A 72,089-nucleotide genomic window follows, 5' to 3' on the forward strand; every position below is an offset into this window, starting at 1 on the left:
CAACGTCTTTTGAAATATGTCATGAATGACTCCAAGTAATATCTCTAAAATGAGCAAATGCACAGCGAAAGATTTCTTTCATACCTGAGAATAAACATGCTTTAAAGTGTCAACCAAAAGGTTGGTGAGTTCATTAGTTTATCATAATTCATCATTTCCATAATTTTAATAGACCACAAGATTTCTATTTTCATTTTTCATTTTTCATAAACATCATCTCATATCAGGCATTTCGCACAAACTGCATAGAGATAAAAATCATTCATATGGTGAACACCTGGTAATCGACATTAACAAAACGCGTCTAGAATATCCCCATCATTCCGGGACTCTCATCGAACATGATAAAATCGAAGTACTAAAGCATCTGTAACCCGGATGGAGTTTGTTAGGTCCAATAGATCTATCTTTAGGATTCACGTCAATTAGGTTGTCTGTTCCCTAATTCTTAGATTACAAGACTAAAAAGGGTGATATTCGATTCGATAATCCAACCATAGAATGTAGTTTCGATTACTTGTGTCTATTTCGTAAAACATTTATAAAAGCAGCGCATTTATTCTCAGTCCCAAAAATATATATTGCAAAAGCATTTAAAAAGGGAGCAAATGAAACTCACAATACGATATTTTTTAGTAAAAATATGCATACGACGAAACTGAACAATACAAGATTGGCCTCGGATTCACGAACCTATTTCAGGTATATATATTAATACACATAATCGTAATCGAACAATTTATTTATATTATTATTAATTGTTACTTTAGTAAATTATATGTTTCATTAATAATTTAACTATATTTATTTTATGTATACTTTAGATAAATAATGTTAAAAATAATAATTTTAATGTTAATAATAATGATGATGATAATAATAATAATAATAATATAATATTCTTAAAATTAATAATGATAGTAATTTTCATAGAAATAATATTAATATTCATAAAATGATAATACCAATAATAATAATAATAATAATGGTAATAATAATATTAAGGATTTTAATAATAATAAAAATGATAATTTTAATAATAATATTAATATTACATATGATTATCAATTTAAAATTTATATCTAAAGTCATAATATCATCATTTTCATTACTTTAAAATTCTAAAATTTCTAATGATCACATAGATTAATCTTAATTTTCATAATCATAATACTATATTAATTTTTCATAGTAATCATAAACTTAATCATCTTTTTATAGCTATACTTTTAATATTTGGCATATCTAATTCAATTTTCAACAACATATCTAGTTTTTATATTATACCATAATAATATCAATAATAATAATTATAATAATTATAATAATAATAATAATAATAATAATAATAATAATAATAATAATAATAATAATAATAATAATGAAGATGAAAATATAAAAGTGTATACCCTTTTGAAAGCTTTTCTAAAAAGAATTGCCCACGACGGGACTCGAACCCAAGACCTCTCGTTAACTCGACATCACGTCCAACCATCCCCCTGCTCTATCCTTTTTGTTTTAATTCCTACTCTACTTCTTTATAACCCGCATTTAGTTTGTTGTTGGGTCAGTTTTTGAAATAACAAACAGCCCAAAATTAAAACGGATGTTGGATCAAGGCCCAATAAAACCGCCCAATCCAGTAATAGCTTGATTGATCAGAGAAAAATAAAAGAAACCAAGTTTCGGTGTCCAGGTTTTATCATAAAGCAGGAGCCGACAAAAAGGTTTCGGTTTATTGCTTGAAACAGGAACGAATGATCAATTAATTTGCAACCGTAACTTTACAGCTCATCTTCACGCCATTATCATATCATCATCGTGTAGATCGTATGCCATATGTATCATCAATTATCTATGGTTCGATCAATCAGCAAAAGAAAAAAATATATATATAGCGATATCAGGAGCTTTGATGGCTTATCAGTAGAAGCAGGAATAGGAGTTCATCGAGTACACTTTTCATCGTCTTCTTCATTGAATTATTATCAATACCTTCGTGAAATTATCATTGTGATTTCGTGTATCATCTCAAGGAATCGCCAATCGCTTTCTCATTGTTAGAACAAGAAATATAAATAGATTAACAATATAACAATCGTTGTATAATTGTTACTACTTCATCTGGGTGCCAACCGAAAGAAATAAAATAATGAAGTAACAGGTACATTAGCAGCTGGTGATCACCAAAGAAACATAAATAATCTACGGGGTTTGGTTGTGAGGTGTTTGGGTTTCATGAAGGTTAGTAGGAGAGAGAGAAGAGAGAGAGAAAACAGCAAGAAGGCCTTTGGTTGATGATGGTGTGATTGTGATGGGCTTTCAAAACAGAAATAAACAGAAGCAGGTACGAGAAAGTGTAACAGGTATAGTGGCTGCAAGTTTGCGAGGGTTCATCAACAAAAAACTAGTGGCGATTGGGTTGTCGACGAGCAGAAACAAAAGTTGATAGAAGCAAACGGTTGTAAAGATTTTAAAATGAAACTGAAATGAAGTAACGTAGTAGTAGCAGTGACAGTAAAGATTGATCGATGATGATGTTGGAGGTTTCAAGATGATGGTGTTTGGTTGGTCATGATTAGAAAAGAAACAAAAAAATAAATAAGCAAACGGGTTGGCGAGGTGGTCGTGTGGTTCGGTTTTTGAACAAACAGAATAGCGGTGGTGTTCTACGGTAGTTGCGAGTTATCGGTGGTGGATGAAGGTGATGACCGGTGGTGGTGTAGGGTGGTGATAGAGAAAAGGAAGGGTGTTGGTATGAACATGGTAGGATATATCTATATGTCTCTGCATATATATGTATGTTTTTATATCCTATGCAATGTAATGTGAATGTATATATATAAATCTCAACCAGTGGAATGGAGTGTGATAATATAACAAAACAAACACAGTACCATATAATAAATTATACTTCTTAAAGTTAAAAAAAAATGTGGAATAAATGAATCAATTAAGAACAGTAATAACATGCTAATAATTTCAATCATACACATTATAGTCGCCTTCAAATATCTGTCGACATAATATTTTAATTTACAGATATATATCGTATCCATTGCTAAACAGTTAAAATATAAAAGTCTTTAGAAAAATTTCATATTTTTAAATTAAGTTCACTTATCTATTCTGGTCATTAGCTGATTGAAACCTAGTCAAAAAGGTTCATTCATTCAAAGAACTCATGAGGCAAAAGTCTTCATTTTCATCCAACCCTTTTGCTTGAGAATCACCAAACTTTACCAAATCCTTCCCAATTCCTTTACCCTTTAAACTTCTAGAGTTTAAATCTTCTTGAGAACATAGTGAATCCCAACATTCTTTAACACTTTCACATGAAATTATCTTTAACCTTTCTTCACTAGGAAGAATTCCATGAAGTAGTGAAATTGCATCAAATTGTTTCAAAACATCATTGTTTTGAAATGTTGACTTCACTAGCCTTGAACTAGCTTGTGGTACAAAGTCTCCTACTTTGATTATTCTCCACAAGTAGTAATCTTTGGATTTGAGATAAGACTCAAATCTTAATTTCCACACATCAATATTCATCTTATCAAATATTGGTGCTTCTTTCACCAATTCTTCCAAGTATCCCATAGTTTGAGTTGATCCGAGAATCGTTGACTCAAGTTTTTGCACAAAACGAATTTTAACACTTTCGCAATCGTTTGTAGCACAATGATTTGAGCAACTGCTCTGATACCAATTGTAAGTAACTAGAGGGGGGTGAATAGTTACTTAATACGTTTTTAACACTTTTTTGATTGATCACCAAATTCGATTTAACTTTGATCAACCAACTCAACTCAAACTTGATGTGTATAGTGTATATGTTCAAAATGATAAATGAAGTAATATAAAGAATATAGACATAAGGATTTATAGTGGTTCGGGTGGATGTTAACTAATCCACCTTAATCCACTCCCCGATTACACTAATCGGGATTTGTTGCTTCACTAAGCACTTTTCTCCAAACCCGGTGGAGATCCGATTTACAAGTCTTCAACTTCTTTGGTAGACAACAAACCTAATCTTTCTTTCCCTTTGAAAGATTAACTCCAACCTAGATCAACTTGTCTTCACCTTGGACAAGTATTAATCTCCAAATAAGATTAATCAACTTCCTAAGTCCCTTTAAGGAAGTAGATCACTAAGCTAGCCTATGCTTCTACTAATTGAAGTTACAAGACTTATACACTTTGCAATGATGATCCTAACACAATACTAGGACATACATTACATTAAGTAAACTCACAAGATAAATGATTTTGATTAGTAAGTTTACAACAACCCAATTCTATATCTATAAGATCATAGAATCTTCTCTTGCTTGATCACATTTGAGTAGTAATTGATGCACTTGTGATCACTTGAGATAAGCCTTTGAAATATGCAAGAGGGTCAGCTTCAAATGCTCTTAAATGTTTGCCTTTTATAGTGAGATTCAAAAAATAGCCGTTGACACACAGTTGCCTGCACGGTCGACCGTGGTGCGACCGTGCGTGCTCCAGTCCAAATTAGGTATCCGTTGTATAGCCGTTTGACTCAAATTTGAACACCATATTTTGGCACCTTTACTCCTTCTAACACCTGCAAAAGAAACCAAACATCATATATAAGTACTATATGCATCAAGTGTGTGAGATTTGGTCTTAATGCATGAAAGTGACTAATCATTCCAAAAGTGGTAAACCCAACATTCTTGGAGAAGTGTCTTGATTGATATTTAGGGAAATTTCAGTTTGGTCAAGACTTAGTTAGTCACATTAATGTCTTTGGTTCAATTCTAAAGACTAGTCACTATGTCATTAACTTCCTAGTTTCAATTAATCACAAGTCGTGATCTTTTTTAAGTTTAGTTAGAGATTAATTGAACAATGTCTCTATAAGATAATCATGAAGCATGTAGAGACATCAAAGTTAAGTCATAAGCAATCACCCTTAGTTACTTAGACTAGATCATAGACAATTGACTATACTTTCATTGTGAACCATTTTACACTTAATCTATTGGAGTAGGTTAGTTACTTGAATCCTAACTAATGAGCACATAGAAAACATATTAATCAAGTTGACAAGTTTATGAGTATTAAGCATATTGGCAAGTAGCAAGTAATACTCACATAGCAAGAGATAGTTATTCTAGGATCAATCATATAGATACTTGCACAACTTATAATTCAAGCACTTAATAAGTTTAATGTGCAATATAACACATTACATGATTAATGTGTAAGCACACATTAATGTCCAACACATGCACAAGGGAAGAGCAATCTCTAGTTGGGACTTGGTAACCATCCTAAATGTATCTAAGTATGTTTTAGGATTACAAGTCATTACTAGTTAAGCTTGAGAGCATTGTTCCTTATTTAGCCTTAATTAATCACTAAGTCATTTCTAATAGCAAACATTGTTCTAGTGACATTGGCTTAAGTGTGTTGGTACTTGATGATCAGACTAAGGATATCTAGATAAGAATTAAGATCACCAGTTGTTGATTAACACTTATGTGTTATGCCTAATCTTGGTTAATTTGTCATTAAGATGTCATTAGGCGTAATTAATCACAATTAGTGTTTTATGACCAAAACTCGGTTGAGTATGAAGAATGCATCTATTCTAAGCATGTTGAGAAAGGTTTCATGAATTATAGATGTCGGGAACTAGTCAAACTTTATTTGGTCGAAAATGGTAACAGAGAGAACTGCGGTCGCACTGCGATTGACCGTGGTGACGACCGTGCAACTTGTATTCACAAAACTGCGTTGCAATTCAGTTTGAGTTTTCACGGTTGACTATGCGGTCGACCGTACCTCGACCGTGTGTTTAGCTGAAGTTTTAATTTCATTCTTTAACCTATGTTTGACTTGGTCGTTTGCATGATAAAGTATGGATTAGTGACCTTGCGTGTTTTATGTTAAGATATCAGTCATCACTTATGCATATGTATGTGTCATCATCAAAACATATTCTTTGGTTAATCACACTTTGGTTAATCATACTTAAGTTTATCGTTTAGTGCATTAACCCACATTCAACCAACATTGAAGGTAGTAGTCGCGTGTGGTGCGGATTTACTAAGGCTCGTGTAGTTTCGGCCAATCTTCATTTCAGTATTTGGTATTTGGCTTTCGGTATTGGGTTAAGGGGTTAACCTTGGGAGGTTTACGCGTTGTTATATATATATATATATATATATATATATATATATATATATATATATATATATATATATATATATATATATATATATATATATATATATATATATATGTTGTCGTATCGTTGTGATGTAGCTAACCCTCTTGGTGTAGCTTTATGGCGCTGATCTTATCGTTGTTGGTGTACTTACATTGTTGATATATTAGCTTGTTGTATATTAATCGTATGGTATGCTTAGATTAGCTTGCATTTATGCTTGGATGCTCCGGTATGTGCTATTATTTGTTATTGTGTGGCGTATCCATTTTATGCATATATATGTATGTAGTATATTTTCACTCACTAAGCATTAGCTTACCCTCTCGTTGTTTACATTTTTATAGATTCGCGTGGAGGTGGAGGCTTGGGTAAGCATGGGAACTAGTGAATTGCGTAGGTTGCTTTAGAAGACGTGCTTTTGGATTGATTAGGATTGGGTAGCGTATCCCTAATCGTCATGCTTGATCTTTATTTTGTGTCAAATTAATGTGGTCGAAACTTGTATTTTGCAATTCGATAGTTAAACGGGTTAATGTGGGCCCGGAGACGTAAAACGTGATTTGTTGTAAAAACATGCTTAGAATACTTAACTTAATGTTGTATGACGATCGGTTAAATTTAAAAGTGTTGTGAAATGTGTTTTACGAACGAGTATAAAAAGGAAGTGGACAGGCCACTTTGGAGCGGCGCGCCCCTATATGGAGCGGCACTTCATATGTCTGAAAATGGTATTTAATAAAAAAAAAAAAATTAAGCGTTTTCGATTGGATAACGGGTTGGGTGTCAAATTTTTATTTGTTATGTTGGAAGTTAGGCTTAAATGGTAGGTTAAAAAATCATTAGAATATATGTTACGAAGTATTATTTAGGGCAAATTGAAAAGTTAGAATTAAACTTTAATTTTAATTTAGTGTTTAGAAAGATGTTTGATTTGAAAATGAATACAAAATTAGTAAAATTTGACTTATGGCATTTTTAATTTAATTTTTATGTGTAACAAGACCAAATTAAAACATCCGATTCAAATCAAATCTATACAACAAGATAAGATCTATCCAGCATTGAAATCAACAAACTGCAATATTAGAACAACCCGAGAACATCAAATCTATACAACAAATTACAAATTACAACATTTTATCATTATCATTATCATTATCATTATCATTATCAATAAGTACTAAATACTAAAGTATACGCAGAATTTTATAGTATCAAGGGTTTAAACGACATAACTGTTGTATCAATATAAACTAAGTCGTTTTCTTACCGTGACATGACTTTTATATTTGGTTGGTTTAATATATAGCATGTCTTAATCCTTTTAAAAAAAAATGGAACTAAATATTTTTCTACTTAATAACGTATTTATTAGGAGTTACTCCATGTTAACTATTAATTTGCTACATCTAAAAAAAATAATACTATATAATATAATTGGGACAAGTCTGGATAATTAATCTGGTATGATCCAAACATGGAATATGGACACTGGAATAAAGACTAATGGAACATAATGATATATCATATATGTACAAGTTTTAAAAATATTTCTTAAGTTTAAAAAATATAAATTGAAAAACCAATTTTTTTAAATATGCCTTTTATGAACATAATAAAATTAACAATTTTTCTAAAAAAAACTACGTTAATTACTTCTTATAATTATTACTTCTTATATACTAATAATAATTTTAGGTGATCGTTTAATCTCCAAGGGAATTGTCGTTATAATATACATATATTATATTATATACATATACATATATATCTATATGTATTCTATATCATAGTTAATAATAATATCATATTTGATTGTTTTGATTTTTGTTGTTTGATGAAGACATAGTAAAAATATAAAATATAGAAAAATAAATGGAAGAATGGAATTGAGTTAAATTGTATTTGAAAGAGATATGGAATATGTTCTTTCAAAACGTGTAAACCGGCAGGGACACAAAAACCCTATGTTGCTTTTAATAACCCACCAAACTCATCCCGTAAGAGTCGGATGTCTGTAAATCACCTCCACCAAAGAATCCCATGTGTGACAGGCAAGAGTCTAACCCGAAGGCATCTTCCAAGGGCATGTGATAGACCCAACGTACAAGGGGATCAGCGTATGCACAAGGCAAGCTGATGCAGCGTCACGAAGGCATACCCGAGAGTCAAAGGTAAATTATGATCCCCCGGGACTCGAACTTGCGCCGGTTGTTCTTTCAAGCTTCTACACATGGGGCCCTAGGTTCAAAGGGACAGGTACCGTTGGACCACATGGTCGTTGGTAAGATATAGAATATGTGTTTATTTAGAAAAAGAAATTATAAAAATCTCAAAGGATAGTCCTTGTTTGAATTCAATCAACATGTTTACCAGCCAACCAGATTGCGCCACATGCCTCTTATATCCGTTGTCGAGATCGTTGTTCGTCCCCACAACAGTACAACGATAGAGACCACACCGGCCCCACAGTGTCCATTGTGGGCGTTGCGGTTCAACAAAATGTCCTGGTGTGAGCCCGTAGCGTGAGGTCATAACTAAAGGACTAGATGTTTTGAGTTATTATTTCATATGCTAATGCTGTCTTAGATAAAAACTGTTCATCGTTATGATAGCTCAAGAGAAAGAAACTCAGCGTCAGCTTGGGAATTGAAAGCACGAGTGCCTTTTCTGGATAACGATTTCATCAATGTCACAATGAGTATCGACACTCAGATGAGTCAGAGCTGGACCGGTTGGTCCGAAAATCTTGACCCTTCAGGAAGAGCCTACGTCGTTCATGTAACAAGTGAGACACGATTCAAAGCTAGAACACTTTATAGTATCGATACAAAGGGTCAACGTTTCATCAACCCCACGTGTATAATAATAATTAATAAAAGTGGTTTGTCAATGGTACATTTTGTTAAGTGAAACAGCAATAAATTAACCTACCCTAATCCAAGATTGTGACTCTAAATTGGTACCCAACTACAAAACAATCATAACCCAAAAACAGGACAGTTCAGTTTCAAAAGAACAAGGCAGTGTAAAAGAGTTGGTTCCATGTGTCGGGTAGTCCGGGCAGACACCAATGGGTGCAATCAGGAGTACCATTAGGGTTAGCCTTTTGACCGGTACTTGTATCTCCACTATAAATTGACGGGTGAGCGTCTTTTCTCATAGCTGAAAGTGTTGTGATGTCAAGTACGTAAACTGGGGTCCGCATTTCTTGTAAAACGGTATCCACCACCTTCATCTCGTTTGGGTACACTCTCGAGAATGCGGACGCGCCCACTGGAGATGTCTCACCATAGCAGCTCTTACTGACTGTTGCCGCTCCTCCGCTCCATTCCTCAGGACTGCAAATTTTTTTATGTAAATTTAAATATTTAGCAACTAAGTAACTATAAGTATGTTAACTTCAAGTGATAATTTAAGAAAACTCCAACTATCTACTTTAAGAATGCAATGTAGACCCTTTGGGTGCGTTTATATTTGAAAAACTCCCATAAAAACTCCTAGGAAAATGGAAAATCAGAAAACATGTTTTAAGTTGGGCTTACAAGATATTTAAGAAAATGAAAACCCAGGGTCGCAAATCTCGAAATTACTCGCCGAGTACTCGGTTTTGAAGAGCTCCGAGTTGAGTAATCAAACTCTGTCAAAACTTGGTCAAACTTCGGATAACTCAAAAAATTTAGTCAAAACTCAGGAATACTTAGAAAATTGGTCAAAACTTGGTCAAAATCAGTCAAAGTCAAATTTGGTCAACAATCCAGGTACTCTTTGAGTTGCCGAATGCTGCAAGTTTTCAACCGAGTAGCAAGATTTGCAACCTTGTAAAAACCTACAATTATGATGTACAATTGCTATATAATAAGTAGGCTGGTTCATAAACAAAACTATGCTTGTAACATAGTAACGCATTATTATTCTTATATCTCAGATGATGTGTATAGAGTTATGTCAGAAGGATGCATAGTTACTTGTAATGAGTAGGTGAGAAAGACTGGAAAAAAACTCTGGTTTTAGTAGTGTCGATATTGGAATCGACCCACCGACCCCACGTCCTCACAGCAGTTTCCATTGCGGCCATACGATCCATGTCTTGGTAGAGTGACCCACCGGATTCCATCACGTCCCACCTGCATCATGTAAATGTAAATAAATATAAAACCTAAGCATGTACATTGGAAGTACAAACTTGTTTTAATGACATACAGTACAATATTGTACAATTAATGTATTATCTATGAACTAATACATACATTAACCAGGATTAAACAGAAAGTATTTTGGCCTTTAATCGAAAGCAAGTTAACACTATTTAATATAGGGTTAAAGCCAAAAATAGACTACAAACTTACACAAATGTACCGATATCGCCCACAAACCCATTTACGTCCTACTGTTGCCTACAAGGCTACAAACTTATAATAAATGTGCTGATGTTAACATTTCGTAACCGGTTACCTATTGAACCGGTAAAGTTAATTATTTAACTTTTTTTATTCATTTTATATGTCCTGATGTCGCCCATATACTTTCAGTTGTGTTACGATGTCGCCCATATACTTTCAGTTTCTGTTTCGATGTATCATCAACGTGTCATGACTACTTGAAGCCACGTAATCAACCATTTTGGTTGACGGTTAAAAAAAGTATTTTGTTTATATTAGCACATTTTTTATAAGTTTGTAGGCGATAGTAGGACGAAAATGGGTTTGTGGGTGACATCGGTACATTTGTGTAAGTTTGTAGCCTATTTTTGGCTTTAACCCTTTAATATAATAATAACTTATGCATTCACACCAATTTGAGCTGGTAACAGATCTGCCAAAGATCCATAAATCGGGTCAGCTAAGTAGACAATTTATAGAGGCGTTTGTATTCTAGGTATAGCAAGAGCAAACCCAGCGAGTGGATCCACTTTTAGTATCGCTATGCAGAGTTTGTATGCAGACCGACTGTCTCATGTGACTGCTAAGAGCAACAAGCCGAACTTAATAACATTAAAGAAGCAAGAATATTTGATGCTTTGTGGAGACGATGAACAATTGGCAGGATTGATGAACAAACACGGAAGATCGGAATTATTGATAGCTTCATTAATTCCAAATATTGAATGTGTGTGTGTGTGTGTTGAATTGAATGATTTTAGCGTTGCACGTATCGTGGGCATCATATTGTGTTTTGGTAAGTGTGTGGCAGAAGCGAAGTATCTGATAACGGGGCGTGTCAAGTAAGTAAGAAAATGTGTAAGATGAAGATATCAATTGATAAGCACGTCGCTGATCAAGCATCTTAATAAATGAAAATCTCTAGTTCACATCATCAGCTCGAAAAAATGGAAGCCCATGCAGATATCAGAGTTGGTGCAACAACCAACAAACAGGCAAAAAGAAATAGTGATTTTTGTGTCTAATGACCAACCATGCTTCACTGCCAAAGTATTTTTTTTAAACTGACTGTTGAACCTGATTAGTATCAGAAGTGAAAATCTCTTTTGTTGTAATGAGGCCAGTGGCGAGTTTAGTGTTAAGCCCGTGGGCAGGGGCGAATTTAGAGGGGGGGCAGGGGGGGCGCCCGCCCCCAGTCGATTTCGAAATTTTAGTGTAAAAATTTGGATTTTTTTCATTTTGCCCCAAACCCAAAAGCCATTTGCCCCAAACCCAAAAGCCATTTGCCCCAAAACCTACATATTTTGCCTCAAACCTTCAAATTTTGCCCACAATTCTCTAAATTTTGCCCCAAAACCTTCAAATTTTGCCCACAAACCTTCAAATTTTATCCAAAAACCTCAAAATTTTGCCTAAAAACCTCCAATTTTTGTCCCAAAAACTCCGTATTTTGCCCAAAAAAGCTGCTACGGTTTTAAAACAAAAATTCGCCCCCGGTGAAGAAAAATCCTGCTTCCGCCACTGCCCGTGGGGTCACGGGACACCACTAGTTTGGAATTTTTTAGTAGAAAATACTCTTTAAATTGTACGGGACACCACTAAATTTAACAGAAGGACCCGTATATTTTCCAAATTTATAGTTTTCCTTTTAAATTGTACAGGACACCACTAAGTTTAACTACTTGGAACCCATATGTTTTTCAAATTTTTTATTTTTTAAAAGTAAACTACCACTAAAATAATATTCAAATATATTTAGTACTTAAAAAAATTTCGGGACCCCATTAAGTTATAATCGTGGAGTCGCCATTGAATGAGGCTGTTTATCCAAATTTAAGACGCAATTGTAAGATTACCGACCAAGACTGAAATGGACATGAGAGGAATGTTGTAATTGTATATCGGCAAGACCAATTATTGTTCCAGATGAAGGTTCTTCTCATTAATGAAAAAAAAAAAGACGAAAGTCTTAAAGTTGAATTTCATGGTGAAAGAAGTAATGAGAAAACATATAATATGGTGTGGACACACGGATTGATTCATTGAATGGAGGCGTCTATTCAAGGTCGGATGTTATGTGCATGACATTGATGAGTGTATACGATATAAGAACAAAAAGAGTACACGCTTAGTCCCCTACTTGGCGGTTTATTTGGTTAAAGTTGTCAAAAATCTATTTTAGTCGGTCGAAGTCGGATTTGTTAGTTCAAAGTCTGATTTATCGACAAAAAAAGGTCAAATTAGATCAAATACAGTCAAAGTTAAAGTTGATCAGCGTCCAACTAGTTCTTGACTAGTCTCCGACTTGGCCGATTAGTCCCTACAAGGGCCCGACTAGCGACGTTAGGAGTTACTGACGGGAGCCACCAAAGGAGTTCCCACCACTCGATCATATCCGTTCCACGTGTCAAGGATGTTACACCGAACAACTGTCATATGACAGGCTAATCACCTTGGGAAGCACGCCCTGAGCAACTGCCATAGGACAGGGGCTCAGACAGAAATGCCGCCAACGAGATTCGAACCTATGATGTTTTGCACCCATGAAGTCGGATATCCGGGGTACCGTTCGGGCAATGCCTACTTTGTTATCCCCTACCTACAATTACTATGCCCTATCTCTCTCACCATCATTTGCCATATATTTATTCATAGAGAATACCTTTCATCTCTGGAAATAACAACTTACTGGTACAACAAGAGCAACACCAATAACCCTTGCAATCACAATAAATTAAAAAAAATTAATTTCTTCGTTGATTTATACCATCCTAAACCATTAACACCAATTATTTTGTTAAATTTTTTTAATATCTCAATACATGATTTCTTATATTCTTCACTCAAAACAACATGTTATGTTTCTAATGTTTTGGTATTGCACTGCAATTCTTTCCAACGTTAGAGAGAGAAAGATAAAGAGACTAGATTACTCCCATGTGTTATGTTTATGAACGGACAACACCAATCCTTGTTAGTATGGCAAGTAAACGATCTAGGTTAACTTTTTCATACAAGAATTTATCATCCAACTTGCACACTAATCACCTATCATTATCATCAAGTAACACTCATAAAATGTCAACCACAAGGTGGTGACCTAGTTGTAAAAACTTGGTCTATATGGGTTAAAATAAGGTCCCAAAGATTGAATCCTAAGATGTTCACCCGCGATGACTCTGACTGATTGCAATCGCCTGGGGATTAGTCAGTTTCCATAGCACATACAGATACCAGGTTAAAAAAAAAAAAAAAAAAAAAAAAAAAAAAAACTATGCCTTCAAAAGCATTGTTGTAAAGAACCCGATTACTCTTGATTACTCATATTTAAGTGCAGTCCGTTCCGATTTTCTAAAATTTGTTTAATTAATCGGTCAACGTTGATTGATGGGTCAAAATCGAATTTGGTAATCAAAGTCGATCAAAATCAACATTGGTCAACATTGTAACATGAATTTAAACTAAAACATTAAAGGTCTTTTGAACAAAATGAACAATTTTAGAGAATTATGTTAACATTTATATTTATGTTTATGGTTTTCTTCTATATTTACACATAATTTTTCAAATTTAATATTTGCATGTATAGAGTACAATCCGATTATTCCTCGAATTTCCGATTACCCTTTCCAAAGTCCCCACTGATTAATCCCCGAATAGCGAATTTTGCAACCTTGTTCAAAAGTGTCAAATTATGTAAAACAAATTTGGAATACTTCAAATATTTTGTAACTTTTGACCCCTAAAATGAATAACAGAATAAAACAATTTTTGTACCACTCAAGGAATATATCCTAGCTTCTCCCTCGTTACTAGCATTACCTACTTAGAACAAATTTAAATTTGGCACCATCATCATGGTGTATAAATTATGGTCATTTAATATTAATTAATATTAATATTTAACAAATAAACAAGAACGTAAAAGTGACAATTAATTATACTAACCCTTGGGTTGCCCCTGTGTGGCTCCACCAGTGACCGGTGTTAAAGATAAGAATATCAGCAGACTTCCATGCCCGCCCATTCTCCGATATATCCTCCAATTTAAGCACTCTTCGACCTCCAATTGAATCTATATCCACCAAATATTGTGCTTTATAATACGACATCGTTACATCGTAATCCTGCCCCAAAAACCAAACCATTATTAACGCCCTTACTCAACGGACCTACTTTACAATTCTGAAACTTTATTTACACTTTTCAACTAAAAATATAAAATTATCATTAATGAACTATTCAATTCGGAATTTGGAGAATAATCTATTTAAAACAAGCTTAAAATAATAGTACGAGTAATAATCATACCAAAAACTTGAATGTAGAAAGCGGATATCCTCTGATGACTTGTGTAGCGACACGTGGCACAGATGACCACGTCAGACAAATCAACGACTCCCATTGGTTTCGCCCTAACGAGTCTCCAACAAACATGAAACTCTTCCCTTTCATTTTCTCCAAAAACTGGAGACCGTCAAACCTAAGTCAAACTCACAACTATCAATGCATGAGGTACAACCTTCAACATTATAAAAATAAATATAAATTAAATTAAATATAATATAATAATAATAATAAAAAGATTAACTTTTTCTGACCTAGGGAGTTCACAGTTAGCTGGTTTCCACCTGTACTTGAGGTAATCTGAATCGGGTCGACCGTACATTTGGCAATTAAAATCCGGCTCAATAACGGGACAGTTAGAAGCAAGGTAAACCGGGTAGGAATCGTCGTGGATCCATGAACCCATGAAGAGAGAACATTGTGAGTGATTGTTGGTTTGTACAAAGTGATGATTATTTTTATGCTCATTTTTATGCAGATGGTGAACTAACATGTAAGAAGATGAAGGTAAGTTGAAATTGAAGAACAAAATCAAAGAAATTGAAAGTGATATGGACTGAAAAGCCATGGGAGATGATTAATGAGAGTAGAAAATGTTTTTTTTTTTTTTTTTGTAGAATTAAAAATTTTGGGGGGAGAAATTATTGATATAGAGTCACAGTATGGAGGTGTGTCTTTTTAAGTTTTTGTTGTAGATGTTGAAGAGTGTGAAGAAATGGTTGTTTTCACGTGTGTCGGATCGGGTCGGATTTTATTTCTGGTATTCTTTGAGATCCAATGTGAAACAATAACATTAAAGAATCTCTTGTACAGTATATTTGATTTTTAAGAAACCAGTATATTTATTTTTATTTACTTTTTAATGAGCTAACGTGATAAAAACAGTCATTTTGTTTCTTCTGCTTATATGATTGGAGTTTTTTTTCTAAGAAAAAGCAAGACTAGATTTTTTATATTTAATATGATTGGAGTTTTTTCTTTTTTTTTCTTTTTTATAATAACAAAAATATGATTGGAGTTAGGTTACGATTTTTCTTCTTAACGGGACTAGGTGATTTGATTAGATTTTTCTTAGTCCGCATGTTAAATTCACATAAATAATCAATACGATGATCGACGTATATTCAGTTATCAAACTTTATAAAGTATACGACTTGCTATCTTCAAAAATAAATTTCAGTTTGCAAAATAACAGATCTTTCTAGTAGGTGAACAAGATTATAGTTACAAAATAACTAAATTAATTTGCTTATATTTGAGTAAATATATACGTCCTTTCAAAATAGTGGGTCTTAAGAGAGTATTATTTTTTTTTTCATTTATCCAATTATTAAAGTTGTGATCAAATCAAAATATGCAAGAAGTCCAATTTCGATAATGGAATGTGATCATACTCAATGAAAGAAAACATAATTGCTTAGATTGTTCACAAAAATATGTAACCTTAGATGATAATAAAACGGTGGAACTTACAAATTCAACTAGACAAGATACTACTCAAATCTATACAAGATCGACACACCTACTCTGGTAATCGAAAACAATGATTTATCAATCACAAACTATAAAGAAACGGGAATAAGAAAAAATTATTGATGAATACAAGTAAGAGTTGTTTAAATTGTTTTTCTAACATTGTATGTGAGAATGAAACAAAAATTAAATAAATAATAAATAACATTTGTAATAATAGCGCCTTACTTTTTTCTCATAAAAATCATAATTTGGTCTATGTTGGAAAACTGAATGAAAAATGTATGTTTTCACAAAATTTTGGACACAAATAATCATATGATCGAGTGACATATATTAGTAACTAGTTAGTGAGTTTTGTAGTCTCTAACGTCATGAGGGCTTTAAAACGAGCTAAGGAGTGTCCAAAACGGATTAAAGGTGAATGAGATATCGAATCTCAAAGTTGCTAGTTTGGTGCAAAATCTAAAAAGTTTTGCATTTGTACCACATCGGAAGTGGGAGGAAGCCAAAGATATTAGTTTCCACTATAAATAAAGGTCTTAGGGTCGTAGAAACACACACCAAATAATAAAAGCACAAGCACAATTAGTTTTTCTCTCAGCCTCAATAAGGTCTCCCTGTTCCGGTTACCTTTCAGACAAGTGTTCAAATCCGGCAGTACGCTGCTTCGGACCAGTGTACCCTGGGAACAGACGAAGAATATGTTTAAGGGAAGTTTGTTAAACACAAGCCCGATTCAACCTTTAATTTGTAGCGACCTGACAAAATCGTCATTTACGGCGTCGTCTGCTTAGGTCCCGTTACGTGGTCATAAATCTTTAAAATAACGTTTGACCAAAAATATATCGCATTCATTTCAAATGTAAAGATTGTTTCAAAGTTTACAAGAATAGTTCAACCACAAGTTACGTTACAACGTTATAAGTACAAAAGAAACTTATGCGACACAATTTAAAAGTAGCCAAAAGACGCTCCATGTATGCATATATACTCGACATCCAATGCAAGTATCAAAATAATGAGCGGAAGCATGTATCACAAAACGTTCAAGGACCTGAGAAAAACATAGAAATCTGTCAACGAAAACGTTGGTGAAATCATAGGTTTAAGTAAGTAAGTAAGTACAAATGAACCACAAGATTTATAACATTGAAATAATAGTAAACTATTCTAGAATTTGTTATCACGAGCACCCAATTATCAAGGCTTAACTTTTCATCCATAGAACCCCATCACAATAGTGTTAGAACATACACTGTTTCTCGAAAATATTTTTCATCCAATAACGGTAGCGAACCGTCTGAATGAGGGTTTGTCAAACCCGTATGACCATACAACATAAGTTCTCGCTTACACCCGGCAAGTGTAACTAATGATAATCGAATTGAGGATTTTGTTCTAACTCGTATGTAGAATGTTTGTTTTCGTACTTGTGTTCACTTTGTAAAACGAAACGTTTATGTTTTCTCATCCCAAATGTAAGTTTAAAAGAGTAAAAGTGAGACTATGATCTCACCTTGAGTGCACGAGTAATAAAGTACTTCACAAGTAAACGTGCGCAAGGACAATTGCTAGTCTTGACCTAAACAAGTAGGTTGTATCAATAACGGTAAACACGATTGGTCAAAGTTGTTCAATTAGTCCTATGGCTCGTTACGACTCGATTATATAGCATGTGAATCAAATTGTCAAGTTTCATGCAAGATATAAGTATAAAAGCATGTTAGAAAGATTGCATAAGTGTTTGGTTAAGTTTGAATAAAAGTCAACTTTGGTCAAATCAAAGTCAACGAAAAAGTCAACACATTAGGGTCAGGTCCCGAACTATTTTTCTGAGGTTTTTAATCATATATAAGCATGTTGGCCAAGTTTCATGTTAATCGGAGGTGCGTAGCATAGTTAGAATTAAACAAAAAAGTGAAATTTTGGACAGCCGGGTTTGGAGCGCCACTGAAGGTATTGGAGCGCCGCTCCATGTATCTGTTCAGCAATCTGGGCAGTTTGAACACTTAATGCACGAATCCAACTTCAAACAACCATAACTAATGAACCGTAAACATTCAAAACACGTATCTTATATCGTTGGAAAGGTAATTTAACGAGGAATACAACTAAACACTTTTCATCGCACAAAAATATCATTTACAATAACCGAATTCTCATCAAGTGATCATTAAAGGTTCATTATCAAGGTTTCAAGTTCACAAAATGGATAAGATGATTCGGGAATCTAATTTACACATATGGTATGCCATTTTGAAGGTAATGAAACATACATTGCAACTAAACACCTACTAGAAACATTTCATAGCATTCACGGCATCAAAAATTCATTTTAAGTCTATCAAACCCTAACCAAAATTCACAAACTCATAATCATGTTATTGAAGTTTTCTTAATCAACCTACACATCAAAATGAAGCTAATGATACTAATAACACAATTAAAACATGAACTTTTAACATCTAACAACACATAATCATCCAAAACTCAAGATTAAAACACACTTTTCAAGTTCATGCTAGTTACACCAAACATCAAGATCGAGCATACAAATCATATATTCATGTTAGACTCGAGCTAAAGACACTAATTAACACACTTTTAAGCTTAAAAGATCAAGAACAAGAAATTTAGTGTTTTTAAAAAGTTACCCAAACGATATGAAGTTAGTATCAAAACGTAGAGGATGAAGAGAGGATCACGAATATGTAGTCGGATTTGTTGTGAGCTTCTTAGATCCGAATTAGATGATGAATCCTTGTTTGTGTGAGTTGAGAGAAAAAGGGAAGTAAGAAAGGAGAAAGAGATGGTGAATGAATGAGTGTGGTGAAGTGGTTGACTAGTAAACCACTAGTCACCTCTTTGGTCAAGTAGCAAAACTAGTCCCTCGAATTCGGATGCGGGTGCGTGAATTAACCAAACGAATTATTTTAAAATACACGAGACTAAACGGGAAAATGTTATAATTCAATAACGAAAATACTAAGAACATTAGCTAATGGAGGATACGAATCTAGACGAATGACATTATCAAAATAAAAAGACGGGCGTTAAAATAAATTAACGAAAAAATGCGGGATGTTACATTACCCACACCTTAAAAGAAATTTCGTCCCGAAATTTAGTTGGAAGCAATAGTCGATGTCTCTTCTTCGAGACTTTACATTGTCAATTCCATGAATAAGTGAAGATACATCCTTGGGAATTCTCACGAACTTTGACAGTCGGGATTTACGTTGTCTTAAGGTTTGGTTTTCACGATTTCATAATTTCAACCGGTTTTCCTATGAAGTGGAGTTTGTCATCAATAGTAAGCTCATTTAAGAGAATAACAAGTTCCTGTCCCGCAGGACACTTCTCTAAGTTTGGTATCTTTAAGGTAGGATAAACGGGAACTTAATTGAGTCGGAAGATCTAAACGGTATGTAGCGGGTCCAATACGCCCCAAGATTTCAAAAGCATCAATATTGCTGATTTAACTTCCTTCGTTTTCCCAAAACAGATTACACCTTTCCAAGGTGCGACTTTTAGCATTTCGTGGTTACCCACTTGAGATTCGATAGGCTTACGTCTAACATCGGCACAGCTCTTTTGGCGACTACGGGCCGTCTTGAGCACTTCTCGGACTTGAACGATCTTAACGGTTATTTCTTGAATGAGTTCGAATCCGGTGATTTACTTGTCACCTACTTCGTGAAATGTCCCGTTCTTATTGATTAAAAACGTTCCATATTAATTGATTTCGTTGCGAGGTTTTGACCTCTATATGAGACGTTTTTCAAAGACTGCATTCATTTTTAAAACAAACCATAACCTTTATTTCATAAATAAAGGTTTAAAAAGCTTTACGTAGATTATCAAATAATGATAATCTAAAATATCCTGTTTACACACGACCATTACATAATGGTTTACAATACAAATATGTTACATCGAAATCAGTTTCTTGAATGCAGTTTTTACACAATATCATACAAACATGGACTCCAAATCTTGTCCTTATTTTAGTATGCAACAGCGGAAGCTCTTAATATTCACCTGAGAATAAACATGCTTTAAACGTCAACAAAAATGTTGGTGAGTTATAGGTTTAACCTATATATATCAAATCGTAACAATAGACCACAAGATTTCATATTTCAATACACATCCCATACATAGAGATAAAAATCATTCATATGGTGAACACCTGGTAACCGACAATAACAAGATGCATATATAAGAATATCCCCATCATTCCGGGACACCCTTCGGATATGATATAAATTTCGAAGTACTAAAGCATCCGGTACTTTGGATGGGGTTTGTTAGGCCCAATAGATCTATCTTTAGGATTCGCGTCAATTAGGGTGTCTGTTCCCTAATTCTTAGATTACCAGACTTAATAAAAAGGGGCATATTCGATTTTGATAATTCAACCATAGAATGTAATTTCACGTACTTGTGTCTATTTTGTAAATCATTTATAAAACCTGCATGTATTCTCATCCCAAAAATATTAGATTTTAAAAGTGGGACTATAACTCACTTTCACAGATTTTTACTTCGTCGGGAATTAAGACTTGGCCACTGTTGATTCACGAACCTATAACAATATATACATATATATTAAAGTATGTTCAAAATATATTTACAACACTTTTAATATATTTTGATGTTTTAAGTTTATTAAGTCAGCTGTCCTCGTTAGTAACCTATAACTAGTTGTCCACAGTTAGATGTACAGAAATAAATCGATAAATATTATCTTGAATCAATCCACGACCCAGTGTATACGTATCTCAGTATTGATCACAACTCAAACTATATATATTTTGGAATCAACCTCAACCCTGTATAGCTAACTCCAACATTCACATATAGAGTGTCTATGGTTGTTCCGAAATATATATAGATGTGTCGACATGATAGGTCGAAACATTGTATACGTGTCTATGGTATCTCAAGATTACATAATATACAATACAAGTTGATTAAGTTATGGTTGGAATAGATTTGTTACCAATTTTCACGTAGCTAAAATGAGAAAAATTATCCAATCTTGTTTTACCCATAACTTCTTCATTTTAAATCCGTTTTGAGTGAATCAAATTGCTATGATTTCATATTGAACTCTATTTTATGAATCTAAACAGAAAAAGTATAGGTTTATAGTCGGAAAAATAAGTTACAAGTCGTTTTTGTAAAGGTAGTCATTTCAGTCGAAAGAACGACGTCTAGATGACCATTTTAGAAAACATACTTCCACTTTGAGTTTAACCATAATTTTTGGATATAGTTTCATGTTCATAATAAAAATCATTTTCTCAGAATAACAACTTTTAAATCAAAGTTTATCATAGTTTTTAATTAACTAACCCAAAACAGCCCGCGGTGTTACTACGACGGCGTAAATCCGGTTTTACGGTGTTTTTCGTGTTTCCAGGTTTTAAATCATTAAGTTAGCATATCATATAGATATAGAACATGTGTTTAGTTGATTTTAAAAGTCAAGTTAGAAGGATTAACTTTTGTTTGCGAACAAGTTTAGAATTAACTAAACTATGTTCTAGTGATTACAAGTTTAAACCTTCGAATAAGATAGCTTTATATGTATGAATCGAATGATGTTATGAACATCATTACTACCTTAATTTCCTTGGATAAACCTACTGGAAAAGAGAAAAATGGATCTGGCTTCAATGGATCCTTGGATGGCTCGAAGTTCTTGAAGCAGAATCATGACACGAAAACAAGTTCAAGTAAGATCATCACTTGAAATAAGATTGTTATAGTTATAGAAATTGAACCAAAGTTTGAATATGATTATTACCTTGTATTAGAATGATAACCTACTGTAAGAAACAAAGATTTCTTGAGGTTGGATGATCACCTTACAAGATTGGAAGTGAGCTAGCAAACTTGAAAGTATTCTTGATTTTATGAAACTAGAACTTTTGGAATTTATGAAGAACACTTAGAACTTGAAGATAGAACTTGAGAGAGATCAATTAGATGAAGAAAATTGAAGAATGAAAGTGTTTGTAGGTGTTTTTGGTCGTTGGTGTATGGATTAGATATAAAGGATATGTAATTTTGTTTTCATGTAAATAAGTCATGAATGATTACTCATATTTTTGTAATTTTATGAGATATTTCATGCTAGTTGCCAAATGATGGTTCCCACATGTGTTAGGTGACTCACATGGGCTGCTAAGAGCTGATAATTGGAGTGTATATACCAATAGTACATACATCTAAAAGCTGTGTATTGTACGAGTACGAATACGGGTGCATACGAGTAGAATTGTTGATGAAACTGAACGAGGATGTAATTGTAAGCATTTTTTTTAAGTAGAAGTATTTTGATAAGTTTATTGAAGTCTTTCAAAAGTGTATAAATACATATTAAAACACTACATGTATATACATTTTAACTGAGTCGTTAAGTCATCGTTAGTCGTTACATGTAAGTGTTGTTTTGAAACCTTTAGGTTAACGATCTTGTTAAATGTTGTTAACTCAATGTTTATAATATCAAATGAGATTTTAAATTATTATATTATCATGATATTATCATGTATGAATATCTCTTAATATGATATATATACCTTAAATGTCTTTACAACGATAATCGTTACATATATGTCTCGTTTAAAAATCATTAAGTTAGTAGTCTTGTTTTTACATATGTAGTTCATTGTTAATATACTTTATGATATGTTTTCTTATCATAGTATCATGTTAACTATATATATATATATATATATCCATATATATATCATCATAGAGTTTTTACAAGTTTTAACGTTCGTGAATCACCGATCAACTTGGGTGGTCAATTGTCTATATGAAACATATTTCAATTAATCAAGTCTTAACAAGTTTGATTGCTTAACATGTTGGAAACATTTAATCATGTAAATATCAATCTCAATTAATATATATAAACATGGAAAAGTTCGGGTCACTACAGTACCTACCCGTTAAATAAATTTCGTCCCGAAATTTTAAGCTGTTGAAGGTGTTGACGAATCTTCTGGAAATAGATGCGGGTATTTCTTCTTCATCTGATCTTCACGCTCCCAGGTGAACTCGGGTCCTCTACGAGCATTCCATCGAACCTTAACAATTGGTATCTTGTTTTGCTTAAGTCTTTTAACCTCACGATCCATTATTTCGACGGGTTCTTCGATGAATTGAAGTTTTTCGTTGATTTGGATTTCATCTAATGGAATAGTGAGATCTTCTTTAGCAAAACATTTCTTTAAATTCGAGACGTGGAAAGTGTTATGTACAGCCGCGAGTTGTTGAGGTAACTCTAGTCGGTAAGCTACTGGTCCGACACGATCAATAATCTTGAATGGTCCAATATACCTTGGATTTAATTTCCCTCGTTTACCAAATCGAACAACGCCTTTCCAAGGTGCAACTTTAAGCATGACCATCTCTCCAATTTCAAATTCTATATCTTTTCTTTTAATGTCAGCGTAGCTCTTTTGTCGACTTTGGGCGGTTTTCAACCGTTGTTGAATTTGGATGATCTTCTCGGTAGTTTCTTGTATAATCTCCGGACCCGTAATCTGTCTATCCCCCACTTCACTCCAACAAATCGGAGACCTGCACTTTCTACCATAAAGTGCTTCAAACGGCGCCATCTCAATGCTTGAATGGTAGCTGTTGTTGTAGGAAAATTCTGCTAACGGTAGATGTCGATCCCAACTGTTTCCGAAATCAATAACACATGCTCGTAGCATGTCTTCAAGCGTTTGTATCGTCCTTTCGCTCTGCCCATCAGTTTGTGGATGATAGGCAGTACTCATGTCTAGACGAGTTCCTAATGCTTGCTGTAATGTCTGCCAGAATCTTGAAATAAATCTGCCATCCCTATCAGAGATAATAGAGATTGGTATTCCATGTCTGGAGACGACTTCCTTCAAATACAGTCGTGCTAACTTCTCCATCTTGTCATCTTCTCTTATTGGTAGGAAGTGTGCTGATTTGGTGAGACGATCAACTATTACCCAAATAGTATCAAAACCACTTGCAGTCCTTGGCAATTTAGTGATGAAATCCATGGTAATGTTTTCCCATTTCCATTCCGGGATTTCGGGTTGTTGAAGTAGACCTGATGGTTTCTGATGCTCAGCTTTGACCTTAGAACACGTCAAACATTCTCCTACGTATTTAGCAACATCGGCTTTCATACCCGGCCACCAAAAATGTTTCTTGAGATCCTTGTACATCTTCCCCGTTCCAGGATGTATTGAGTATCTGGTTTTATGAGCTTCTCTAAGTACCATTTCTCTCATATCTCCAAATTTTGGTACCCAAATCCTTTCAGCCCTATACCGGGTTCCGTCTTCCCGAATATTAAGATGCTTCTCCGATCCTTTGGGTATTTCATCCTTTAAATTTCCCTCTTTTAAAACTCCTTGTTGCGCCTCCTTTATTTGAGTAGTAATGTTATTATGAATCATTATATTCATAGATTTTACTCGAATGGGTTCTCTGTCCTTCCTGCTCAAGGCATCGGCTACCACATTTGCCTTCCCTGGGTGGTAACGAATCTCAAAGTCGTAATCATTCAATAATTCAATCCACCTACGCTGCCTCATATTCAGTTGTTTCTGATTAAATATGTGTTGAAGACTTTTGTGGTCGGTATATATAATACTTTTGACCCCATATAAGTAGTGCCTCCAAGTCTTTAATGCAAAAACAACCGCGCCTAATTCCAAATCATGCGTCGTATAATTTTGTTCGTGAATCTTCAATTGTCTAGACGCATAAGCAATCACCTTCGTTCGTTGCATTAATACACAACCGAGACCTTGCTTTGATGCATCACAATAAATCACAAAATCATCATTCCCTTCAGGCAATGACAATATAGGTGCCGTAGTTAGCTTTTTCTTCAATAACTGAAACGCTTTCTCTTGTTCATCATTCCATTCAAATTTCTTCCCTTTATGCGTTAATGCAGTCAAGGGTTTTGCTATTCTGGAAAAGTCTTGGATGAACCTTCTGTAGTAACCAGCTAGTCCTAAAAACTGGCGTATGTGTTTCGGAGTTTTCGGGGTTTCCCACTTTTCAACAGTTTCTATCTTTGCCGGATCCACCTTAATACCTTCTTTGTTCACTATGTGACCGAGGAATTGAACTTCTTCCAACCAAAATGCACACTTTGAAAACTTAGCGTACAATTCTTCCTTCCTCAATACTTCTAACACCTTTCTCAAATGTTCACCGTGTTCTTGGTCATTCTTTGAGTAAATAAGTATGTCATCAATGAAAACAATGACAAACTTGTCAAGGTATGGTCCACACACTCGGTTCATAAGGTCCATGAACACAGCTGGTGCATTAGTTAAACCAAACGGCATGACCATAAACTCGTAATGACCGTAACGTGTTCTGAAAGCAGTCTTTGGAATATCATCTTCTTTCACCCGCATTTGATGATACCCGGAACGTAAGTCAATCTTTGAATAAACAGACGAGCCTTGTAGTTGATCAAATAAGTCGTCGATTCTCGGTAGTGGGTAGCGGTTCTTGATGGTAAGTTTGTTCAACTCTCGGTAGTCGATACACAACCTGAATGTACCATCTTTCTTCTTGACAAACAAAACAGGAGCTCCCCACGGTGATGTGCTTGGTCGAATGAAATCACGCTCTAAAAGTTCTTGTAATTGGCTTTGCAGTTCTTTCATCTCGCTGGGTGCGAGTCTGTAAGGAGCACGAGCTATTGGTGCAGCTCCTGGTACAAGATCTATTTGAAATTCAACGGATCGATGTGGGGGTAATCCCGGTAATTCTTTCGGAAATACATCGGGAAATTCTTTTGCAATGGGAACATCATTGATGCTCTTTTCTTCAGTTTGTACTTTCTCGACGTGTGCTAGAACAGCATAGCAACCTTTTCTTATTAGTTTTTGTGCCTTCAAATTACTAATAAGATGTAGCTTCGTGTTGTCCTTTTCTCCGTACACCATTAAGGGTTTTCCTTTTTCTCGTATAATGCGAATTGCATTTTTGTAACAAACGATCTCCGCTTTCACTTCTTTCAACCAGTCCATACCGATTATCACATCAAAACTCCCTAACTCTACTGGTATCAAATTAATCTTAAATGTTTCGCTAACCAGTTTAATTTCTCGATTCCGACATATATTATCTGCTGAAATTAATTTACCATTTGCTAATTCGAGTAAAAATTTACTATCCAAAGGCGTCAATGGACAACTTAATTTAGCACAAAAATCTCTACTCATATAGCTTCTATCCGCACCCGAATCAAATAAAACGTAAGCAGATTTATTGTCAATAAGAAACGTACCCGTAACAAGCTCCGGGTCTTCCTGTGCCTCTATCGCATTAATATTGAAAACTCTTCCACGGCCTTGTCCATTCGTGTTCTCCTGGTTCGGGCAATTTCTAATAATGTGGCCTGGTTTTCCACATTTATAACAAACTACATTGGCATAACTTGCTCCGACACTACTTGCTCCGTCATTACTCGTTCCGACACCATTTGTTCCTTTCGTTCTATTAGCCCCTGGTCCGTAGACCTCACACTTCGCCGCGCTATGACCATTTCTTTTACACTTGTTGCAAAATTTGGTGCAGAACCCCGAGTGATTCTTTTCACACCTTTGGCATAGCTGCTTCTGATTGTTGTTGTTGTTGCGGTTATTATTGTTGTTGGGATGATTGTTGTAGTTGCTGTTGTTGTTGTTGTTGTTGTTGTTGTTGGGCCGTTTGTTGTAGTTGCGATTGATGTTGCGATTGTTGGGATAATTGTTGCGATTATTGTTGTAATTACTGTTGTTGTTGTATTGGTGATTCTTATCACCGTTTTCCTCCCACTTTCTTTTGACTTGCTTCACATTGGCCTCTTCAGCAGTCTGTTCTTTAATTCTTTCTTCAATCTGGTTCACTAGTTTGTGAGCCATTCTACATGCCTGTTGTATGGAGGCGGGCTCGTGTGAACTTATATCTTCTTGGATTCTTTCCGGTAATCCTTTCACAAACGCGTCGATCTTCTCTTCCTCATCTTCGAATGCTCCCGGACACAATAGGCACAATTCTGTGAATCGTCTTTCGTACGTGGTAATATCAAATCCTTGGGTTCGTAACCCTCTAAGTTCTGTCTTGAGCTTATTGACCTCGGTTCTGGGACGGTACTTCTCGTTCATCAAGTGCTTGAATGCTGACCACGGTAGTGCGTACGCATCATCTTGTCCCACTTGCTCTAGATAGGTATTCCACCATGTTAACGCAGAACCTGTGAAGGTATGCGTAGCGTACTTCACTTTGTCCTCTTCAGTACACTTACTTATGGCAAACACCGATTCAACCTTCTCGGTCCACCGTTTCAATCCGATCGGTCCTTCGGTTCCATCAAATTCCAAAGGTTTGCAGGCAGTGAATTCTTTGTAGGTGCATCCTACACGATTTCCTGTACTGCTAGATCCAAGGTTATTGTTGGTATGTAGCGCAGCCTGTACTGCGGCTATGTTTGAAGCTAGAAAAGTACGGAATTCCTCTTCATTCATATTCACGGTGTGTCGAGTAGTCGGTGCCATTTCCTTCAAAATAGTTAAATGGAACAAGTTAATCATACAGAATATTAAGAGTAGTTAATAGTATTTCGTAGCATAATATGAACTCATTTATAAAAGCTTTTTCTTCATATTAGCGTTTTATAAGTTTAAATTCGGGTAGTACCTACCCGTTAAGTTCATACTTAGTAGCTAATATACAATTCAACTACTACAATTCTATATGAAAAACTGATTGTAATAATATTTCGCGTTCAAACTTTTATACAATATTTTACAAACTTACAATACCGCTTATTTTACATAAAGCATGAAATATAGCACACAATAACTTTGATACAAGATAGTTGTGAAGACAATTCTAGCTAGTACACAAGTCGTTCGGCAAAGGCAATAAAGACACGTAATTCATACGTCCAGAAACAAGTCATGCATTCTGGTTTTACTAGGACTACTTCCCATCCTTGGTCTTGTGCAACATAACCGTTATGGCCGTTGATAAGACAGCGTGTTGTAACGTCATCAAAGGGACGAGGGTTACGTAATGTCCAACAGTCCCGTAATAATCTAAAAACCTCATTTCTTACCCCAATTACCGACTCCGTCACTTGTGGAAACGTTTTGTTTAATAGTTGTAGCCCGATGTTCTTGTTCTCACTTTGGTGAGAAGCGAACATTACTAATCCGTAAGCATAACATGCTTCTTTATGTTGCATGTTAGCCGCTTTTTCTAAATCACGAAGTCCAATATTCGGATATATTGAGTCAAAATAATTTCTTAACCCGTTGCGTAAAATAGCATTTGGGTTCCCCGCAATATATGCGTCAAAGTAAACACATCGTAACTTATGGGTTTCCCAATGTGATATCCCCCATCTTTCAAACGAAAGTCTCTTATAAACCAAGACATTCTTGGAACGTTCTTCGAATGTCTTACAAACTGATCTCGCCTTAAATAGTTGTGCCGAAGAATTCTGGCCGACTCTAGACAAGATTTCATCAATCATGTCTCCGGGTAGGTCTCTTAAAATATTGGGTTGTCTATCCATTTTGTGTTTTTAAACTGTAAAATAGACAAGAGTTAGTTTCATAAAAAAATACTTATTAATACAAGCAATTTTTACATATATCATAAAGCATAAGAACACTATATTACATATATTACACCACACGAATACAACTATCTTATTCCGACTCGCTCGTTTCTTCTTCTTCGGTTTTGGTTCGTTTTGCCAAGTTTCTAGGGATATATGATGTTCCCCTAATACGAGCCGTCGTTGTCCACATTGGTTTAGAAAAACCTGGTGGTTTAGAGGTTCCCGGGTCATTGTTACAACTTAAGGACTTCGGGGGTTGACGATACATATAAAGTTCATCGGGGTTGGAATTAGATTTCTCTATTTTTATGCCCTTTCCCTTATTATTTTCTTTTGCCTTTTTAAATTCAGTTGGGGTAATTTCTATAACATCATCGGAATTCTCGTCGGAATCCGATTCATCGGAGAATTGGTAATCCTCCCAATATTTTGCTTCCTTGGCGGAAACACCATTGACCATAATTAACTTTGGTCGGTTGGTTGAGGATTTTCTTTTACTTAACCGTTTTATTATTTCCCCCACCGGTTCTATTTCTTCATCCGGTTCCGATTTTTCTTCCGGTTCCGATTCTTCTTCCGGTTCCGACTCTTCTTCCGGTTCCTCTTCGGGAACTTGTGAATCAGTCCACAAATCATTCCAATTTACATTTGACTCTTCATTATTATTAGGTGAGTCAATGGGACTTGTTCTAGAGGTAGACATCTATCACATAATATCAAACACGTTAAGAGATTAATATATCACATAATATTCATATGTTAAAAATATATAGTTTCCAACAAAAATGTTAAGCAATCATTTTTAAAGAAAACACGGTCGAAGTCCAGACTCACTAATGCATCCTAACAAACTCGATAAGACACACTAATGCAAATTTTCTGGTTCTCTAAGACCAACGCTCGGATACCAACTGAAATGTCCCGTTCTTATTGATTAAAAACGTTCCATATTAATTGATTTCGTTGCGAGGTTTTGACCTCTATATGAGACGTTTTTCAAAGACTGCATTCATTTTTAAAACAAACCATAACCTTTATTTCATAAATAAAGGTTTAAAAAGCTTTACGTAGATTATCAAATAATGATAATCTAAAATATCCTGTTTACACACGACCATTACATAATGGTTTACAATACAAATATGTTACATCGAAATCAGTTTCTTGAATGCAGTTTTTACACAATATCATACAAACATGGACTCCAAATCTTGTCCTTATTTTAGTATGCAACAGCGGAAGCTCTTAATATTCACCTGAGAATAAACATGCTTTAAACGTCAACAAAAATGTTGGTGAGTTATAGGTTTAACCTATATATATCAAATCGTAACAATAGACCACAAGATTTCATATTTCAATACACATCCCATACATAGAGATAAAAATCATTCATATGGTGAACACCTGGTAACCGACAATAACAAGATGCATATATAAGAATATCCCCATCATTCCGGGACACCCTTCGGATATGATATAAATTTCGAAGTACTAAAGCATCCGGTACTTTGGATGGGGTTTGTTAGGCCCAATAGATCTATCTTTAGGATTCGCGTCAATTAGGGTGTCTGTTCCCTAATTCTTAGATTACCAGACTTAATAAAAAGGGGCATATTCGATTTTGATAATTCAACCATAGAATGTAATTTCACGTACTTGTGTCTATTTTGTAAATCATTTATAAAACCTGCATGTATTCTCATCCCAAAAATATTAGATTTTAAAAGTGGGACTATAACTCACTTTCACAGATTTTTACTTCGTCGGGAAGTAAGACTTGGCCACTGTTGATTCACGAACCTATAACAATATATACATATATATTAAAGTATGTTCAAAATATATTTACAACACTTTTAATATATTTTGATGTTTTAAGTTTATTAAGTCAGCTGTCCTCGTTAGTAACCTATAACTAGTTGTCCACAGTTAGATGTACAGAAATAAATCGATAAATATTATCTTGAATCAATCCACGACCCAGTGTATACGTATCTCAGTATTGATCACAACTCAAACTATATATATTTTGGAATCAACCTCAACCCTGTATAGCTAACTCCAACATTCACATATAGAGTGTCTATGGTTGTTCCGAAATATATATAGATGTGTCGACATGATAGGTCGAAACATTGTATACGTGTCTATGGTATCTCAAGATTACATAATATACAATACAAGTTGATTAAGTTATGGTTGGAATAGATTTGTTACCAATTTTCACGTAGCTAAAATGAGAAAAATTATCCAATCTTGTTTTACCCATAACTTCTTCATTTTAAATCCGTTTTGAGTGAATCAAATTGCTATGATTTCATATTGAACTCTATTTTATGAATCTAAACAGAAAAAGTATAGGTTTATAGTCGGAAAAATAAGTTACAAGTCGTTTTTGTAAAGGTAGTCATTTCAGTCGAAAGAACGACGTCTAGATGACCATTTTAGAAAACATACTTCCACTTTGAGTTTAACCATAATTTTTGGATATAGTTTCATGTTCATAATAAAAATCATTTTCTCAGAATAACAACTTTTAAATCAAAGTTTATCATAGTTTTTAATTAACTAACCCAAAACAGCCCGCGGTGTTACTACGACGGCGTAAATCCGGTTTTACGGTGTTTTTCGTGTTTCCAGGTTTTAAATCATTAAGTTAGCATATTATATAGATATAGAACATGTGTTTAGTTGATTTTAAAAGTCAAGTTATAAGGATTAACTTTTGTTTGCGAACAAGTTTAGAATTAACTAAACTATGTTCTAGTGATTACAAGTTTAAACCTTCGAATAAGATAGCTTTATATGTATGAATCGAATGATGTTATGAACATCATTACTACCTTAATTTCCTTGGATAAACCTACTGGAAAAGAGAAAAATGGATCTGGCTTCAATGGATCCTTGGATGGCTCGAAGTTCTTGAAGCAGAATCATGACACGAAAACAAGTTCAAGTAAGATCATCACTTGAAATAAGATTGTTATAGTTATAGAAATTGAACCAAAGTTTGAATATGATTATTACCTTGTATTAGAATGATAACCTACTGTAAGAAACAAAGATTTCTTGAGGTTGGATGATCACCTTACAAGATTGGAAGTGAGCTAGCAAACTTGAAAGTATTCTTGATTTTATGAAACTAGAACTTTTGGAATTTATGAAGAACACTTAGAACTTGAAGATAGAACTTGAGAGAGATCAATTAGATGAAGAAAATTGAAGAATGAAAGTGTTTGTAGGTGTTTTTGGTCGTTGGTGTATGGATTAGATATAAAGGATATGTAATTTTGTTTTCATGTAAATAAGTCATGAATGATTACTCATATTTTTGTAATTTTATGAGATATTTCATGCTAGTTGCCAAATGATGGTTCCCACATGTGTTAGGTGACTCACATGGGCTGCTAAGAGCTGATCATTGGAGTGTATATACCAATAGTACATACATCTAAAAGCTGTGTATTGTACGAGTACGAATACGGGTGCATACGAGTAGAATTGTTGATGAAACTGAACGAGGATGTAATTGTAAGCATTTTTTTTAAGTAGAAGTATTTTGATAAGTTTATTGAAGTCTTTCAAAAGTGTATAAATACATATTAAAACACTACATGTATATACATTTTAACTGAGTCGTTAAGTCATCGTTAGTCGTTACATGTAAGTGTTGTTTTGAAACCTTTAGGTTAACGATCTTGTTAAATGTTGTTAACTCAATGTTTATAATATCAAATGAGATTTTAAATTATTATATTATCATGATATTATCATGTATGAATATCTCTTAATATGATATATATACCTTAAATGTCTTTACAACGATAATCGTTACATATATGTCTCGTTTAAAAATCATTAAGTTAGTAGTCTTGTTTTTACATATGTAGTTCATTGTTAATATACTTTATGATATGTTTTCTTATCATAGTATCATGTTAACTATATATATATATATATATCCATATATATATCATCATATAGTTTTTACAAGTTTTAACGTTCGTGAATCACCGATCAACTTGGGTGGTCAATTGTCTATATGAAACATATTTCAATTAATCAAGTCTTAACAAGTTTGATTGCTTAACATGTTGGAAACATTTAATCATGTAAATATCAATCTCAATTAATATATATAAACATGGAAAAGTTCGGGTCACTACACTTCGGTCCAACGAATAGGAGAACAACATTTGCGGTCACATAAGGTTTCGAAAAGTGCGGCGTTAATAAACGAGTGATGAAATGTCCCGTTCTTATTGATTAAAAACGTTCCATATTAATTGATTTCGTTGAGAGGTTTTGACCTCTATATGAGACGTTTTTCAAAGACTGCATTCATTTTAAAACAAACCATAACCTTTATTTCATCAATAAAGGTTTAAAAAGCTTTACGTAGATTATCAAATAATGATAATCTAAAATATGCTGTTTACATACGACCATTACATAATGGTTTACAATACAAATATGTTACAACGAAATAAGTTTCTTGAATGCAGTTTTTACACAATATCATACAATCATGGACTCCAAATCTCGTCCTTATTTAAGTATGCGACAGCGGAAGCTCTTAATAATCACCTGAGAATAAACATGCTTAAAATGTCAACAAAAATGTTGGTGAGTTATAGGTTTAACCTATATATTATCAAATCATAATAATAGACCACAAGATTTCATATTTCAATATACATCCCATACATAGAGATAAAATTCATTCATATGGTGAACACCTGGTAACCGACATTAACAAGATGCAAATAAGAATATCCCCTATCATTCCGGGAAATCCTTCGGACATGATAAAAACGAATTCGAAGTACTAAAGCATCCGGTACTTTGGATGGGGTTCGTTAGGCCCAATAGATCTATCTTTAGGATTCGCGTCAATTAGTAGATCGGTTTACTAATTCTTAGGCTACCAAGCAAACGGGGCATATTCGGCTTCGATCATTCACCCATATAATGTAGTTTCAATTACTTGTGTCTATTTCGTAAAACATTTATAAAACTGCATGTATTCTCATCCCAAAATATTAGATTTTAAAAGTGGGACTATAACTCACTTTCACAGATTTTTACTTCGTCGGGAAGTAAGACTTGGCCACTGGTCGATTCACGAACCTATAACAAATATGTACATATATATCAAAGTATGTTCAAAATATATTTACAACACTTTTAATACATTTTGATGTTTTAAGTTTATTAAGTCAGCTGTCCTCGTTAGTAACCTACAACTAGTTGTCCACAGTTAGATGTACAGAAATAAATCGATATATATATTATCTTGATTCAATCCACGACCCAGTGTATACACGTCTCAGTCTAGATCACAACTCAAAGTATATATATTTTTGGAATCAACCTCAACCCTGTATAGCTAACTCCAACATTACTGCATATAGAGTGTCTATGGTTGCTCCAAATAATATATATACATGGGTCGATATGATATGTCAAAACATTTGCATACGTGTCTATGGTATCCCAAGATTACATAATATATTAGAATACATGTATAATACAATATAAGTTAGCTAGTATAGAGACCCGTCCTAATCCATCCAGACAACGTCCATATCGATTATAAACGATTCACAACAGTTGATTACATCACGAGGTACTTGACCTCTATATGATACATTTTACAAACATTGCATTCGTTTTAAAAGACAGTCTTTCTTTACATCGAAAGTTGACGGCATGCAAACCATTTCATAATATATCTAAACTATAAATGACTTGATATTATTCTTGACGAACTCAATGACTCGAATGCAACGTCTTTTGAAATATGTCATGAATGACTCCAAGTAATATCTCTAAGATGAGCAAATGCACAACGAAAGATTTCTTTCATACTTGAGAATAAACATGCTTTAAAGTATCAACCAAAAGGTTGGTGAGTTCATTAGTTTAACATAAATAATCATTTCATAATTTTAATAGACCATAAGATTTCATATTTCCATTTCTCATAAACATACGTCCCATGCATAGAGACAAAAATATCATTCATATGGATCGAACACCTGGTAATCGACATTCACAATATACATATAAGAATATCCCCATCATTCCGGGATCCTCCTTCGGACATGATATAATTTTCGAAGTACTAAAGCATCCGGTACTTTGGATGGGGCTTGTTGGGCCCGATAGATCTATCTTTAGGATTCGCGTCAATTAGGGTGTCTGTTCCCTAATTCTTAGATTACCAGACTATAAAGGGGCATATTCGGTTTAATAATCCAGCCATAGAATGTAATTTCGATACTTGTGTCTATTTCGTAAAACATTTATAAAATCAACGCATGTATTCTCAGCCCAAAAATATAAAGGGTAAAAAGGCAAATGAAACTCACTTAATGTATTTTGTAGTAAAAATACATATGACCATATTGAACAAGTGCAGGGTTGGCCTCGAATTCACGAAACTATAACATTTGTATATATATTAAAACGTATAATCGTAATCGAACAAATATATATATCATTATTAGTGATATAATTTTTATATTAGTAACTTTTATATTTTATTATTAATATATATTAATTTTATATAAAAATATAGATTTTGTTATGTCATATATATATATATATATATATATATATATATATATATATATATATATATATTATTTGTTTGTTAAAAATAGTAATTATAACAATACTAGAATAATATTAGTAGTGTTTATAATGATAATACTGATAATAATGATAGTACTAATATTAATAAAAATAATGATAACGTTACTAAGCATAATCATAATAATAACAATAATAATACCTAAATGATAAGATTAATAATAACATTATTAATACTTAAAAAAATATACTAATGATAATGACGTCTTTAATACTTATAAATATAACTATGACATTAGTAATAATAATTATAATTATAATCATAATATTAATTAAAAATACACATAATAGTAATAATAATAATAATTATTATTATTATTATTATTATTATTATTATTATTATTATTATTATTATTATTATTATTATTATTATTATTATTATTATTATTATTATTATTATCATTATTATTATTATTATTATTATATTGGTGATACTAATAATTGTAATGATAATACTAGTACTATTAGTAATACCTTTAATAATAATAACACTAGTATAATAACAATTTATATTCAATATTATAACTTTAATAACTAATAATAATAATCATAACAATAATGATAATAATCATAATAATAATATTAGAGATAATAAACCACATAATAATAAAAAATAATGAAAATAGATAAACTACCTCATTAAGCTCTTAAAAAAAATGTGGCTGTACAGGATTCGAACCCAGGTCCCTCATTTACACAAACCATGACACAACCAACCGTTCCAACTTACTTTTCTGAAATATTGTATCTCATTTTTAAATATAACCCTTTCTGTTTATCTATCATCATCATCCTCATAATCAAACAATCAGAGAACCAAAAAAAAATCAAACCGTGAATTATAATATGGATTAAGGCTTGAAATTAAGTTATAAATAACCTGAGTTAGTAAATTAAATCAAATAGAAACGAAAAAAAATATAAAATAAAAAACTCAGCTGTTGCTGAAAAGAAGAAAAAAAAATGAAGAACAATAAATCGATTTTTGAGATTGAGATGTTTTGGAACTTTGATACCTTCATGAAATGTTTTCTAATTCGCCATTACAACAATCTGGAACTAACAATTTAACTGGAAACAACGTATAACTCACGAATTCGAAGGAAGAACAAACGGTTGACTTTTTCAATCATAAACTTTGGCTCACAAATTTGGATTAGACATGACGAATTGGAATTTCAAAATTTACAGAAAGTTTGTTCGAAAGGTTCCTAACAAAATTGTATTATCACATTTTGTGATTGATTTTGAAACCGAGATTTTAAAAAAAAAGGACACGAACAGAGTGATATATCTGTTCTTCTTTTATTTCTGAATAAATTTTGATAATTTAGGGATGATTAAATTGATAATTGATAGGTGATGAAAGAAGTGATTTAGTTTTCTAAAATCACGGATCAATGTTACTGGTTTAATATCCAATTCAGTCGACACAATATTCGATCAGTACAAGAATTATATAAAAAAAAATAAAGAGAGAAACCCATAACTAACTGATTTTGTTTGTTTGCAATGATCTTATTCGATTTTTTTAGATAGAAAACAAAAACTAGTACACAGTGAATTTTACAAAAGCAGTTTCCAACATGTATATATCTGATTCTATATAATTCGCATAATATAACTAATATTAATAAATAATTAAGTATATTAATAATAATAATCCTAATAATAATAATGATAAATATTAATGATAATAATAATAAATTTATTAGTGATAATAATATTATTAGTAATAATAATAATAATATGATGTTATTAATAACAATAATAATAATCTTTAATAAGTTTAATATTAATTAATGATAATGATTGTAATAATAAAATGTTAATAATAATAAAAGGTATTAGTTCCTAATAATAATACCAATTAATAATTCTTAATAATAATAATAATAATATCTAATAAAAATATATAACAAGTTACGTGTATTCTATTTCATATTAGAATAATAATATTAATAATACTGATATAGATATTAATGTTAATATCAATAAAGGTAATCATAACTTTTTAATACAGATATTGATATTAATATTAATAGTAAAAATGAAAGTAATATTAATATTACCATAATAACTATAATTTAATTATAATTAAACTTATTTATTATTACATATTATTGATTATGTAGTATATATATATTTACACTAAATATTTAATAAACAACATGGATTTTACATACATATATATATATATATATATATATATATATATATATATATACACACACACTTTGATAACAACTTAATAATTCTAAATATTAATTTGCATTTTCAAATTCTTAATTAGTTAAGGTGTAGTTTATTATTTCAAATTATTATATACATTTACATTTACATTTACATTTACATTTATATACATATTTATTTACAAACAATTGTTCGTGAATCGTCGGGCATAGTGTAATGACCCGCACTTTTTCGATCATTCTATACTTGTAAGATTAATATTTACATAAATTAAACCTTACCGACATGATAAGCAATCCAAATTGTTGAGATTTATGTTTTTGGAAAGAGTTTTACACAACGTTTGACCGTCTAGTTTGACCGATGATATCACGAACTATATAACATATGATAATTATACGTTTGTGTATATATATGTATATATACATATTTAACATGATCTAAGAATGTTTTAATATCTCATTTTGTATTAATAACAATAAGTTATATGTATATTTTGAAACTACTAACTTAAGTTTTCAAAACGATAACCATACGCAACGTTATTTGACTTAAATACTTATGACCTATAATGTTTATACATATATCGTATAAGTAATGAATTTAATCACTTTTAAGAACTTAAATACATAAAACCATATAAGTGTATTCACAAAAGATAGCTATATTTGAATCCTCATTCCATTTTTCACAAAATTTCTATACGTATATCTAGAGTATATGTACTCGTATCATACGCAGCTTCTAGATGTATTTACTATTGGTATATACCAATAAAAATCTGCTCATTAGCAGCCTTAAATGATTAAGAAACATGTGGAACCAACCATTTGTCAAGTAGCATGAATTATTTAGCAAGAAAACAAAGTTAGGTATCTTTTTTTTCCTTTATAACCTAAAAACGTTTTTATGTATGCACACCATTTCTTCACCCCATTTTCTCATACTTACACTTCCATTTCTCTCTCAAAATACTCTTAACTTCATACTTGATCATCTCCAAGCATTTTCTCCATCATTTAGCTTCAAAAACAACACTTAAATCTCATAAGAAAACCTTACAAAAACACTTCAAGAAATCCTTCCAAGAACACAAACTTACTTCCAATCTTTCATCCAATTCCATCACCCTTTTGGTTCTAGGTTCTTACTCCTCTTTTACAGAAATCTTGTCCAAGGAACTTGAGGTAGTATCTATGTTCATAACCTTATTCGATTCATATATATATAGCTATCATATTTTGTGGTATACAATTTTAACAACAAGAACATAGTTTGAATGTTTTCAAACTTGTTTGCAAACTAAATAGATCCTTCTAACTTAACTTTTAAAATACTTCAAGACCTGTAATATAACTTAAATATATGCTAATTTAACAAGGTATAACTTGGTTTTTCAAAGAACACCTTAAAAACTGTTTTTACGACGTCGGAGTGTAACCGGGGGCTGTTTTGGGTTGGATAATTAAAAACCATCTTAAACTTTGAATTGAAGGTTTATGTTCTGGAAAAATGATTTTTACTATGAATATGGTAACACATAAAAATTTCATGATTTAATTCAAAGTATAAGTATTTTTAGAAAAATAATCATTTAAGGTTGCCTACATAAAGGAAAAGGTTTAACTTCATAAGTTTCACTAAAGTTTCACCTATGCCGTGTGATTTTGAATACAAACTAAGATATTTACAGTTCATAGTCTTAAAGAGGAACTCGATCCAAGGAGATGGCAAGTTGAATCAATGAAAACGGAGTTGTAACGAAGAAACTATGACCGAAACAAAATTGGCTATCCAAGACTAGTTTAACTTCGGGATTAATTGGAGAAAATTAAAATAAATCACATCTTTTTAAGATAACATGATATTTTATATATATGTACTCATAATTCAATTTTATATGGTTCAGGATCACCCGTAAACAACACGAGAAGATTAATCATAAGATCCCATGTTTGTACGCAACACGTCATTTGACAACACCGGTACTTTATGTACGCAACACGTCATTTGACAACACCGGTACCGTGGGTCAAGATTAATCTCGACCAATACATATACGTTGGGGGTTTTATTTATTTCGTTGGGGGTTTATTAAACATCTAAATATGAACCATTAAAATTGAATTACTAACAACGAACTGCTAACTACGGACTAAGGAATTATAAAAAGTATTAAAAGTATAACAGGAATATATATGTGACGTTGTTTAAAAAGAAAAGGTATTGATATATTATATATGGATAGGTTCGTGATATCAACCGGGAGACCAAGTCAAAATATATATATCTTCAAGACGAAAGTGAGTATATAGTCCCACTTTTAAACTCTAAATATTTCGGGATGAGAATATATGTATTTTATGTTTTACGTTATGGACACAAGTAACTGAAAAATATATTCTACGTTGAGTTGTACCACTGGCATACTTCCCTGTAGCTTGGTAACTAATATTTACAGCGGTATTGTAAACGCGAATCCTGTTGATAGATCTATCGGGCCTGATAACCCCAACCGGACTGGACGACCAGTATTCAACGGTTGCACAGTACTTCGTTTCGTGACTACACTTGGTACGGTGTAGTAAGATTTCATAATAAAGGGAATATGCGACGTGATTGAATGTTAAGTATGGCTACCAAGTGCTCAACCATTTAGAATATTTTTATTAAAATGTTTACATATGAAATCTCGTGGTCTATATTTATACCGCTGCCGGCATTAAACCTATATCTCACCAACTTTATGTTGACGTTTTAAACATGTCTATTCTCAGGTGATAACTAAAAGCTTCCGCTGCAACATGTTGAATTTAAGCAAGATCTTGAGTATGCATATTTGTGTCAAAAATAAAACTGCATATCCGAGGAATTGTAATGTAAAATATGCTAGAAATCGTATTGTTATCATCACATGTAAAGTTTGTAAGTCTAATATTATCGCTAAACGATAATCATCTTTATATTGTCTAAAGCTTGTATTAATATAAGAGTTATGGTTTGTAATGTAAAATAAATGCAGTTGTTCTTTTAAAAATGTCGCATATAGAGGTCAATACCTCGCAATGAAATCATACGTTATCTAACTCGTTCTTATGGTTAAGGACGGGTTATGACATGTGGTATCAGAGCGGTGGTCTTAGCGAACCAGGTTTGCATTAGTGTGTCTAACTGATAAGTCGTTAGGATACATTAGTAAGTCTGGACTTTGACCGGGTCTGATTTAAAAACCATTGCTTATCATTGTTGGTTAAAATTTATATGTAAATATTATGTAGTACTAATGGGTTAGTTGTTGTGTGATAGATATCGGGCTCAAAACTTGTTATCACATTCAGCGACTCCGAACCAGAATCTTCAGATGGTGTTCCAGTCATTAACCTATCCGATGACGAAAATAATATCTTTGGGGAAGAAAATTCCGGATGAACCGACTATAGAGAACCCGGAAAGTGAACCCGAGGAGGAAAGTGAACCCGAGGAGGAAAGTGAACCCGAGGAGGAAAGTGAACCCGAGGAAGAAATACAGGAAATTACAAAAGAAGAGTTCGAACTAGGAAAGAAACGAAAGGCTAATGAATTAGAAAATTCAAATCCTGAGTTTAATAAGGATGATGTGGCACCAACTCCACTAGACACTACCACCCCTATTCCCGCTATTCCTATTCGTTCTATCCCGGCATCCAGTTCTTCAGTCCCACAGCCAAAATATAGGCAGACAGCCAGGATAAGCGTTAAGCGATTCTTTGAACCTAAACGTCATAGAAAATAGACCAAACGATGCGCTGCCGTATTAAACCATGGGATCATATAATGTTTTGTATAATATTATTAGTGTGGTTTGCTTAATGTTCGATGTAAGATAAGCATATGTAAAATAGTGAAGTGTGAAATGCAATAATTTTCCATGGTTAAGTATTATTTAGATGGTAGTAATTGATTCTGTACTAAGCTATTAAGTATGGACATTAACGGGTAGGTACTACCCTAGATATAATTATAAAACGCTAATAAGAAGAAAAGGCTTTTATAATAATACCTGGTTCATATTATTAATAAGCTATAATGTACTGTAAATATACACTACATCTATAATATTCCATGTGAATAATTATTTTCTTTTCATTCTTATAGAAGAATATGGCGCGATTGAACCGAATGACGGAACAAGAAATCCAGGAACTCATCAATCAGCGAGTGAACGACAGAATGTTATGGGTCGAGGCTGCAAGAGGTGCTGCAGTTAACCCAAATCCTCGTGTGGGGTGCACTTACAAAACTTTTCAAGCTTGCAAGCCCTCATCATTCAGTGGAACAGAAGGACCGATCGGTTTAACCCGGTGGATAGAAAAGATGGAAACTGTGTTCAAAATCAGTGGTTGTGTTGAAAAGGACATGACCAAATACGCATCGTGCACTTTACAAGATAGTGCACTCACGTGGTGGAAAAATTATGTGAAGGCTGTAGGAGGAGATGTAGCTTATGATACTCCGTGGGAAGAATTCAAAACAATGTTAATCAATGAATATTGTCCAAGGAACGAGGTTAGGAAGTTGGAAGATGAGTTACGAAGTCTGAAGGTTATTGGTACTGAAATCACCAACTACAATCAGCGATTCATGGAATTAGTTTTGCTATGTCCTGAATTGGTTCCAACCGAAGAACGGAAGATTGAAATGTACAAAGATGGTTTGCCCAAAAAGGTCAAGGCAAATGTTACAGCATCGAAACCTAAGACAATTCATGAAGCTATAACCATGGCAAACGAACTAATGGATCAGGTCATCATGGATAAGAAAGTATCCAATACTGATGTGAAGGTATCAGGTAACAAAAGAAAGTGGAATGGAAATTATGATCGAGGTAACCAACAACAATCTTTTAAGAAACAAGAAATCACGCAAGGTGCGGGTAGTGGTTTAAGCTTTGGTTACAAAGGACAAAATCCTTTATGCAACCGATGTCACAAACATCACTCTGGTTACTTTAATGTGGTATGCAACAAATGTAATCGAAAGGGTCATCTTGCTGAAGATTGTAGGGCTCTCGTTACAAATACAAATGGTACCAAGACTCCTGCCACCAATGCAAATAGAACTGCTTTGGCTACCATTACTTGTTTTGGGTGTGGAAAACAAGGTCACTATAAGAGCCAGTGCCCGAATCCAGAGAAGAATATCGGACCTGCACGTGGAAGAGCATTTGTTATTAATGCTAAAGAGGCATGTGAAGACCCGGAGCTTGTTACGGGTACGTTTACCATTAATAACTTATCCGCATCTATTATATTTAATACTGGTGCCGATAGAAGTTACGTGAGTAGAGGCTTTTACGCTAAATTGAATTGTTCATCATTACCTCTAGATGCTAAGTACATGATTGAGTTAGCTAATGGTAAACTAATTAAAGCCGATAAAATTTGCCGCGATTGTAAAATAAATTTAGCCGGAGAAACATTTAAAATTGACTTAATACCCGTAGAATTAGGAAGTTTTGATGTAATAGTCGGCATGGACTGGATGTCCAAAGTAGGAGCTGAAGTTGTGTGTGCCAAGAAGGCAATTCGCATTTCTTGTAAGGATAAAATGCCGGTGATGATTTATGGAGAGAAGGGTAACTCAAAGCTAAAACTCATTAGCTGTTTGAAAGCCAAGAAGTGTTTAGAAAAGGGATGTTATGCTATTCTAGCACATGTTAATAAAGTCGAAAAGAAAGAAAAAGAGAAGTGCATCAACGACGTGCCTGTGGCAAGAGATTTTCCTGAAGTCTTTCCGGAAAAGTTGCCGGGATTACCTCCATTTAGATCTGTAGAATTTCAAATAGATTTAGTACCAGGAGCTGCACCAGTTGCCCGTGCTCCATATAGACTTGCACCGTCCGAGTTAAAAGAACTTCAGAGTCAGTTAAAATAATTACTGGATCATGGATTCATACGACCAAGTACTTCACCGTGGGGAGCTCCGATTCTATTTGTTAAAAAGAAAGATGGATCTTTTAGGATGTGTATAGATTATCGTGAATTAAATAAGTTAACTATCAAGAATCGGTATCCACTACCGAGAATTGACGACTTATTTGATCAACTCCAAGGATCATGTGTGTACTCAAAAATTGACTTAAGGTCGGGTTATCATCAATTACGTGTCAAAGAAGAGGACATTCCGAAAACTGCTTTTCGGACACGTTATGGTCATTACGAATTTTTGGTCATGCCGTTTGGGTTGACAAATGCGCCAGCTGTATTCATGGACCTCATGAATCGAGTTTGTAGTCCATATTTAGATAAGTTTGTTATCGTTTTCATTGATGATATTCTTATCTATTCCAAGAGTGAGCAAGAGCATGAGCAGCATTTAAGGTTGATATTAGAGTTGTTGAGAAAAGAACAGCTATATGCTAAATTTTCTAAATGTGCTTTCTGGTTGAAAGAAGTGCAATTTCTTGGCCACGTTGTTAGTAGCAAAGGAATTCAGGTTGATCCAGCAAAAATTGAAGCCATTGAAAAATGGGAGACTCCTAAGACACCAACGCAGATACGCCAATTTTTGGGTTTAGCCGGTTATTATAGAAGGTTTATTCAAGATTTTTCCCGAATAGCTAAGCCGTTGACAGCGTTAACGCAAAAAGGGAAGAAATATGAATGGACTTCTGAGCAGGAGAGTGCATTTCAATTACTAAAGAAGAAGTTAACTACGGCGCCTATTTTATCGTTACCAGAAGGGAACGATGATTTTGAAATATATTGTGACGCTTCGCGACAAGGTTTTGGTTGCGTTCTTATGCAACGAAAGAAAGTTATTGCATACGCATCCCGACAATTGAAGATTCACGAGCGGAATTATACGACGCATGATCTAGAACTGGGAGCAGTCGTGTTTGCATTGAAGATATGGAGACACTACTTGTATGGGGTTAAATGCACTGTGTTTACTGATCATAAAAGCCTTCAACATATTTTTGATCAGAAACAGCTGAACATGAGACAACGTAGGTGGGTCGAGTTGATAAACGACTATGATTGTGAAATTCGTTATCATCCCGGGAAGGCGAACGTGGTGGCCGATGCTTTAAGCAGAAAGGAACGAGAACCAATTCGAGTTCGAGCGATGAACATAAAAATTCGCATGAATCTCAACTCACAAATCAAAGGGGCTCAACGAGAAGCACTTACTAAAGAAAATATAGGAAATGAAATAATGAAGAAGTATGAGAAGCAACTCGTTATGCGGGAAGATGGAACTCGATATTTTGCAAATTGTATTTGGGTACCGAAGTTGGGTGGATTAAGGAAGTTGATATTGAACGAGGCACATAAGACAAGATACTCGATACATCCTGGAGTTGGAAAGATGTACCAAGATCTTAAGACACGTTATTGGTGGCCTAATTTAAAGACAGACGTTGCAACATATGTTGGGGAGTGTTTAACTTGTTCTAAGGTCAAAGCAGAACACCAGAAGCCGTCAGGGTTACTTCAACAACCAGAAATCCCAGAATGGAAATGGGATGGTATTACCATGGATTTCATCACGAAGTTACCAAAGACTGCCTGGGGATACGACACCATTTGGGTGATTGTTGATCGTCTCACCAAGTCTGCACACTTCTTGCCTATAAAGGAAACGGATAGAATGGAGAAACTATTACGATTGTATATAAAGGAAGTTGTTTCAAGGCATGGAATACCTATTTCCATTATATCCGATCGTGATAGTAGATTTACATCAAAGTTCTGGCAATCACTACAGGAGGCCCTAGGAACTCGTTTGGATATGAGTACCGCGTATCATCCGCAAACCGACGGGCAGAGTGAAAGAACGATTCAGACTCTTGAAGACATGCTCAGGGCATGTGTGATCGATTTTGGAAACGGATGGGATAAATATCTACCATTAGCAGAATTCTCGTATAATAATAGTTATCATGCGAGCATTAAAGCTGCGCCATTCGAAGCATTGTACGGAAGGAAGTGTAGATCTCCTATTTGTTGGAATGAAGTAGGAGATCGACAATTAACTGGTCCCGAGATCATACACGAAACGACTGAGAAGATAGTACAAATCAAGGAGAGATTGAAAACAGCCCGTAGTCGCCAAAAGAGCTACGCCGATGTTCGAAGGAAACCATTAGAGTTTCAGATCGGTGACATGGTTATGTAAAAGGTGTCACCTTGGAAAGGTGTAATACGTTTTGGAAAAAGGGGTAAACTAAACCCAAGGTATGTAGGCCCGTTCAAGATCATCGAACGCATTGGACCGGTAGCTTATCGACTCGAGTTACCGCAACAACTCGCCGGAGTACATAATACCTTTCACGTCTCAAACCTTAAGAAGTGTCTTGCAAAGGAAGACCTCACCATTCCTCTTGAAGAAATCCATGTCGTCGAGAAACTACAATTCATCGAAGAACCAATCGAAATCATGGATCGTGAAGTTAAACGGCTCAAGCAGAGCAACATACCGATCGTTAAGGTTCGTTGGAATGCTCGAAGGGGTCCCGAGTTTACTTGGGAACGAGAGGATCAAATGAAACAAAAGTATCCACACATGTTTCCCGATGACGCAAAATAGGTACAATTTTAAAATTTCGGGACGAAATTTATTTAACGGGTTGGTACTGTAATGACCCGCACTTTTTCAATCATTCTATACTTGTAAGATTAATATTTACATAAATTAAACCTTACCAACATGATAAGCAATCCAAATTTAAATTGTTGAGATTTATGTTTTTGAAAAGAGTTTTACACAACGTTTGACCGTCTAGTTTGACCGATGATATCACGAACTATATAACATATGATAATTATACGTTTGTGTATATATATGTATATATACATATTTAACATGATCTAAGAATGTTTTAATATCTCATTTTGTATTAATAACAATAAGTTATATGTATATTTTGAAACTACTAACTTAAGTTTTCAAAACGATAACCATACGCAGCGTTATTTGACTTAAATACTTATGACCTATAATGTTTATACATATATCGTATAAGTAATGAATTTAATCACTTTTAAGAACTTAAATACATAAAACCATATAAGTGTATTCACAAAAGATAGCTATATTTGAATCCTCATTCCATTTTTCACAAAATTTCTATACGTATATCTAGAGTATATGTACTCGTATCATACGCAGCTTCTAGATGTATTTACTATTGGTATATACCAATAAAAATCTGCTCCTTAGCAGCCTTAAATGATTAAGAAATATGTGGAACCAACCATTTGTCAAGTAGCATGAATTATTTAGCAAGAAAACAAAGTTAGGTATCTTTTTTTTCCTTTATAACCTAAAAACGTTTTTATGTATGCACACCATTTCTTCACCCCATTTTCTCATACTTACACTTCCATTTCTCTCTCAAAATACTCTTAACTTCATACTTGATCATCTCCAAGCATTTTCTCCATCATTTAGCTTCAAAAACAACACTTAAATCTCATAAGAAAACCTTACAAAAACACTTCAAGAAATCCTTCCAAGAACACAAACTTACTTCCAATCTTTCATCCAATTCCATCACCCTTTTGGTTCTAGGTTCTTACTCCTCTTTTACAGAAATCTTGTCCAAGGAACTTGAGGTAGTATCTATGTTCATAACCTTATTCGATTCATATATATATAGCTATCATATTTTGTGGTATACAATTTTAACAACAAGAACATAGTTTGAATGTTTTCAAACTTGTTTGCAAACTAAATAGATCCTTCTAACTTAACTTTTAAAATACTTCAAGACCTGTAATATAACTTAAATATATGCTAATTTAACAAGGTATAACTTGGTTTTTCAAAGAACACCTTAAAAACTGTTTTTACGACGTCGGAGTGTAACCGGGGGCTGTTTTGGGTTGGATAATTAAAAACTATCTTAAACTTTGAATTGAAGGTTTATGTTCTGGAAAAATGATTTTTACTATGAATATGGTAACACATAAAAATTTCATGATTTAATTCAAAGTATAAGTATTTTTAGAAAAATAATCATTTAAGGTTGCCTACATAAAAGAAAAGGTTTAACTTCATAAGTTTCACTAAAGTTTCACCTGTGCCGTGTGATTTTGAATACAAACTAAGATATTTACAGTTCATAGTCTTAAAGAGGAACTCGATCCAAGGAGATGGCAAGTTGAATCAACGAAAACGGAGTTGTAACGAAGAAACTATGACCGAAACAAAATTGGCTATCCAAGACTAGTTTAACTTCGGGATTAATTGGAGAAAATTAAAATAAATCACATCTTTTTAAGATAACATGATATTTTATATATATGTACTCATAATTCAATTTTATATGGTTCAGGATCACCCGTAAACAACACGAGAAGATTAATCATAAGATCCCATGTTTGTACGCAACACGTCATTTGACAACACCGGTACTTTATGTACGCAACACGTCATTTGACAACACCGGTACCGTGGGTCAAGATTAATCTCGACCAATACATATACGTTGGGGGTTTTATTTATTTCGTTGGGGGTTTATTAAACATCTAAATATGAACCATTAAAATTGAATTACTAACAACGAACTGCTAACTACGGACTAAGGAATTATAAAAAGTATTAAAAGTATAACAAGAATATATATGTGACGTTGTTTAAAAAGAAAAGGTATTGATATATTATATATGGATAGGTTCGTGATATCAACCGGGAGACCAAGTCAAAATATATATATCTTCAAGACGAAAGTGAGTATATAGTCCCACTTTTAAACTCTAAATATTTCGGGATGAGAATATATGTATTTTATGTTTTACGTTATGGACACAAGTAACTGAAAAATATATTCTACGTTGAGTTGTACCACTGGCATACTTCCCTGTAGCTTGGTAACTAATATTTACAGCGGTATTGTAAACGCGAATCCTGTTGATAGATCTATCGGGCCTGACAACCCCAACCGGACTGGACGACCAGTATTCAACGGTTGCACAGTACTTCGTTTCGTGACTACACTTGGTACGGTGTAGTAAGATTTCATAATAAAGGGAATATGCGACGTGATTAAATGTTAAGTATGGCTACCAAGTGCTCAACCATTTAGAATATTTTTATTAAAATGTTTACATATGAAATCTTGTGGTCTATATTTATACCGCTGCCGGCATTAAACCTATATCTCACCAACTTTATGTTGACGTTTTAAACATGTCTATTCTCAGGTGATAACTAAAAGCTTCCGCTGCAACATGTTGAATTTAAGCAAGATCTTGAGTATGCATATTTGTGTCAAAAATAAAACTGCATATCCGAGGAATTGTAATGTAAAATATGCTAGAAATCGTATTGTTATCATCACATGTAAAGTTTGTAAGTCTAAGATTATCGCTAAACGATAATCATCTTTATATTGTCTAAAGCTTGTATTAATATAAGAGTTATGGTTTGTAATGTAAAATAAATGCAGTTGTTCTTTTAAAAATGTCGCATATAGAGGTCAATACCTCGCAATGAAATCATACGTTATCTAACTCGTTCTTATGGTTAAGGACGGGTTATGACACATAGTCAAAGGTCAAATGATTACATGAACACAGTTCAAAATTTTTGAGACTTCAATATTATAGACTTTGCTTATCGTGTCGAAATCATATGAAATTAAGTTTAAATTTGGTCGGAAATTCCCGGGTCATCACAATACCTACCCGTTAAAGAAATTTCGTCCCGAAATTTGAGTGAGGTGGTCATGGCTAACAATAAAAATGTTTTCATGACAAATGTGAGTTGATAAATTGATTTTTATCATCATTGAGTAATATAGATAAAAATAATTCGATTATTCGAAAAGTAGAAATGAAGTTATCACAAAAGAGTGAGATGAACAAATGAAGTTTCGTTTTAACTTTTGACGTTATCTTGGTTGAATTCCAGAATTCAAGGGATTTAAAGAAAATCTTCGAAATCTAAAAGATTTAAATTCTTCGGCGAGTAAGGAAATTAAGATCTCTATAATTAAATGCGACCATCTGCCTCGATTACTCTGTCTGATATTTCCATTATAAATTAAACTCTTCCATTCCATTATTCTCACCATTCCTATATTTTCTTTCTTAGTTCATACATCCAAAAGATTGTGAAAATGCTTAATCCAGTTCTAATCCTTGATATTTTCCTAATTATTATTTCTATCATTCTTCTTTTCAATTTTCCACCAGAAGAATCTGTTTACTTCTATTATTACCTTGGGATGATGCTATTCTTAATTATACCTTGTCTTTATATTGCTATTCGTATTAATATCCATGGTTTGCAATCTCCGTGTTGTTATTGGGCTTTATATTTTCTCTTATATTTCGGTCTTCCTGCTTCTGTCTCCTATAATTATTGTCATCCACAGTTAATGCACTCTCTTATTTGCTGCGATTTATACCCTCTTTCTATTTCGGAGCTTCATGCTTTTGTTTACTTTTCGCAAGTAACAGTCCAGAATTCATAGGTATGGAGTTTCGAATAAACATAATGTTCTAAATAAGGAAGAATGTATTAGCACGACTTGATTTGTCAAATTACCAGAATCACTGAGAATAGAACTATCAAGAATATATTTTCTTGATATGTTCATAAGTTAAGCAGAATGAAAGAGTTATGTAACATGGCACATGATGACGTTATGATCTGTGAATCATCACGTTCCATTGGAAACTCAGCATGACTTACTGTAATATAATCACATTGATCAAGTGTCATTGTATTATACTAACTCATGCATCAGTTCCCAACATTACTTCAATAACATTCATATTTTAAGCTCGAAAGTTTAAAGAATATAGAAACTAACAGTTTCTATATGATGTAATACTGATAGCACGAAGACATTAATGATTTCAGATAAGAATAGTTATAAAAATATCTCCAGAAATATGGAGGATATTTATAATGAAAGATACGATAATATCTCGGAATATCTAAGATCAGAGGATGATAGAAACTATTGTCTGCAAGGGTTTAGAGTAAGGAGCAAGATATTCACCAAAGACTTTAGCAGACATTGAATCATTTGGATTCTTTGAAGTCAAACTTATTCTTTGTGATTTGTCCACGGCTTTCTTCATAGTTTCGCATAATCTGCTTTTCGGTACTAAATTTTCTTTTGAATGTTTCCAATATAATGATACACAGGAAGCACGAGGAGGTATATAATTTCGAACGCGAATATTTATGAAAATATCCTCAGAAATATCGAAGATATTGATGATGATATTTTGGAATTTCTAAGTTCGATGGTTGATGAAGAAAGATTTTTTTTTTCCCCGCAAGATTTTTACATGACTTCGGAGCAAGATATTCTCTAAAGATTTCAACGGATCCAGAATTATCTGGATTCTTTGAATATAGAGTATGGTCCTTGTATGAAATGCCCCGTCCTAATCCATCTGAATGAAGTCTTCAACAATTAGTCCCATTGCGAGGTTCTGACCTCTATATGCCATAAACGACTCCATGTAATATGAGCAAATGCACAGCGGAAGATATCTTTCATACCTGAGAATAAACATGCTTTCAAGTGTCAACCAAAAGGTTGGTGAGTTCATAAGTTTATCATAAAATAATAAAATTCATCATTTTGATAGACCACAATATTTAAATCCCGCATGGTACAAATGGGCCCGAATCCTATACCCACATGTAATGTACATGCGATATCTTTTAAATACAGTACACCTTTCTCGTGTACAAAACCATTTTTAACAAATCTTTGTAACCGTACACATATCTCGTGTACAAAATATCATACACATAACCTGTGCATAAAATCATTCTCTCGATACATAACATTCACATCAACTGGTGGCAATTATCGTGTCCACATAATTCAAAGGTGGCAATTATCATGTCCACATAATTCAACGGTGGCAATTATCATGTCCACATAATTCAACGGTGGCAATTATCATGTCCACATAATTCAATAATAATCCGCAGAACTTCTGTCTGCATAATAATTCATTCGAGGAATGTTTTGCTTGTGTCTATCTCGTCAAACATTTATAAAAGCATTTCATGTATTCGCAGGTCAAAATATATTTCAAAGGCATTTAATAAAGCAGTTGTAAAAGTAGCGCATGTATTCTCAGTCCCAAAAATTTAAAGAATAAAAGGGAATCAAATGAACTCACAATATTGTATTTTGTAGTAAAAATACATATGACAATATTGAACAATGCAGGGTTGGCCTCGGATTCACGAACCTATATCAAGTATATATATTAACACATATATTTGTATTCGAACGGATTTATATATTATTATTAGTAATTATAATTGTTATATTTAATAATTTATAGGTTTCATTAATAATTTAATTAAATATATCTATTTTATATACTTTAGATAAATAATTAGTAAAAATTTTAATATAGTTATGTTACATGTATTAAATGTAATTATTTATAGATAAAAAAAATATTTGTTTGTTATTATAATAATAATAATATAGTAATGATAGTATTAATAAGATTACTAATTTCATTCAATTTGTAACTTAATTGTTTCTATAATATTATTTGTATTTATAATCATAATAATAATAAAAATGTTAATAATAATTTTACTAAAAATAATAATTTTAACAAGCCTGCTAATATTTATATTCCTAATTATGATAATATTGATAATAATAATAATAATAATAATAATAATAATAATAATAATAATAATAATAATAATAATAATAATAATAATAATAGTAGTAGAAAACTACCTCAAAGAAATAAGTTCCAAAAAAAAAAATAATGTCATTGCCCAAGCTCGAACCCGCGACCTCTCGATATTCCAACAATCCCCAAACCTCTATTCTGACCAATGTTTTTATGTTTTAACTTCTATCCTAAATTATCTAACCCGTCCAAACAACCTCTTTCTATGCTTAAGCCCAACAACAACTAGTCCAATGATATGGCCCAAGCAATGAAATTAATTATACGGCCCAACTTAATTTAGTCCATTAATATGACTAAATATTAAACGATGATTTGTGGATTGGTACAGCAGTTCGTTCGATCAACAAGAACAACAAACAAAATAGGAGTGTAACAATAATTGTATAATTAGCAACTCATCGTGACATCATAAACCCGTCACAACCTTTTCCATCAACGTCTTTTTCATTAACTACTCGTGCTCTTATTATCATCTTCACCGGAACCTTTTGTTACTAGCTTATACGATCGTCACCATAATAATTCGTTCAAAATTTACTTTGGCCCACTAGCAATCTCTACTAATTAGTAACACTAATGATCTTTTGTAAGTGAAAAACATACTGGCTCTACTAAACTGAATATGACCCCAACATATTTTATGTCCACATGCAATAAAAAAATTTCGTTGGTGAGAAATTAAATAAAAAAAAATCGAAAGGCAGCTTGTGTGAACACGTCTTCTCTTCATTCATAAACTTTAGCCATACTTTAATATAATGAAGTGGGGTTGTTAATCTTGTAAGTGTCGGCCAGAATAAGAAAAGAAAATACTACACGATAGCAGCCTTTAAAAAATATATCTTGGGTTCAATCATGCACTTATGCATAATCATAATATTTAGCAATTCCATTGTTTATGCATCAACTTCGCACGCCATCCACTTCTTCTATCAAACAATCGAAGTAGCATAAACAAGTATGGTTTGTTTTTCTAGGACAGAAGTATTGTAGAAACAGGAGGAAATAGCAGCTGCAGCTGCACTTCGTTGCAGCAAAAAAAATAAAAAATAAACAGAAGTTGCAGTAGTAGTAACAAAAAAACAAGCGAGTAGTAGTTTACATGGGTTCTTGATGAAACAAGGATAGTAACAGTAGCTGCAGTTAAAGAGTATTGATCCGTGTTCTGGTTCTTTATTATCAATAACCACAAAAGGTTCGGTTTTGGGTTGTAAACTGAACATGGAATCACAGCAGTAATGGTTTAAGTGGTTTCATGATGATGGTGGTTTTTGGGTTGTAATGTTAATCGAAAGTGGAGTACGAGCTGTAGCAGTAATGGGTTTTCGAATGGTGTTTGATAGTAGTGATCGAGTATAGTGGCCGTAGGTGATGATGATCATGGTGATGACTGGCGGTTCATGGTGTATTGAGAATGGTTAACTGAGTCGTGGTCATGGTTCTTGATCAAACCAAAGATAATACGAAAGGGTGATGGTGTTTCACAATGGCGATTTTGTTTATGAGTTAGTTGGGTTGTTGAAAGAAGAGAAAGGAAATGGCTGATCGTTCATTGATACCTATGTCTGTATGTGTATAATATGTATAATATATCTATAGATTAAAGATAGATAGATGTTAAATAATATCATTACAGTTAATTTGACTTAATTGAAATTTGTTTCTTAGCTTGATTTGTTAGACAAGCATATATTGTGTCAGAAGGAAAAATAACAAAAGATAAACTCAACTTTAACAACTCTTGTTTATTATTGAGATAATTGGAATCATTTTGTACGAATGATAGGTAAGTGAAACTAATTCAGATTCTTAATTGATTCATATGAGGTCATATATTAATTAATAGTTAGATTTCTAATACTTTTAATAATAGAACTTATAATAACTAATATCATCAAAGAGAAAAAAAAATATGATTTTAATAAATTGTATTATTTTCCATAACTATAAGAATTATAGTGATATTATTAATAATGATAATAATATTGTAAAAGATAATACTAATAATATGATTTTATTGTTAATCAACATTAATTACAATAATAATCATAATAATACTAATAATAATAATGTAACAAGTTACATGTAATAACTTTTAATAATATTTATAATACAAATATTAATATCAGTATTAACATTAGTAATAATAATGAAAGTAGTAATTTTAATATTACTATATTATTTATATTCTTACTTGTAATTTATATTAATTGTGTATAGAATTCATATATATTTTTATCTTGATTATTTTGTATATTACTCTACATATTTAATTCGAATGATTAAATGGTATAATATTAATTCAACTTAATATATACACTTATACCTATATAAATTTATGTAATTATTTATTTACACACAATTGTTCGTGAATCGTCGGGACTAATCAAAGGTTAAATAAATCTATCTCAACAGTTCTAAAATTTTTATGACTCAACATTACAGACTTTGCTTATCGTGTCGAGATCATATAAAGATTAAGTTTAAATTTGGTCAGAAATTTCCGGGTCGTCACAGTACCTACCCGTTAAAGAAATTTCATCCCGAAATTTGAGTGAGGTGGTCATGACTAACAATAAAAATGTTTTCATGACATATATGAGTTTATAAATTAGTGTTTTATCATCATTGAATAATATAGATAAAACTATTTGATTACTCGAAGCGTACGAATGAAGCGATTTAGATAAGGTAATAGATATTCGCCTATACTTTTTGACTAAGTCATGGTTGAATTTAGAAAATAAGGTGCGTCTTAACTTTTGACGTTGTCTCGATTGAATTCCGGAATTCAAGGAATTTAAAAGAAAATCTTCAAAATCTAAAAGATATGATTCTTCGGTAAATGAGGAAATTAGGATCTCTTTAATTAAGTGCGATGATCTGCCTCGATTACTCTGTCCGATATTTTCACTATAAATCCACTCCTTCCGTTCCATTACTTCCCACCACTTCCATTTTCTATATTTTAATTCATACTTTCAAATCTTCAGTCAATATGCTTTATCCAGTTTTAATTCTGGATATATTCCTGACTTTCATATCGATCATTCTCCTTTTTCATCTATCACCGAAGGAATCTGTTTACTTCTACTTCGCTCTTGGGGTTATGGTGTTTATCATACTCCCGTGTCTTTATATTGCGATAAACATTGATATACACGGTTTGAAATTCTCGTTTTTGTGATTGGATTTATATTTTCCCTTATTTTTTGGAGCTCCATGCTCTTGTTTTCTCTTCTCAACTCCAAGTCAAGCGAATAATGATCCAGAATTCGTAGATATAGAATTTCGAATGATTATAATGTTCTAAGCAGGAAGGAACGTGATAGCACGATTTGATTTTCAAATTTATCAACATCACGGAAGATAGAACCATCAAGAATACATTTTCTTGATATGTTCAGAAGTTAAGTAGAATGAAAGAGTTTGTAACATGGCACGTGATGACGTTATAATCTGCGAATCATCACATTCCATTAGAAACTCAGCATGACTTACTGTAATATAATCACGTTGGCCAAACGCATTATATTATACTAACTCATGCATCAGTTCCCAACACTTCTCCATAATTCATTCATAATTTATATTTAGATTTTACAGAAGTTTCTAATATAATGTATTACAGATAGCACGAAGAGGTATATAATTTCGGACAAGAATATTTATGAAAATATCCTCAGAAGTATCGAAGATATTTATGATGATATTTTGGAATTTCTAAGTTCGAAAGTTGATAAGGAAAAATTTTCCGCAAGATTTTAACATGACTTCGGAGCATGATATTCTTAAAGATTTCATCGGATCCAGAATTACCTGTATTCTTTGAATATAGGGTTTGGTCCTTGTATTTGTCCTTGGTCTCCTTCATGGTTAGCTCAATCCGTTTTTCAGTACCAAATTTTCTATCGAGCGTTCCCAACACTCCATTCTTTATCATCAAACTCTTGGCCATCTAGGCCATCTACAATTTTACTGTTTCCTCTGCATTTAATGCAGCCATATCTGAATCGTCGGTTATCAATCTGGGATGTTTTCAGGAGAATTGTGTTTTTAGATGATTAAATGCTGATGGAAGTATGGTGGAATATAAAAGGTTCTCTGGTAACAATGAATGAGCACGCATATATATCAAGGTTATAATAAGGCTGGTCAGGCTGAAAAGTCGAAGTTGACTTGCTGGAGCTGTGACAAAATTTGCTACTTTGAAAAGGAATTGCAAGGTTATGTTTGGTAATAACAACGCTAAAGGAGCTAGCACATATTCGTGTTAAACGTTTACTCAAGTTCTGAGTGTTTTCTGGTGCATATCCATACGCATAAATCTTTCCTTCCGTAGATGAAGTGCGGTTGTTTCATCCTCTCGATTGAGGTGTTTTCAAGAATCATGAAAGGTTTGAATGCAGATTGTAATCGTCAAGATACAAATGAGGTTTAAGATGAAATCAAGTGGCAAACTTGAAGAATTGTTTAGTTTCATATGTTATAATCAATATTTTAATTCATTTTAATTGTCCAATGTCGGCGGTCCACAGTTGATAGTCCACAATTGACAGTCCAATAATTCATATGTAGCTTAATATATAATATTCGAATTAATTAATACATATCGTGACCCGTGTACATGTCTCAGACTCGATCACAACTCAAAGTATATATATTATTTGAGAATCAACCTCAACCCTGTATAGAGAACTCGATCATTACTGCATATAGAGTGTCTATGTTGATTCCAAATAATATATATAGATGCATCGATATGATATGTCAAAACCTTGTATACGTGTCCCGATTTTTAAAGTGCGTAAAATAAATAACAGAAATTAAATGACGATAAATTAAATTGCGAAAATTAAATTGCGATAAATAAAATGTAATCAGTTAGCTAGGAACAGTTAGCTAGGAACAGTTAGCTAGAAACAGTTAGCGTGAATTCTTAACAAAATTCCTCATAGTTAATTTGTTTGTTTCTAACAAATTTTATTTTGTCAAATGTTTTCTTCATTATGCCACTTGTTGGATTCTGATAAATCAAAATTCAAATATGAAATTGGATGAATATGGTTATTCTGTGGTGAACGGATTTGTATATCGGTGGATGTAAGTAGGATAGTAAATGACTGTTGACTCAGCTTCGAAGAATGTACATTGTAACTTATTAGTGTGAAATCTGAATATTCCTCGGGTATTACCTACCCGCTAAAATATTTTCACAATTAACACTTTGTACGAAAGATTTTTTTTTTAATTACATTCTTTATGAAAACATATACACATATATATTTTCTTCAGATGTAATCATGGATTCATTGAGTTAATATGATATTAAACTCATTTGGTTTACCGTTAGAACTAGAATACATAATCTCTAAAACATTTAGAGATTACTTAATCGCCATGAAGAATGAAGATAATTGATGTAGAACGATACGTAGAACGATGATTATACTCGAGGTACAGAATGAGATGTTGAGGCATGGATTGTTGATGGTACTGATGCTATTATTTATAGTACTATTGGTGCCGGTGATGTTGCTGAAGCTGGTACGTTTTGCACCATATTTTGCAAATTGATTACTCGAGCGCGAAGTTCGTTGACTTCTTCTATTATTCCGTGATGATTGTTGGTCGGGACGAGCAGATGGATAAGGTTTAGAATTGTAGATAGAATATAATCGTGTCAAGCTACTCTGGAAATGAGGCTGAAAATGATGTTTCGGATAGATTCGCCGGTAAGTGCTTCAGGTTCTTCGCCAAGAGGGCAATTTGGTTGGTGAAAAGGATCACCTTCTTCTTGTCTCCAATGATTGAGAAGGCTACGAACCCATCGGATGAATTGGGGATGGATGATTGGTTGATTTATTCTGGTGACACTGCTTTCGGAGCTTAGGTGAAACTCCATATCGGAATAGTTGTCGAAATCCGAGGAATTCGAACTGGTTGAGGGATTCATCTCGTACGATCAGGTGAAGGATTTTCGATAAGAAATAGATTATAGGATTTAGATTAGTACCCGGCAATACATAATTTACATATGCATATATAATACTAAAATCCCATAAGTTACGGAGGAATCTATGGAATATGTCAGGCAAGGTTTACAGTAACAGATACGCTAAGATACAAATTTATCTATACACTATCTATGCAATAGAGGCAGTAAGATGTGTCTAGACTTTAAGGATGATAAGCAAATAAATATCGTCACAAAATGATAAGAAAAACTTTTGACATGCAGACACGGTCGAAGTCCAGACTCACTAATGCATCTAAACAACTATCAATTAGACACACTAATGCAAGACTTGGTTTCTTTAAGACCACCGCTCTGATACCAACTGAAACGCCCCATCCTAATCCATCTGGACGAAGTCTTCAACAGTTGGTCCCATTGCGAGGTTCTGACCTCTATATGCCATAAACGACTCCATGTAATATGAGCAAATGCACAGCGAAAGATTTCTTTCATACCTGAGAATAAACATGCTTTCAAGTGTCAACCAAAAGGTTGGTGAGTTCATAAGTTTATCATAAAATAATAAAATTCATCATTTTGATAGACCACAATATTTAAATCCCGCATGGTACAAATGGGCCCGAATCCTATACCCACCTGTAATGTACATGCGATATCTTTTAAATACAGTACACCTTTCTCGTGTACAAAACCATTTTTAACAAATCTTTGTAACCGTACACATATCTCGTGTACAAAATATCATACACATAACCTGTGCATAAAATCATTCTCTCGATACATAACATTCACATCAACTGGTGGCAATTATCGTGTCCACATAATTGAAAGGTGGCAATTATCATGTCCACCTAATTCAACGGTGGCAATTATCATGTCCACATAATTCAACGGTGGCAATTATCATGTCCACATAATTCAATAATAATCCGCAGAACTTCTGTCTGCATAATAATTCATTCGAGGAATGTTTTGCTTGTGTCTATCTCGTCAAACATTTATAAAAGCATTTCATGTATTCGCAGTTCAAAATATATTTCAAAGGCATTTAATAAAGCAGTTGTAAAAGTAGCGCATGTATTATCAGTCCCAAAAATTTAAAGAATAAAAGGGAATCAAATGAACTCACAATATTGTATTTTGTAGTAAAAATACATATGACAATATTGAACAATGCAGGGTTGGCCTCAGATTCACGAACCTATATCAAGTATATATATTAACACATATATTTGTATTCGAACGGATTTATATATTATTATTAGTAATTATAATTGTTATATTTAATAATTTATAGGTTTCATTAATAATTTAATTAAATATATCTATTTTATATACTTTAGATAAATAATTAGTAAAAATTTTAATATAGTTATGTTACATGTATTAAATGTAATTATTTATAGATAAAAAAAATATTTGTTTGTTATTATAATAATAATAATATAGTAATGATAGTATTAATAAGATTACTAATTTCATTCAATTTGTAACTTAATTGTTTCTATAATATTATTTGTATTTATAATCATAATAATAATAAAAATGTTAATAATAATTTTACTAAAAATAATAATTTTAACAAGCCTGCTAATATTTATATTCCTAATTATGATAATATTGATAATAATAATAATAATAATAATAATAATAATAATAATAATAATAATAATAATAATAATAATAATAATAATAATAATAATAATAATAATAATAATAGTAGAAAACTACCTCAAAGAAATAAGTTCCAAAAAAAAATAATGTCATTGCCCAAGCTCGAACCCGCGACCTCTCGATATTCCAACAATCCCCAAACCTCTATTCTGACCAATGTTTTTATGTTTTAACTTCTATCCTAAATTATCTAACCCGTCCAAACAACCTCTTTCTATGCTTAAGCCCAACAGCAACTAGTCCAATGATATGGCCCAAGCAATGAAATTAATTATACGGCCCAACTTAGTTTAGTCCATTAATATGACTAAATATTGAACGATGATTTGTGGATTGGTACAACAGTTCGTTCGATCAACAAGAACAACAAACAAAATAGGAGTGTAACAATAATTGTATAATTAGCAACTCATCGTGACATCATAAACCCGTCACAACCTTTTCCATCAACGTCTTTTTCATTAACTACTCGTGCTCTTATTATCATCTTCACCGGAACCTTTTGTTACTAGCTTATACGATCGTCACCATAATAATTCGTTCAAAATTTACTTCGGCCCACTAGCAATCTCTACTAATTAGTATCACTAATGATCTTTTGTAAGTGGCAAACATACTGGCTCTACTAAACTGAATATGACCCCAACATATTTTATGTCCACATGCAATAAAAAAATTTCGTTGGTGAGAAATTAAATAAAAAAAATCGAAAGGCAGCTTGTGTGAACACGTCTTCTCTTCATTCATAAACTTTAGCCATACTTTAATATAATGAAGTGGGGTTGTTAATCTTGTAAGTGTCGGCCAGAATAAGAAAAGAAAATACTACACAATTGCAGCCTTTAAAAAAAATATCTTGGGTTCAATCATGCACTTATGCATAATCATAATATTTAGCAATTCCATTGTTTATGCATCAACTTTGCACGCCATCCTCTTCTTCTATCAAACAACCGAAGTAGCATAAACAAGTATGGTTTGTTTTTCCAGGACAGAAGTATAGTAGAAACAGGAGGAAATAGCAGCTGCAGCTGCACTTCGTTGTAGCAAAAAAAAAATAAAAAATAAACAGAAGTTGCAGTAGTAGTAACAAAAAAAACAAGCGAGTAGTAGTTTACATGGGTTCTTGATGAAACAAGGATAGTAACAGTAGCTGCAGTTAAAGAGTATTGATCCGTGTTCTTGTTCTTTATTATCAATAACCACAAAAGGTTCGGTTTTGGGTTGTTAACTGAACATGGAATCACAGCAGTAATGGTTTAAGTGGGTTTCATGATGATGGTGGTTTTTGGGTTGTAATGTTAATCGAAAGTGGAGTACGAACTGTAGCAGTAATGGGTTTTCGAATGGTGTTTGATAGTAGTGATCGAGTATAGTGGCAGTAGGTGATGATGATCATGGTGATGACCGGCGGTTCATGGTGTATTGAGAATGGTTAACTGAGTCGTGGTCATGGTTCTTGATCAAACCAAAGATAATACGAAAGGGTGATGGTGTTTCACAATGGCGATTTTGTTTATGAGTTAGTTGGGTTGTTGAAAGAAGAAAAAGGAAATGGCTGATCGTTCATTGATACCTATGTCTGTATGTGTATAATATGTATAATATATCTATAGATTAAAGATAGATAGATGTTAAATAATATCATTACAGTTAATTTGACTTAATTGAAATTTGTTTCTTAGCTTGATTTGTTAGACAAGCATATATTGTGTCAGAAGGAAAAATAACAAAAGATAAACTCAACTTTAACAACTCTTGTTTGTTATTGAGATAATTGGAATCATTTTGTACGAATGATAGGTAAGTGAAACTAATTCAGATTCTTAATTGATTCATATGAGGTCATATATTAATTAATAGTTAGATTTCTAATACTTTTAATAATAGAACTTATAATAACTAATATCATCAAAGAGGAAAAAAAATATGATTTTAATAAATTGTATTATTTTCCATAACTATAAAAATTATAGTGATATTATTAATAATGATAATAATATTGTAAAAGATAATACTAATAATATGATTTTATTGTTACTCAACATTAATGACAATAATAATCATAATAATACTAATAATAATAATGTAACAAGTTACATGTAACAACTTTTAATAATATTTATAATATAGATATTAATATCAGTATTAACATTAGTAATAATAATGAAAGTAGTAATTTTAATATTACTATATTATTTATATTCTTACTTGTAATTTATATTAATTGTGTATAGAATTCATATATATTTTTATCTTGATTATTTTGTATATTACTCTACATATTTAATTCGAATGATTAAATGGTATAATATTAATTCAACTTAATATATACACTTATACCTATATAAATTTATGTAATTATTTTTTTACACATAATTGTTCGTGAATCGTCGGGACTAATCAAAGGTTAAATAAATCAATCTCAACAGTTCTAAAATTTTTATGACTCAACATTACAGACTTTGCTTATCGTGTCGAGATCATATAAAGATTAAGTTTAAATTTGGTCAGAAATTTCCGGGTCGTCACATTGTATTTGTCCTTGGTCTCCTTCATGGTTAACTCAATCCGTTTTTCAGTTCCAACTTTTCTGAGCTTTTCCAACATACTAATCTTTATCATTAAACTTCCGACGATTAAGGTCGTTTACGGTTGTCTACAGTTTCTGCTGCTTGATTCATCTTTTTCAACATTCAGAGTGTTGGTTTGTAGACTGAGTGCTGTTCAGAATTTCAGAATGAAAGACCATAATTCGAAAAGATAAATGTTATACATATAGCTGTTGATGTAGATATGCTGTGCATTTTCAAAGTACTGATTGTTGATTCCCGATAATTGGTATGGCATTTCTCGTTACAAGATGCGGATGAGTATATGATAGGGTTTCAATGAATAAATATTATGATTTATCGGAGAGATTTAAACCAAAAAACAACGAGGTTGCTGGTACGTCTGCTGGTAATATGGTAGAATATGAAAGGTTCCCCGGTAACAATAAAAGAGCACGCGTATATATCAACGTTATAATAAGGTTGTTTCGTACGAAAATTCGAAGTTGTCTTGCTGGAGCTGTGACAAAACTGGCTATCTCGAACAGCAGATGCAAAGTTATTTTCGGTAATAATAACGCTAAAGGAATTAGCACAGCTACGTGTTAAACGTTCACTCAGGTTCCGAGTGTTTTCAGGTGCATAACTATATGCATCAATCTTTTCTCCCGTAAATGAAGTGCGGTTGGTTCATCCTCTCGAATGAGGTATTTTCAATAATCATGAAAGATTTGAATGCAGAATGTAATCGTGAAGATACAAATGATGTTTAAGACGAAATCAAGTGACAACTTAAAGAATTGTTTAGTTTCATATGTTATAATCAATATTTTAATTCATTTTAATTGTCCAATGTTATTAGTCCACAGTCGATAGTCCACAGTTGACAGTCCAATAATTCATATATAGTTTAATATATAATATTTGAATTAATTAATACGTGTCGTGACCCGTATACGTCTCAAACTCGATCACAACTCAAACTATATATATTATTGTAGAATCAACCTCAACCCTGTATAGAGAACTCGATCATTACTGCATATAGAGTGTCTATGGTGATTCCAAATAATATATATAGATGCGTCGATATAATATGTCAAAACCTTGTATACGTGTCCCGATATTTAAAGTGCGTAAAATAAATAATAGAAAATTAAATAACGATAAATAAAGTGCGTAAAGTAAATAACAGAAATTTAATGACGATAAATAAAATTGCGAGAATGTAAATTGCGATAAAATAAATTGCGATAAATAAAATGTAATCAGTTAGCTAGGAACAGTTAGCTAGGATTTTGTTAGCGTGGATTCTTAACAAAATTTCTCATAGTTAATTTTTTTGTTTCTAACAAATTTTATTTTGTCCAATGTTTTCTTCATTATGCCACTTGTCGGATTCTGATAGGTCAAAATCCAAATATGAAATTGAATGAAAATGGTTATTCTGTGATGAACGGATTCGTATAGCTGTGGTTGTAAGTAGGATAGTAAATGACTGTTGAATCAGATTCGAAGAATGTACAGTGTAACTTATTAATGCGAAATCTAAATATTCCTCGTTTATTACCTACCCGTTAAAATATTTTCACCATTAACAGTTTGTACAATAAAAATTTTAATTACAATCTTTATGAAAACATATATACATATATATTTTCTTCAGACGTAATTATGGATTTAATGAGTCAATGTGATATTAAACTCATCAGATTTACGGCTAGAACTAGAGTACATAATCTCTAAAATATTAGAGATTACATAATCACCATGAAGAACGAAGATAGTTTATGTAGAACGATTAATAAAACAATTCGTAGAATGATGATTATGCTTGAGGTATAGATTGTGAGGTTGAGACGTGTGATGATGTTGTTGTTGTTGGTACTCCTTGGTATCCATGGTGCGTATGACGTTGATGTTCGAGGTATAGATTAAGATGTCGAGGTGTGGGATGTGGATGTTGATGTTGGTGGTGGTGATGGTACTGTTGACATTGGTGGTGGTACTGGTTATGCTGCTGGTGCTGCTGCTGGTGTTTGTAACCTTCGCACCATATTCTCTAAAGCCACTACCCGAGCGCGAAGCTCGTTGACTTCTTCTATTACACCGGGGTGATTTTCGGTTCGGACTAGCGGATAAATATAATCTAGAATTTGGTATAGTATATAATCGTGGCGAGATACTCTGGAAATGAGAGAAAAGATGGTGTTTCGAACAGGTTCACCGGTAAGTGCTTCAGGTTCTTCGCCAATAGGGCAATGTGACGGATGGAAATGATCACCTTCTTCTTGTCTCCAATGATTGAGGAGGCTACGAACCCATCCCCTATTCATCCAGAATAGATGATGACTGATTGGTTGATCCATTCCGGTCACACTGCTTTCGGAGCTTGATTGAGATTCCATTTCGGAATCTGAATGACTTGAACTAATGACGAATTCCATTTCGTACAATTGAATAAAGACTTTTTAGATATGAAATGATTTTCTGGCTAACGGATGGTATTCTAATTACATAGATTATCCATATATATATAGAACAAAAGGTTTCGTAGATTACGTAGGAATTTACGGGATACGCCAGGTAAGGTTTACAGTAACAGATACGCTAAGATATGAATTTTGTCTATACACTATTCATGCAATCAATGCAGCAAGACGTGTCTAGACTAAGAATGATAAGCAGATAATTTCCTAAGGATGATAAACTGATGATTTCCGACAAAGGTGATAAGCAAAATTTTTGACATGCAGACACGGTCGAAGTCCAGACTCACTAATGTATCCTAACGACTTATCAGTTATACACACTAATGCAGACCTGGTTCACTAAGACCACCGCTCTGATACCAACTGTAGAGACCCGTCCTAATCCATCCGAACAACGTCCATATCGATTATAAACGATTCACAACAGTTGATTACATCACGAGGTACTTGACATCTATATGATACATTTTACAAACATTGCATTCGTTTTAAAAGACAGTCTTTCTTTACATCGAAAGTTGACGGCATGCAAACCATTTCATAATATATCTAAACTATAAATGACTTTATATTATTCTTGACGAACTCAATGACACGAATGCAACGTCTTTTGAAATATGTCATGAATGACTCCAAGTAATATCTCTAAGATGAGCAAATGCACAACGGAAGATTTCTTTCATACCTGAGAATAAACATGCTTTAAAGTGTCAGCCAAAAGGTTGGTGAGTTCATTAGTTTGACATAAATAATCATTTCATAATTTTAATAGACCACAAGATTTCATATTTCCATTTCTCATAAACATACGTCCCATGCATAGAGACAAAAATATCATTCATATGGATTGAACACCTGGTAATCGACATTCACAATATACTTATAAGAATATCCCCATCATTCCGGGATCCTCCTTCGGACATGATATAATTTTCGAAGTACTAAAGCATCCGGTACTTTGGATGGGGCTTGTTGGGCCCGATAGATCTATCTTTAGGATTCACATCAATTAGGGTGTCTGTTCCCTAATTCTTAGATTACCAGACTATAAAGGGGCATATTCGGTTTAATAATCCAGCCATAGAATGTAATTTTGATACTTGTGTCTATTTCGTAAAACATTTATAAAATCAACGCATGTATTCTCAGCCCAAAAATATAAAGGGTAAAAAGGCAAATGAAACTCACTTAATGTATTTTGTAGTAAAAATACATATGACCATATTGAACAAGTGCAGGGTTGGCCTCGGATTCACGAACCTATAACATTTGTATATATATTAAAACGTATAATCGTAATCGAACAAATATATATATCATTATTAGTGATATAATTTTTATATTAGTAACTTTTATATTTTATTATTAATATATATTAATTTTATATAAAAATATAAATTTTGTTATATCATATGTTAAATATTATATATATATATATATATATATATATATATATATATATATATATATATATATATATATATATATATATATATATATATATATTCATTTGTTTGTTAAAAATAGTAATTATAACAATACTAGAATAATATTAGTAGTGTTTATAATGATAATACTGATAATAATGATAATACTAATATTAATAAAAATAATGATAACGTTACTAAGCATAATCATAATAATAACAATAATAATACCTAAATGATAAGATTAATAATAACATTATTAATACTTATAAAAAATATACTAATGATAATGACGTCTTTAATACTTATAAATATAACTATGACATTAGTAATAATAATTATAATTATAATTATAATCATAATATTAATTAAAAATACACATAATAGTAATAATAATAATAATAATAATAATAATAATAATAATAATAATAATAATTATTATTATTATTATTATTATTATTATTATTATATTGGTGATACTAATAATTGTAATGATAATACTAGTACTATTAGTAATACCTTTAATAATAATAACACTAGTATAATAACAATTTATATTCAATATTATAACTTTAATAACTAATAATAATAATCATAACAATAATGATAATAATCATAATAATAATATTAGAGATAATAAACCACATAATAATAAAAAATAATGAAAATAGATAAACTACCTCATTAAGCTCTTAAAAAAAAATGTGGTTGTACAGGATTCGAACCCAGGTCCCTCATTTACACAAACCACGACACAACCAACCGTTCCAACTTACTTTTCTGAAATATTGTATCTCGTTTTTAAATATAACCCTTTCTGTTTATCTATCATCATCATCCTCATAATCAAACAATCAGAAAACCAAAAGAAAATCAAACCGTGAATTATAATATGGATTAAGGCTTGAAATTAAGTTATAAATAACCTGAGTTAGTAAATTAAATCAAATAGAAACGAAAAAAATATATAAAATAAAAAACTCAGCTGTCGCTGAAAAGAAGAAAAAAAAATGAAGAACAATAAATCGATTTTTGAGATTGAGATGTTTTGGAACTTCGATACCTTCATGAAATATTTTCTAATTCGCCATTACAATAATCTGGAACTAACAATTTAACTGGAAACAACGTATAACTCACGAATTCAAAGGAAGAACAAACGGTTGACTTTTTCAATCATAAACTTTGACTCACAAATTTGGATTAGACATGACGAATTGGAATTTCAAAATTTACAGAAAGTTTGTTCGAAAGGTTCCTAACAAAATTGTATTATCACATTTTGTGATTGATTTTGAAATCGAGATTTAAAAAAAAAAAGGACACGAACAGAGTGATATATCTGTTCTTCTTTTATTTCTGAATAAATTTTGATAATTTAGGGATGATTAAATTGATAATTGATAGGTGATAAAAGAAGTGATTTAGTTTTCTAAAATCACGGATCAATGTTACTGGTTTAATATCCAATTCAGTCGACACAATATTCGATCAGTACAAGAATTATATAAAAAAAATAAAGAGAGAAACCCATAACTAACTGATTTTGTTTGTTTGCAATGATCTTATTCGATTTTTTTAGATAGAAAACAAAAACTAGTACACAGTGAATTTGACAAAAGCAGATTCCAACATGTATATATCTGATTCTATATAATTCGCTTAATATAACTAATATTAATAAATAATTAAGTATATTAATAATAATAATCCTAATAATAATAATGATAAATAATCCTAAATAATCCTAATAATAATAATGATAATAATCCTAAATATAACTATGACATTAGTAATAATAATTATAATTATAATCATAATATTATTTAAAAATACACATAATAGTAATAATAATAATAATAATAATAATAATAATAATTATTATTATTATTATTATTATTATTATTATTATTATTATTATTATTATTATTATTATTATTATTATTATTATTATATTGGTGATACTAATAATTGTAATGATAATACTAGTACTATTAGTAATACCTTTAATAATAATAACACTAGTATAATAACAATTTATATTCAATATTATAACTTTAATAACTAATAATAATAATCATAACAATAATGATAATAATCATAATAATAATATTAGAGATAATAAACCACATAATAATAAAAAATAATGAAAATAGATAAACTACCTCATTAAGCTCTTCAAAAAAAAATGTGGCTGTACAGGATTCGAACCCAGGTCCCTCATTTACACAAACCACGACACAACCAACCGTTCCAACTTACTTTTCTGAAATATTGTATCTCGTTTTTAAATATAACCCTTTCTGTTTATCTATCATCATCATCCTCATAATCAAACAAGCAGAGAACCAAAAGAAAATCAAACCGTGAATTATAATATGGATTAAGGCTTGAAATTAAGTTATAAATAACCTGAGTTAGTAAATTAAATCAAATAGAAACGAAAAAAATATATAAAATAAAAAACTCAGCTGTCGCTGAAAAGAAGAAAAAAAAAATGAAGAACAATAAATCGATTTTTGAGATTGAGATGTTTTGGAACTTCGATACCTTCATGAAATATTTTCTAATTCACCATTACAACAATCTGGAACTAACAATTTAACTGGAAACAACGTATAACTCACGAATTCGAAGGAAGAACAAACGGTTGACTTTTTCAATCATAAACTTTGACTCACAAATTTGGATTAGACATGACGAATTGGAATTTCAAAATTTACAGAAAGTTTGTTCGAAAGGTTCCTAACAAAATTGTATTATCACATTTTGTGATTGATTTTGAAACCGAGATTTAAAAAAAAAAGTACACGAACATAGTGATATATCTGTTCTTCTTTTATTTCTGAATAAATTTTGATAATTTAGGGATGATTAAATTGATAATTGATAGGTGATAAAAGAAGTGATTTAGTTTTCTAAAATCACGGATCAATGTTACTGGTTTAATATCCAATTCAGTCGACACAATATTCGATCAGTACAAGAATTATATAAAAAAAATAAAGAGAGAAACCCATAACTAACTGATTTTGTTTGTTTGCAATGATCTTATTCGATTTTTTTAGATAGAAAACAAAAACTAGTACACAGTGAATTTGACAAAAGCAGATTCCAACATGTATATATCTGATTCTATATAATTCGCTTAATATAACTAATATTAATAAATAATTAAGTATATTAATAATAATAATCCTAATAATAATAATGATTAATATTAATGATAATAATAATAAATTTATTAGTGATAATAATATTATTAGTAATAATAATAATAATATGATGTTATTAATAACAATAATAATAATCTTTAATAAGTTTAATATTAATTAATGATAATGATAGTAATAATAAAATGTTAATAATAATAAAAGGTATTAGTTCCTAATAATAATACCAGTTAATAATTCTTAATAATAATAATAATATCTAATAAAAAAATATAACAAGTTACGTGTATTCTATTTCATATTAGAATAATGATATTAATAATACTGATATAGATATTAATGTTAATATCAATAAAGGTAATCATAACTTTTTAATACAGATATTGATATTAATATTAATAGTAAAAATGAAAGTAATATTAATATTACCATAATAACTATAATTTAATTATAATTAAACTTATTTATTATTACATATTATTGATTATGTAGTATATATATATATATATATATATATATATATATATATATATATATATATATATATATATATATATATATATATATATATATATATATATATATATACACACACTTTGATAACAACTTAATAATTCTAAATATTAATTTGCATTTTCCAATTCTTAATTAGTTAAGGTGTAGTTTATTATTTCAAATTATTATATACATTTACATTTACATTTATATACATATTTATTTACAAACAATTGTTCGTGAATCGTCGGGCATAGTCAAAGGTTAAATGATTACATGAACACAGTTCAAAATTTTTGAGACTTCAATATTATAGACTTTGCTTATCGTGTCGAAATCATATGAAATTAAGTTTAAATTTGGTCGGAAATTCCCGGGTCATCACAGCTAGGATATGATTTGTATAGAATTGTTAATATTTCCCGTAGCTACAAAAATCAAAAAATATCCAATCTTGTTTTACCCATAACTTCTTCATTTTAAATCCGTTTTGAGTGAATCAAATTGCTATGGTTTCATATTGAACTCTATTTTATGAATCTAAACAGAAAAAGTATAGGTTTATAGTCGGAAATATAAGTTACAAGTCTTTTTTGTAAGAGGTAGTCATTTCAGTCGAAAGAACGACGTCTTGATGACCATTTTGAAAAACATACTTCCACTTTGAGTTTAACCATGATTTTTGGATATAGTTTCATGTTCATAAGAAAAATCATTTTCCCAGAAGAACAACTTTTAAATCAAAGTTTATCGTAGTTTTTAATTATCAAACCCAAAATAGCCCGCGGTGTTACTACGACGGCGTATGTCCAGTTTTACGGTGTTTTTCGTGTTTCCAGGTTTTAAATCATTAAGTTAGCATATCATATAGATATAGAACATGTGTTTAGTTGATTTTAAAAGTCAATTTAGAAGGATTAACTTTTGTTTGCGAACAAGTTTAGAATTAAATAAACTATGTTCTAGTGATTTCAAGTTTAAACCTTCGAATAAGATAGCTTTATATGTATGAATCGAATGATGTTATGAACATTATTACCACCTCAAGTTTTATGGATAAACCTACTAGAAAAGATACAAATGGATCTAGCTTCAAAGGATCTTGGATGGCTTGAAAGTTCTTGAAGTAGAATCATGACACGAAAACAAGTTCAAGTAAGATTTCCACTCGAAATAAGATTGTTATAGTTATTGAAATTGAATCAAAGTTTGAATATGAGTATTACCTTATATTAGAAAGATATCTTACTGTAAATAAGAAAGATTTCTTGAGATTAGATGATCACTCTACAAGATTGGAAGTAAGCTAGCAAACTTGAAAGTATTCTTGATTTTATGAAACTAGAACTTGCAGAATTTATGAAGAACACTTAGAACTTGAAGATAGAACTTGAGAGAGATCAATTAGATGAAGAAAATTGAAGAATTAAAGTGTTTATAGGTGTTTTTGGTCGTTGGTGTATGGATTAGATATAAAGGATATGTAATTTTATTTTCATGTAAATAAGTCATGAATGATTACTCATATTTTTGTAATTTTATGAGATATTTCATGCTAGTTGCCAAATGATGGTTCCCACATGTGTTAGGTGAATCACATGGGCTGCTAAGAGCTGATAATTGGAGTATATATACCAATAGTACATACAACTAAAAGCTGTGTATTGTACGAGTACGAATACGGGTGTATACGAGTAGAA

At 32.2% G+C, this 72,089-nt stretch overlaps 1 protein-coding gene across 1 annotated transcript; it reads right to left on the reverse strand.

Annotated features, from left to right (window-relative positions):
• Positions 1–9,067: 9,067 nt before the first annotated feature.
• On the reverse strand, positions 9,068–15,533 carry LOC139851999 (protein PMR5-like). Its single transcript, XM_071841219.1, has 5 exons — positions 15,192–15,533; positions 14,902–15,073; positions 14,539–14,717; positions 10,177–10,335; positions 9,068–9,549 (listed from the first exon to the last, which is right to left on the reverse strand). Exons 1-5 carry the CDS (start codon positions 15,503–15,505, stop codon positions 9,219–9,221), a joined length of 1,155 nt encoding a protein of 384 aa, XP_071697320.1. The 5' UTR covers positions 15,506–15,533; the 3' UTR covers positions 9,068–9,218.
• Positions 15,534–72,089: the final 56,556 nt, after the last annotated feature.

This window comes from Rutidosis leptorrhynchoides, chromosome 6 (assembly GCF_046630445.1).
Source record: "Rutidosis leptorrhynchoides isolate AG116_Rl617_1_P2 chromosome 6, CSIRO_AGI_Rlap_v1, whole genome shotgun sequence".
NCBI lineage: Eukaryota > Viridiplantae > Streptophyta > Magnoliopsida > Asterales > Asteraceae > Rutidosis > Rutidosis leptorrhynchoides.

Coding starts and splice junctions, on each gene's coding strand:
- LOC139851999 (XM_071841219.1), bottom strand. CDS start 15,505: ATGGCTTTTCAGTCCATATCACTTTCAATTTCTTTGATTTTGTTCTTC. Junction 15,074..15,191: donor GCTAACTGTGAACTCCCTAG/GTCAGAAAAAGT, acceptor AGTTTGACTTAG/GTTTGACGGTCTCCAGTTTT. Junction 9,550..10,176: donor TTCTCACCTACTCATTACAA/GTAACTATGCAT, acceptor AAAAATTTGCAG/TCCTGAGGAATGGAGCGGAG.